The sequence below is a fragment of the Mya arenaria genome, chromosome 7 (assembly GCF_026914265.1).
Source record: "Mya arenaria isolate MELC-2E11 chromosome 7, ASM2691426v1".
In the NCBI taxonomy this organism is placed as follows: domain Eukaryota; kingdom Metazoa; phylum Mollusca; class Bivalvia; order Myida; family Myidae; genus Mya; species Mya arenaria.
The window spans coordinates 3,756,694-3,817,641 of record NC_069128.1 but is presented as its reverse complement, the minus strand read 5'-3'; the positions used below and the strand labels follow the sequence as shown (position 1 = coordinate 3,817,641).

Sequence of the window (60,948 nt, the reverse complement as noted above, 5' to 3'; positions counted from 1 at the left end):
TTTTCTGCATTTTGAACACAGGCTGTTTTTTTTTTTTTTAGAAAGGGCATTTCAATGACTTGTATGTGCCAATTTGATTCCTGTATTGATTGTGTATTCTGGCAAGCAGGGAGCTACCTTAAGACAAACACATTCTGGTGAGACAGGGAGCTTCTTTAAGACAAACACATTCTGGCGAGGCAGGGAGCTTCCTTAAGACAAACACATTCTGGCGAGACAGGGAGCTTCTTTAAGACAAACACATTCTGGCGAGACAGGGAGCTTCTTCAAGACAAACACATTCTGGCGAGGCAGGGAGCTTCCTTAAGACAAACACATTCTGGCGAGACAGGGAGCTTCTTCAAGACAAACACATTCTGGCGAGGCAGGGAGCTTCTTTAAGACAAACACATTATCAGCATGATTATCATTTATTTTCATGTTAAAATCAGAGGAAATACAAAATACTTCATATTATTCCCTCAATATATGGGCTTAATATGTGATAAAATGTTACCATCTAGTATATTAGATACATTTATAAAAACACTATAGGTTATATACACAGTGATGATAATGATGATGGTGGTGGTGGTGATGATGGGGATGAAAATGGAAGTAAAGGTGACTTAATAATGATGATGACATATGATAAAGATGATTAAAGCAAGTACATGTCTAGTCTCCATTTCATAATAAAAATTCAATAAAATCATTCTTGCCAACTTCTTAAACATGACTGTATATAAATCATAAAAGATTGTCAAAATACATTTTCCTAAACTATCAAATGAGTTCTACACATCATATAAAATATATAAAAAGTATCATTCTTGTTGTTTAAAATTTTCAAAACATCCTTCTGTTCAGTTATCAGACTTTTCCTGAAGTAAACCCCCTTCTCAAAGGCTGGTCTTCAGATCAATTATTATTCCTTGATAAAACATTAAAGATTTAATCCATAACTCGATTCTATTTCCGGGAAACTTGCATGTAAAAAAGCTCAACCATAATGATTTCCGGGATGGGAAAATGCATGCCAGTATGTATATTTGAAATGAATTGAAATGAAGATCATATCGGATAATATCCACACTCAATAATTAATAATATTAATCACAAAGGAATCAATTTCTCAAAACTACTTAGTCACTTATAACAAAATTAAGCTAAGCTCACTATTTTCATTTTTCTAAATTTGTGTTATGTTTACTTAGTTAGACTTTAATTTGAAAACATTTTTATGATCACTATCAACCATTTTTTCGTTTACCAAAATCTAATTTCAGTATGTATTTTGGCTAATTGTAAAAAGCTACTTAAGCACGTAAACTTTGACAAATTGAGGGCAGGGCTTATCAGCTAATTATATTGTTTCTGATCCCCCCCCCCAAAAAAAAAAATTAGGTCAGTAGGTCGAGACATTCTCAATTTAGGTACGGCTGTGTCTGTGTATAATATTTTGAAACACTTTTAAAATCTCCATTTAAACTGGGTCAATTGTTAACTTGGAGTGCTCTATAAAAACAGTATGTTGACATGTCTTGCCTGTACAAATGAGAAATACCTAAAAAAATACCCATAAGGAGAAACAAATTATGGCCAGTAACAATTTGTCCTGTAGAAGTAATTAAATTTTGGATCAGTTAAAAGAAATTAAGTTGGCCGGGCAACCAGAAACAAACTTTTTTGTAATGCCGATATCATCCAGAAATACATTACTGTGCAAAACAAGAAAATGAAATCCAAAATGATTGATTGGTACCAATAACAAGTTTTATATGCTTAGAGATGCACGGATATTACAGCAGCAGGTTACTTTTGTTTGGTATATTTGCTGATTTTGTAAGGATTTTATGGCAAAGATTTAGATGAATTAATGATATTACATACTAAATACAGAAGTGATGATATATAACTGTGCTCATACATTTACACAAACACAAATCTTTCTTAACACCAGAAATGTTCAACACAAATGATGATGCATGATTAGGGTAAAAAAAATGTTTTTCATCTCAGCCAATAAATAAACAACACTTGCTAAGCAGTTTCTTGCACAAAACCTTTCAGAAATTCTCTCGAAGACTTCCAAGTTTTCCACATTTGCTTTTAAAATGTATTCAAATATTGTCATTTTATTAAGTACAATGTCAAAAAATACAAATAGATAGTCAATTCATAAATTCCAGTTTGCATTAATCCAATGTCTAATAATGTTACTGATCCAAATTTTAATAGAGTGACTAACATTATTTTTTATTATTCTCTGACATATTTTCGAATATTTTTAAAGCATCAAAACTCTTGTTTGAACTGCAAAGTAACTATTTACCATAGTTTAAAGCAGTATGTTTACATTACACATAAAAATATAATTGTTGATGTTCACCTTATATACTTGACAATCCCATTTAAAAAGTAATCCCAACATTCACGTGTTACACAGATAAAACCAAAGTACAAAGGGATAGTATTATGTAAACACAACCAAAACCATTTATGACTTAACACTGCTGGACAAAAATTCAACATGACAATTCATTGACAAAGCATCCATGAACTATATCAAATTGACATAATGGGCCGATTGCTTAGAAATTTGTTTAATTTAACAAAGTTGTTTAGGTTATCATTGTAAACTTTAAAGATTTTAGGAAAGAGTTTCAGCTGTACTTGTTTGAATAAATTATACCCATCAAAATATGTTTCACGTTCAAAATTTAAGTTAACAATTACGAAGTAAAAGTTTTGTCTTTCAATCAAACATGCTCTAATGGGTCACTATTTTTTCTCCCACCTTATTGAATATACAAAATGTCTCATTCAGGCCACAAATAATCAATTGTTTGTTTGACCTCACCCGACCATCTCACGCAAATACAAGCAACCCTAAAGACTTTAGTCTCTCTGGCGAACGTTTCTTCTTTTTGTACTAAATTGAGATGTTCGGCACATAACCTTAATATTAAAGAAGGAAGATATAGAAATATGTAATAGATGTAATATGAATGTTGTCGAAAATGACTATCACCTGGTCCAGCAACCCAAGTGTTTAAGGTTTTCTGGTGGACACATTCAATTTTGTTCAACATGGAAAAGGGTAAGGATGTAAAAAAACCTATCATCATACCAACTTCTAAAAAGGTGAGTCGGGTAAGACCAAATTAAGTATTGTTTTAATTGTGACCTCACAAGAGAAAGTTATGAAAAATTGACATGGATAAATGTGATCATGAGATAGTTCTATCATTTCATACGTAACAAAAATATGTTCTACTCCGATTATGTACTAGAAATATGATTTAACTATCTACAATTTCATAACAAACAATTATATACACTATAATACAGATTTTATAACAAATGCTTTTAAAATCAACAAAAGATCAAAAAGTGAATGCATCCTAAATGTTTGTGTTTAATACATGACATGTGAACCTTTTTGAAAGGCGTTTAATCATTTAATTTCAAAGAAAAAAAAATAATTATAGTAATTATTATGATTATTGTGAAATATTTATAAATCACATTTGGAAAAAAAAATGGTAAAAAAATAATTGTCAAAAGTTCATTTGTTGCCAAAACATTAATTCACAGCATTAAACACAACACCATCAGCAGCATTTGATAACAAAACATAAAAAATAACAGATATTATACAAGTAAACCCACTCATAGTATTGTTGTTTTAACCAAAATAATATATATTATTTTTCTACAAACAGATTACCATGATTTATAATGTACGCAAAATCAAAATTTCATTTCCATGATTTTTTTGGCAAATTATCATCAATTATTTGTTTGCATTGCAGGAATATTTAATTTAGATAAATATGTCAGTTACACTGGATTTTTCAAAGTCAATTTCATCAAAGTTAACCAAATAAATATTCATATAATTATAAGCATAAACGGTAATGTCACAACAATGTCTATCAATACCTTTATCCAAAAACTCAAACAAATTAAAGCAAATGCATGCTTTTTAAGTAAAAACTATAAAAGAAGAGTAAAAAAATGAACAAAATAAATTGTTTCAAAACTTAAACATGCGTGTATAAACACTCAATTCGACAAAATATGATATAGTTCTTTCACCAGAGTTTAACATGTACAAGTATATAATAATAGCTATATAGTTTATTCTATTTTCTTCATAACTACAGATGACATTTCAGAGACAATTTCACAAGTATTAAATTACAATTAAATCTTGATATTTTCACTGGGGGGGTCAAAGAGAGTTGACAACTGTTTTTCAGTTATTTTTTTTTCTCCATATTTCTGTTCAAGTCAGTTAAAAAATAGTATGAAATTGTAACTTAAAATACACATATGCAACACTTAATGAAGCTTAAAACATAGTTTGTCAACAAAAAGCACACACTTGCAGTTTCCCTCTATTAGCAGGCTTAACTTAAGCTTTCCCTCTGTGAGCAGGCTTAACCTAAGGTTTTTTTAAGAAGCTTAGCCTTTAGGTTCCCCCTCTATTAGCAGGCTTAACTTAAGCTTTCCCTCTGTAAGAAGACTTAACCTTAAGTTATTTTAAGAAGCTTAACTTTAAGGGACCTCCTCTATTAGCAGGCTTTACTTAAGCTTTCCCTCTATAAGCAGGCTTAACCTCAAGTTTTTTTTAAAAAAAGCTTGACCTCAAGGTCCCCCCTCTATAAGCAGGCATAACCTGAAGTTTCCCTCTATTTGAAGGCTTAACATTAATTTTTCCTCTATTAGAAGGCTTAACCTCAAGTTTTCCTTTCTTAGCAAGCTAAACCCTTAGTGTTCCTTTATTAACAGGCTTAACCCCAAGTTTCCCTCAAGAAGCACCCTTAACCTCAAGTTGCCTTATAGAATCAGGCTTTACCTCAAGATTCCATATATAGAAGCAGACTTAACGTCAAGATTTCCTCTGTAAGCAAGCTAAATAGGGCACTACATCACACATCATTTCAGGCAAAACTAAGATAAAAGCATTTTGGAAGCCACTGTGTTTTAAGTTAAGTACAATCCATATACCAGAGATCTTTTAATTCCGAAATCCCTTCTTTGAACTAGCTTGTAGCAGACACTGTTTGCGCTACTTATAAATCAAGGGTTTCTCATATTTTAATGGAAATTGTCTCATAATGTTACAGCTGTGAAACACAATTCATGTGTGAATAATAGTCTACTGTTTTAAGTAACTGCAAGTTAACTTTGCAATAATTATTACAATCCATAAACTGTGTTGAATGTCTAGTTCCACTGTACACATGTATAACATTAGTGCTTTGGAGCAAACACTCATCATTTTCTTGTTGTTGTATTTTAGTCGAAAAAGGGGCATAACTCTTAAATTTTCAAGAGTTAAGGCCCATGCTATACATGTGCCTATTATCTCTGGCAACATGTGAACCAAGTTAAATCTGAATACCATGAACGATTTTTGAGATGGCAAAACATAAAGTTTGCAATAGGATGCTGCAAGCGACAAAGGCTAAGCCGCTATGTCAACACTTTGATATTTTTTTCTTCCTAAGTGAATGATTTAATTTCAACGTGGTCAATAACAAGGCAGTACTTCCAATATATACATACATAGATAACACTCCAACCAAGCTAAGTCATATAGGAGGAGTTACATCTCCAGAATACTGTATAAATCAAAACCTGTGTGCAGTAAAGAATACAAACTGGTGTACCAAAAAGTGAGTAAAGAAAGCGAGCGTCAATTATATACTTTTTATACAATGTATATAGAGAAATATAGATTTAGTGGATTTCCTTTCTAATGAGCAACTGATTACTGTCATCTTATATTGTGTTGGTAGTGTCAGGCCTAGAGTAAAAAGTTACCTTAACAATTCAATAGAAAATTCCTCTTGTTTGTTTTTCTTTATAAAATGAGATCTTTTAATACATGTTTTAATGGAAACCACAACAAGTATTTGAAATGAATTAGTATGTCTTCAATTGAGACTTTTCAGATGTAAGTTTCTTTCAAAAGCCAGTTAATTTGTAGAGTTAATAACAGAAGGTATCAAATCTTTCTATATTTTAATGTCCATTGCTACTTTCTGCGATTAACCCCCGAAATTATGGCTGCAAAACTTTATCTGAATGTAAGTGCAGTACCATACAAAAACAATATTAAGGAACTTGGACATTATCTATGTGAATCCTGGCTTTTCCGTTGACCAATTATTCAATAATTAAGCTCAAGTATGCTAAAATTTATTTAAAAACATCTGTATTCATGTTCCATCCATACATGTGTGCAATTTTAGCGTTGTTGTCATTCCACCATATTCAAATAAATCTTATATATATACCTATTGTGAAACATATCTGTTAGAATTACCATAAACATATTTAAGTTATTCTGAATATTTTACAAGACTTAAGTTTTGAATCGCTCTAGGAAAACTTTGTTTCTTTTTCATATGTAACTAAGCTATTAGCTTAAGGGTTACAGAGCATAATATTGTGCAAGTTCATCTTTCATAATCATGATAAGCCAGTTCAGATGGACAGATAGTGTCCGAGGTCCTTTCCATTTTTTTGTATACTATTCCATGTATGAAACAGCAGCATTCGACTTAGGAAGTTGCGTTATAAAGCAACATAAAATACATTCGGTTATGTACATTCAATATAAAGTTCTGTCTTTGCTAGTAAAATATAAGCACTACATGTATTACTATGAACAATACACACATTATTAAAAGGATGAAACATATTAACAAAATGTATTTGGAACTGTTCCATCATTTAAAAATCTGAAAAAAGGGGAGATAAATACAGCGTATGCCATCTTCTCTAAATATGATGATTTCTAACATAACAGAGTAAATATTGAGCAGAAGAAGTTTGGTCACATGACCAAACAGTCACATGACAGTGTCACATGACATGACTGATGCTCTGATTTGCATATTATAATGCTGGATACATATTACATGGTTGTAGTGTTTCTGCATACCAACTAGGTCTTATCTGAAAGCAGGGGTGTATATATAGGACAATTTCACCCAACCCCAACAATTTAACCTTTATCTTTATCATTAGTCCCTTGACAACAATGCCCAGTAATACATACATTGTGCTATCTATTGATTAATTTTATTATATTTCACTTTTTACTTTATAAGAAAACGCTGGTATATTTAATAATCCTAGGCCATATTAAAAAGGATACTTGAAAAGCCTGACTCTAATTGAGCGGTTTCTTAAAGTTGAATGTTGATATCAATGATTAAGACACGTTTTATTTCTAAGGCCAAAAGACTCTTTTAAATAAGTTTCTGTATATGCGCAAAACAAATGATCGAAAACATTTGTGACAAATTTTTACATTTCTTCTATGAAAGAACTTCAATGATTGATAGTTTTATGTATGTCCTATATAACAGAGATGAACTCTTCCGATATCAAAAATACTGAATAATGTTGATATTTAGTTTTGGTGTACAGTGTGGTTAAAGCATGATGTTCCTTGTATGTTTATTCATATAAGTTCATGTTTATTCATTAATATATTTATTTCTTAAAAAAACATGATTTTCATAAGTTTCCCTACCAGTAGCGCTTTCCTTTGTAAATTCCAAATGACTGAAATTTATGATTACATTTCCAAAATTTAATAAAACTCAATTCCTGAGCAATACTTTGACCTACATAAATTACAAATTCCCACTTAAAGACAGACATTAAATAAACTTAAACTAACATACTAAATGCCAGCATATGTGAGCTTTCGATGTTTTCTGAATCAGCTTTACTCTCCCAAACTCATGATCCAGAGACCAGCATTCACAATTCCAAAATAGTTCTAAAAATCTGAAGACAGGTTTTTAGAATATCTATGCAGTTAAGTAACAACATTTCACCTGTACAATAACAAATTAATGCACTTTAAATTTCTTGTCTTTAGTGTCACTAAGATCACTGCGAGCAGGTTTTCCATCTAGGAACAGGCAGTTTCATTGCAGTCATATTTCCACGGGTTGTTGTGAAGGATTCCATTCTGAATCAGGCTTGAAAACTTCTGCATTGTCGATGAGAAGGAAACTTTCAATCACGTAGATGCCTCTCCAAAGACGATTAATACTTCAGGTTGAATTACAATTTTCTGTTTTTATCTTCTTGTTTTTTTTCCTTATGATTTAACTCTTTCAATAAAATTGAGCTAAATATACTTACATGTGCTTAAGGCTTATTTATAGGATACTAGGATAATTCACAAGCTTAAGCAGAACCATTTTTTTATGTTCTTTATCTTTAAAACCTTCAATAACTATTCCAGGCTTCTGTTTGGGAATTCATAGGGGCTGGTAAAAACATGCTTATCATTTACCAGTAAAAACTTCACACTGGTAAAAACCAGTCTCAATTACTGGTAAAACCAACACAAAACTGGTAAAAACCCAGTACACATACAAGACTGGTAAAAAACGGTAAACACACATTTTTTCATGCCCTAGACGGTCCAAGCCTAACACCATATACCCGTAGTACACCACATAGCCTCTACTAGGAAGAGTCAGTACTATTCGTGTTTCGTAACACGGAGTAAACGTCATCAACTTTTGCGAGTCCTTCAAAAAACGGTATCAAGTCCAGTAACTCCGTATCCTGCATGTCATCGAACCAGGACTGACACGGTACCTGAAAATCAATTGTAAATTATGAAGTCTGTACATACTACTTATGTTGATTTTCTGTTTAAAATCAGCAAGCAATGAGCTATTAAAGCTTTGAACCCGATTTTTTTAGTGTTTTAAGTTACTAGTAATTTTTATCAAGCAAACGAGAATTGTCCCATTCTGAATTAAATATGCTGTATTCGCGGTTGATATTAGGGAATATCGCAGTGATACATCTAAAACTGATGCCAAGTGTACACATTGTGTTCAAGGGCACATCACTTCACAACAAGAAGGCTATACTTCACTAAAAATACGGCAGGCACTACTTCCTTTAAAGGAGGTAATGTGTACCAAGTATTAGAGTTATACCTCTTCATCTGAAGGAGTACTTTGCTCCAGAAATTTTTTCAACAAAAGACCACCCGCGTTCAAACATATGGTGACTCCTCCAATATACAACAATCCAAACATTGTTTGTAACAATTTGCAAAGCGATGAACAAGTCAGACAAATTCAAAGCTTTGAGGGTTAATTTCCCAATGACAATGGATCATGATAGTATATACATAGGACTGATTACTAATTTGGACATTTACATAATAGTTATTTTGTATTTCCACTTTCTTTTCACCAAGTAAATTAAAGCTAATCCTCAGCATTTACTTATTAACATACCCAATGGCCTTTTATAGGAATTTGGAAACAAGTCTCTGCATCAACATTTGGAAAATCACTGAGTTAAAGGTGACTTGACAAAATTGGGAATTATGCATGATTTTAAAGAATCTCCCTTTGGGACAAGCACAGAATTTTGGGCACTAATGACTCTATATCTAGGAGGCGGGACTTACAGCATTATCTGTATCAAAGATATAGGAGACAGGAGACTTGTCAATTAGGATCACTAGATACAGCTTAATAAAGATATACAGCGTTTTCTGGATAAAGACGATATAGCAAGCGAGAGACTCACCTAAGATTAAAGACTAACAGTAGTATCTGGATAGAAGATAAAAGAGAACTTACAGCGTTAGCTTGATGGTAGATATATGAGCAGGTGTCACTTGATTACGCTAAGATAGAGACTCACACGGTTATCAAGATGAAAAATATAGGAGAAGGGCCAGTTGTCAATACTGATCACTTGATCCAGCTAAGATCAGGACTTTCATCCTTATCTAGATGGAAAATATCGGAGGAAGTGGGAGAGTTGTCAATGCAGATCACTTGATCCAGCTAAGATAAAGACTTACAGCATTATCTGGATGGAAGATATAGGAAGCGGGAGAGTTGTCAATAATGATCACTTGACTCAGCTCTCTTCCCAGACGACTCAAGTCCTGAAAACAAAAAAAACATTAATATTAGTCTCAGTATATTCTCTGAAAATTAATATTATTAGACACTCTTGAATTTGATTTCAATATAGTACATACTAAACAACAGGGGTCAACAATTTGCACTGTCTCATCAAACTGCATTCCGCTAAATCCTTGTGATGGCAAAATGCAGTTTCACTCTCAAGATATTTATAAAACATTTTTCTGCTGATGTTTTAGTAATAGCCAAGGGATCCATAAAAGGACATATTTGGAAGTATAGTGCTCCCTTAACTTCGGCTAAAAGTTGAGACCTTGGAAGTATAGGAACTTACATCATTTTTGTTTAGTACTAAAGACAAAATGGAGACAATTTTGTTCAGTAAGGACTGCAACTTCCATGTCTGAGTAGCAAACTTTCAAAGTTCTTGCAGTAAAGAAGTTCAAAATTTTCAAATTCTTATTGGAAGCGTTGATAGTTATTGTTGTTGCTTTTTCCTCTATTGAAGCATTAAGTTACATAAGCCAGACGAATAAATATAGCTACAACAATACCAGTCAGCATTGTTTCATGAGTTATTTCAAGAGAACAATTTTACCTATCAAGGGCTCAGCGACACAACTCTGTATATATATAATAGACTGAGTTACAACTGCTTAGTGAGGAGCCCTCTCTGTGGTTCTCCTCTTTGCCAAGGCCCCAGGATTATGCTCAATACTTTCATTTACGTATGCTTACTGTAATATTCACATTCTGAATGAAATTCGGGACTTTTAAAAGCAGGGTTGTCAATAAGTTTTTGTTGAACCGACTGAAACAGAAAAGTAGGCGGCCATCTAGGGGGATCCGTTGGATTGCCCCACCCCCCCACCCTCGCGGAAAATTTTGAAATTCAGCGCTTCATTTCCTGCATTCTGGGGCATTTTGGGAGTATATTAAGTAAACCCTTCACTTCATAGATACGCAATTTTACTTATCTATTCATAGCTTCATAGATACGGAGTCGGAGATACATGCTTTATCGATAGCTTCATAGATACGTGATTCTACGTACTCGTAATGTAGGGTCATTTATTTTCATATCTGTTGCTTGTTTGTTTGCTATAAATTCATTTCCATGAAGTATAAACATCGATAAATACAATGCACTAAAAAAGCAACAACACTAAGTTACTATTATTTTAAGATTTTTGGAAAATCGCGAAATAAGGTCATTGTTATCAAAGATGCGTAAAACGTTGACTGCACATGTTTGTAGGCATTCCTGTCTCGTGTTCCTCGTGGAAATTTACATAATGCTGCAAGTTATAATGAACTACCAATAATACAACTATATCTTATTGATCACGCGCCTGACGTCACAGGTCATGGTTCAGAATCGTGTCAAAATCTTGGCAATGTTGGATAAACAAAAAATCGTCTACTGTGTATACCCAATACTGTACGCCGAATCGTAAGATAATGATTCAGATTATCAGAAATTTTGAAACCAGTCAAGGCGATGCTCTTAACATTGAAAAGAGATGTTATAGGCGAAAAGGGCCGGTTTTAGCGGTAAGGAACATTTATTACCAAAAAAACTCGCGATCAATTTTTTTTCTTCCGAATTTGAACCGGCCCAAACTCAATTTGAACCGTCCATTTGGGCCAGCAGCCGGTTCTTATTGACAACCCTAAAAAGGACATTATTGCCATGATGATCACAATCAACTTAAAAAATATATTAAGTAAAATCAATATTAAGTTAAAATCAATTTAAAATTTGCTTAATAAAATAAGCTACGTAAGTTTGCTATTATGAAGAATTTTCAAGAAATAGGGGGCCTGAAGTACTTTATAAGAAGTTCGATCAAATTTCAGGCCTTTCTTTTCAGCTAAATACCCTTTTATCATCACAAAAAAAGAAGCTAACATCATTTTAATCTCAAAAAAATAATAATATTTTGTTGACCTTACAGTCTTATAACATCATGAGGAAGTAAGATTATTTTCCTTAAATCCTCTAAAATAGTTCTTATTAAGCACCTATCTTGCAGTACATATGTTAAGTATATCAAGTCACTATAATACTTCACTGCCATAAATGAAAAATTAATGGCAACAAAATAATGGCAATACAGGCAATTTAGTGGCCACCATTGGGAAAAGGTTAAGTTGGCTGCTTAAGACAGGTGGCCCTTTAAAGCAGGTTGGGAATTGCTGCCACTTAAACTTTGCTTAAACAAAGGTCTAATATAAATCTTTTAAATGGCTATCTTAACCATCACCCTACACCACCATCATTTTCATCATTACGCTTCATAGTTAAAAAGTTAGGTAAAGATAATGTCATTTCCCTTATAATATTCAGTATGATGTATAAACCTTCATGTACTGTGCATATATAACAAGTGGTGTTTACAGACAAGCCAACAGTTATAACACGTTCTATGTCTCCAGGCATAAATGTATTTGAAACTTCACCACTCATTTATATATTTCCGGTCTGTGATATTTGCTGGTACATCGTAAAAATCTACCTTAGTTTAATAGCCTGCGGTGCCCTTGTCTAATTCATTACAATCTGGTTTATGACCTATATTCATCATGTTAACAGAGCACAGCGTCGTTAAAATATATTTAGAATGGATGTATGCACAACTGTAACCTTTGTATACGAATATGTTTGTTGATATACATGTACAAGCATCCTGATATGGTTCGTCAAGTGTCCTTGTGTTTCAATAAGCGCAATAACACACTGCAGCTATAATATATGTAACCTTGTACGACATGCCAACAAAAACAGAATCGTAATAAGTGTTGTTGACCTATTCCCTAGCAATAGTGTCCTCAAATGTTAAAAAAAAACCTTCAATTCTACATAAACTTTAAAGATGCATTCTTACTCTCAAACAAGATGTACCAAAATTTAAACAATTGTCTGAAGTTACCGAAATGGATGAATAAATATTGAAGGAAACAATGGTTCTTATGAAGGAAACAATGTTAATTTTGAAAGAAAGGTGCAGAAAAGTGGGTATTTAAACCTTATAAGACAATAGTTTATCACTGTAAATCTTTTAGAACCCTGTAACAAATCATTTAAAGTGACACTCTTATCAAAAATCAATACATACACATGTATAACAAACAAAAAATTTGAGTGACAAATCTTGAACAACTTACTTAATAATGCATTTATGGAAAATATTAATTACTGATAAAAATATTGTAACAGTGTATTTACTAGCTGAAAACCAAAACATATTAAACGATTGGTGAATGCTAAAAGGTTTAAAGTGATCTACTATAGGGTCATAAGGTAGAAATACTGTGTTTTCTGCACAATCCATTTAAATTAAACTCGGAATCCTTTATAAGAACCATTGTTTTCGACATTTATTCAACCTTTCTGATATATTTAAACAATTGTATTAAATGTAGTAAATCTTATTTGGGAGTAATAGTGCATCTTTAATAATTGTGGAATTTCAGCTATTAAATCAAGGTAACAATCTTGTTATCAGTAATTAATATTTTCCATAAATGCATTATTTATTAACTATATGTTAAAAATTTATCAGTGGTCGAAGTCAACACAAGCCCACAATCCCTGCCCTGGTAAAACGTATTCCCGACTGCTCAAATTCTGAGTTTTATAAAGCAGGGCTTGTTTTGATGCCAAGTCGTATTATAACAATTTAGGCTTGTTCAAAAGTCTAATTACGATAACTGGTTTATCACTCAAAATTTATGCTTGTTATACATGTTTATGCATTGATTTTAAATACAAGTGTCACTTTAACCTAGACTATGCTATAAGTTAAGTTATTTCTTGACATTTCAACTTTATTTTCTGTGTCAATTTCACGTCTGTTCACTATGCTATCAATCTTATGTCACCGGAAGATTTTTTACACTTAACGCTTCCTGTCTAATGAAACTTTCAATTTGACCAGCATAAATGATTACAAGTAGTACTTCAACAACATAATTTAAATATCTAGTGTCAAAACTGTGTGCGCTAAACAAACTAAAATTTTAAATGTTAAATAACGTGTCTGACAACTGGTTGTTGTTTATACATGGAGAGTGATCTGCTTAGACATCTATATTGTGTCGGCAACATTGTCTAAAACGAATGCGTAAACAAGCCTTCTCATACACAGTGTAAATCCTTGCTATGATATCAACGTGTGTGTACAACAAATTTTGTATAATCAAGAATATTAATTGACTTCTTAGTATCACAAATTGAATATTAATCGATTAATTAGTTAGTATCACAAATTGAATCGCAAGTTTTAATTATAAAATCAAATAAACATTGCCTACACTGACCTATAAATTGAGTGACAATACATTCAGTTATAAGATAGTCTACGAGTATATATATTGTATTCATTGATTTGGGTTTAAAGTAGAGAGTAACAGAAGGATGCTGGACCCTGGCCTGCTTTGGTATCACCCTTCTGCACTCATGGAGACCAGCATAGGCACCCTTCTGCCCTCATAACATAAAATATTCAAGACTGTCAAAATCTTTTTTCAGGATTAATATGATTCTTAATACATGCAAACTAAACATATTTGGCAGTTAAAACTGCAGTGATTTTTATTTAAATTTTCAAAACCACCTGTGGCTTTACAATTGGGAAAATAAGCGCGTTAATTCCCAAAATTGGGAAAATACAATGAACATTAAAATGGACATTTAAAATAAACAGTAACAAAGACACCTATTAAAACTGTTTCAACTCTCTTTAATGACCGTTACTATCATCAAAACATGTAAAACATGATTTTTGTGCCAAATAATCCCTATCAATGTTGGGAATTTTTTCATAAATAATTACAAAGGATATAATTTATATAATACTATAGTGAATAGCATTGGTATTTTCATCATAATATGCACTGACTCTGTTAACACCTTACATTGTTTAATCCCTTGTTTTAACTCTTTGAAATAGTCAATTGATTGATTAACAAGTTCTTAAAAATTTCAGAGACAATTTAATGGGCTTATCTTCCTCTTAAATTGGATACAAAATCTGCTGTCTATTAAAAATTATGACTTCCACACTCATAGAGAGAATGGAATGAATATATCAATATATTTTATTTTTTTTCCAATTTCCAAATAGTCAGACTTGTTTGCAATTGATCATAAAACAAATGAATGAATTTTGTAGGATTTCATCAACATGTTTCCTTGGCATTCATCAAAAAGTAAATACACCATCATTATAATAAATAAATACAGTTGTCTACTTTCAGTTTCACTTCTCAGTTCTGTCATTTTCCGATATTGGCAATGAAGGTCAATGTCATGTATGTAAACATGTAGTTTAGGCATGACAAAGAACAGCATTGTCTATTAATTATTTTAATCCCCTCCTGCAACGAATAATTTACTGTTACTTTTAAATTAGTAATCCTTTTGTTGTTTTTAACACAATGATTTTAACTCTTAATTTGTTACATGCTCTCTGATTGGATGAAAAAATGGAGTTAAACCAATGAAAATCCACCTTTCACCATGATGCGGATATTACATCATTGTATGTTTCTGTGAATAGACGCTTGCATGTAGGGGAAATAACTGTTTTGTTTATATTTCATCGTCTTTTATTCTTATTTTCTTTTGAAGTTTTAGAACTCCAGATTGGAAATTTTTATTCAGAAATGGGTAAAAGGGTACTTTTTGCCATTGGGAACATGACCGAATACCGGCTATAAATATTGCCGCAAAAGACCCAGACAATTCATAATTGTATTTTTTATTCATTTATGAGGGAAATTGATTACCGATTTTTGGGAAAATATGACTATTTTTTGGGAAAATTGTACGATTTTCGGCGAGGGGAAACAGCCATTATTTGGCTGTAAATTTCACGAAAAAAAATCACTGTAAAACCATATATTAATTCAATCAAACATAATTCTGAACATTTTCTGTCATTTTTGTAATGTTCAGGTCCTTATAGCCTGATATAAAATGCCCTTTTCTCCCTTAGCATCCTGTTCCCCTTTTGCAGCACCCTGTCCCTTTAAAATCCTGGCTTAAAACCTAGTTTTAAAACCCAACAGTTCCCTTGCATTTAATAGAATCCAAAACAAAGACAAACACTGTTGCATAAAGGCTAGAAATGTCCGATCCTTGCGCTTACTTTAACGTAGTTTCCCCGATGAAAGACACAGGATTCCCTGAAGAGTCTGGCCCGAAATACCCCCCACTTGTCCAACAGATCGGCAACCGGATCTGCATACTGGAATACAGACAGATCATTGTATATTTATGGCAAATACCCCCCCACTTGTACATCAGATCAGCAACTGGATCTGCATACTGTACTGGAATATAGAAAGATCACTGTATAATTATGGCAAATACCCCAACTTGGTTTACAGATCAACAACTGGATCTACATACTGGAATACAGACAAATCATTATATATTTATGGCAAATACCCCCCCCCCCCCTCCAATTGTCCAGCAGATCAGCAACTGGATCTGCATACTGGATTACTAACAGATCATTGTATATTTATGGCAAATACCCCCCCACTTGTCCAACTGATTGGCAACTGGATCTGCATACTGGAATACAGACAGATCTTTTTATATTTATGGCAAATACCCCCACTTGTCCAGCAAATCAGCAACTGGATCTGCATACTGGAATACAGACAGATCATTGTATATAATATTTATGTCAATTCCCCCCCACTTGTCCAGCAGATCAGCAACTGGATCTGCATAATACCCCCCCCCCACTTGTCCAACAGATCAGCAACTAGATCTGCATACTGGAATACAGACGGTTCATTGTATAATTATGGCAAATACCCCCACATATCCAACAGATCGGCAACTGGATCTGCATACTGAAGTAGAAACAAATCATTGTATAATTATGGCAAATACCCCCCATTTGTTCAACAGATCAGCAACTGGATCTGCATACTGGAATACAGACAGATCATTGTATATTTGTGGCAAATACCCCCCTAATATACAACAGATCGGCAACTGGATCTGCATACTGTACTGGAATATAGAAAGATCACTGTATAATTATGGCAAATACCCCCACTTGGTTTACAGATCAACAACTGGATCTACATACTGGAATACAGACAAATCATTATATATTTATGGCAAATACCCCCCCCCCCCCCTCCAATTGTCCAGCAGATCAGCAACTGGATCTGCATACTGGATTACTAACAGATCATTGTATATTTATGGCAAATACCCCCCCACTTGTCCAACTGATCGGCAACTGGATCTGCATACTGGAATACAGACAGATCTTTTTATATTTATGGCAAATACCCCCACTTGTCCAGCAAATCAGCAACTGGATCTGCATACTGGAATACAGACAGATCATTGTATATAATATTTATGTCAATTCCCCCCCACTTGTCCAGCAGATCAGCAACTGGATCTGCATAATACCCCCCCCCCCCCACTTGTCCAACAGATCAGCAACTAGATCTGCATACTGGAATACAGACGGTTCATTGTATAATTATGGCAAATACCCCCACATATCCAACAGATCGGCAACTGGATCTGCATACTGAAATAGAAACAAATCATTTTTTAATTATGGCAAATACGCCCCCACTTGTCCGACAGATCAGCTGGTCTGTAATTTTAAATGAAGAAATAGTCATATAAAATCTCATTAAAATTTACTCCATTAAACATTATTATCTTCCTTTCAATATGAAGGCTAAAAGCAGAATTTTATGAGCCCCACACATTTATATATGAAGTAAAGCAGGCCTTATCAATTGAAGTAGACAGATTCTATAGAGTTATTAGACAAGGAAGCTTTAGATATTAATATAGGGAGCTGCTATGTTTAGTAAGGATTTATAAAGACACCATAATAATACTTTTAAGATATTTATGCATAAATTCCATTACTTCCACTTACCTTCGCAAGACTAGCTGTAAACAGTACACATTCAAACAGTTCACCCATTTTCTTTAAGAACTCATCCACAAACGGCCGCTTTAGAACATACACTTGGTGTACCGTACCATCTATCTCTACAGGTACTATGAAATCTGCATTGCTGATTGGCTGAAAGCAGAAATAATGAGTTTAAACTGATTGGCTCAATAAAATCCAGCTAGACTGTGATTGGCTGAATACACTTGGTGTGCCATACCATCTATCTCTACAGGAACAATGAAATCTGCATTGCTGATTGGCTGAAAGCAGAAGATAATGAGTTTAAATTGATTGGCCCAATGAGAACCAGCTATATTGTGATTGGCTGGCAGCAGAAAACAGTGAATTTCAATAAGCTCTATCTCTACATGTTCTACAGCATTTTTTCAAAATGATGGTAAATATAGAAGACCAAGTAAAAAATAAAAGCAAAATAATTCAATCACTTCCTGCAGGAGAAATAAATCTTTTTTAGCAATTTGAAACAGACTAAATATGCTTTAACAGACTTCACCATAGGAAATTACAGCAAAACATTCTTAAATAAACATCAAATAAAATGTTTACAAAACATCAGACATTGAGTGTCAAATAAGTGTAGTAATATATGGATTACTAGTGATAAATGCCCTAAAAGCTTCCTTCTTCTGTTCATCATGATCATGTATTATTGCTTTTAACTGCAAAATAAGATCATTTTTCAGGCCACTGAACAAAAAAAATATACCCTGAAGAGCCTAAATAAGTTTACATTAACACTTTGAAGTGTGATACAATATGTGTACACGCTTTTGCACCTAAAACTGTGTGCATGAATACTTAACCAAGATTCGTTGCTCGACATTTGAAAAACATCAATAGGTAAACGGCAAACAAGTTTTTCAAACACTGATAAGATCTTCAAGTTGAATGAGATATATTGAGTAATATCATTAGTGTACATTACCCAAATACAAGACCTTCAAGATGAATGAGATATATATACCAAGTTATATCATAAGTGTACATTCTTCATACAGCTTTGTATACAATTATTGTATCCACCTTTATACCCTGGGCCACTTTTCATTAAACATCTTAAGTCATTTATTAACTTAAATTCAAATTCCTTAAACATTTTATAGTCAAATTAAAATTTAAACAAGAAATGCCGCAATGCGACGAAACCAGGTTTTCAATAATTGACAGAAGAACTTCAGCCTCTAAAGTTATTCAGTTTCAACTGTTTTTCTATTTTTAGTAACAGTGACCTTGACCCTAGGGACCCCCAACACAATCCCATGAAAGGTATCCATAAAACTCTTCCTTTATACCAAGTTGGGTCAAGATATGTCAACCCTGACTAAGTTATTCAGTTTCAACCGTTTTTCTATTTTAAGTAACAGTGACCTTGACTCTAGGGACCTCAAATGCAATCCCATAAAAGGGATCCATAAACTCTTCCTATAGACCAAGTTTGGTTAAGATATGTCAACCCTTGCTGATATTATTCAGTTTCATAGGTGAGTTTAATGCTGCCCGGCTGCCTGCCCAAATAACATCATTCTAATAACCAGGTTTCACTATATGTGAAAACCTGTTTAAAAAATATGTTCACATCAGAGAAAGTTACAGTCCGGACGCAGCCACCTATATACTCTTAAGAAGTTCTAATATGCCAGACATCGCAAAAACTGTCGGTCTGACAGTCCTGACAGGTAAATTTTGACTCGGTCTGACTAAATTTGTGATGGTGTCGGTCCGTCCGACCGACAGTTTTCACGGCCAGATGTAAAAAACAATGAAGATTTAATCTTTATCAATTATCTAACATCGCTTAAAAGTAAGAATAATTTATTTTAAAAATCAGGTTTTTATCAATGATATTGTCAAATAACCTGTTTACGAATCCGATGTCGTTTTCCGGTAGTGTAGATGTCTTAATGCGTACCACACTAAGTCAAACACCATGCAGCATTTGCTTCCCCTTGCAATACATAACCAAATGATGTTTACTACTGTGAATAATACGCAATGTTTTGAAACGCTAAAATGATAAACTTTTGTCATGAACATTGGAATGTTTTAAAAGATAGTTCCAAATGTTCCTAACAAAAATCTTATCCATTAGAACATGTTGTTCGTTTACAAAACCGGTACCAGGACGATCCAAAAAATACAAATTGCAAACAAACCGATCAATCAGAATTTTCATTACGATTAAGTGTGAGTATAAAAAATGGCTAACTTATCTTTACACGAGAGTGAACTGTCTAGTTGATAGCAGAAGAAATTATGCTGAATTTATAATATTTTGCCAAATAAAGCTCTGTGAACTGTTATTTGTGGTCAAGCTTAACTGGTTAATATCTTAATACGTTTTTATTTCTTGTAAATGTAAAATTAGCAACAAAGGCTTTGATAAAGCAAGTTTTCAAACAAAAAATTGTCAGACCGGCAAATATTCTTTCGGACCAATAAAATATCAGAGGCTGTCGTTCCGAATGACCGAGACTTTTTTTAAACATTCGTGATGTCTGATATGGAGCATTCCATAGTAAACAAACTCTAAGTATAACCTTGACAGAGGCCGCGCAGGCAACAGGTTGTACACACAAAAGGTCTTGCAGCCGACACATCTTCTTGGTTTCATCAGTCAAACACATGTAGAAAGTTATTTCAAAATCGGTCCATACAAGTGACTGTTACAGGCCAGACACAACCACCAATTCTCTATGCCACATTCTTATATGCAGCATACCATAGAAAACTAACATTAATTTTGACCTTGACATTTGAGGTAGGGACACGTTTTGTGCACGCAACACGTTGTCTGGGTATGTCGAACACATGTCATTATGTGGCAAGGTATTTTAAAATCTGTCTATGCAAGAGAAAGTTACAATGCAAAAAATTGAGTCGGACAGACAAACAGAGGGACAGTATACAAATTAAATTTTCCCTCCTTGGGCATGAATATATATATATATATAAAGAAAAATATATTTCTGCCTGGCAAAGAGAATCAGACCTGCCTGCAAATTATTCTGCTTGCAAACAAAATCAGTTTTTCAAGAAAACTAAATAAAAACTCATCACCAGAATCTTACCTAAAAATGCCGCAGCTTCTAAACAATTGCGTCTACAAAAATCAGTAACATAAACAACACAAGTGCCAAGTCAAACAGTTAGTTTTTTTCTTTCTTGGGAAATATATTTTTACCCCAAAAGAATCTAAACTTGTGCATTTTTCATTGCCCAGGTAGGAGGTACCTGTAAATAATTTCTATTTATCAATAAAGACCATCACCATGTATTTCAGGGAAATTGGCACCTTTTTTTCAGATTAAGAAAAGGCGCTCTGCACTGAATTGATAATTACCTACTGTTTTTGTCCTTAGAAATTTCCAGGGAGATTTTTTGTGTGTGTCTGAGATTGAAACCTGAACAAATCATAGCCAAACTTTAAACATTAAAAGTGCATTTTACACCACTGTGTCGTGCACCAAAGCCCTTCTATATAACCCACAGCTCTACTCACTATAATACAGTAGGTTACACAGCACTAATTTTACTCAACAAATAATTGCTTCATAATTAGTGGACCGGAGGGTTTAATTTTTCCTAATACAAAAATGGTACATGGTAGAATAAGGATTATGATTAAATACAGTTTAAGAACCTAGATGAACCTAGTCGTTCTGATTCTTTCAGTAAACATAAGAACAATGACCGACCTTTCTACATATCTTTTAAACTAATCTTATAAATGTCAGTCACCTGTTACCATTGCCAATGTTTTCTTGGTACAAACCACCTACACAAAGAAACAACAAGTATTGTAGCAATTAACAGTCAGAGATGTGTTTATAAACAAGTTGCAAAATAACACTTCACATAACCATTATGCAACAGATGGTAGTTGCTTATGTGTATAGTTCTGCGGGTCTTTAGAACCGTGGGTAAATGCCAAAATCTACCAAAATCCTTCCATATTTTAATGTCTAGGTACTTCCTGGAATTAATAGTATTAATGCTATCAGTGTGTGTATACCACGTGATATATTACGTCATATATGCTATATCCGAAGGCAACATTTTGCTTAATTTGAAGACTTAAAACAAAGATAACTTTTCTTTTACTACACCATTTTCATTTAAAATGGTGAAAAAATAGTGAAGTTATCTTTGTTAAAGTCTTCATTCGAAGCAAAATCTTGCCCTCCTACGTAGCATTTATGACGCAATTTATCACATGGTATACACACTGGGTTAATACCATGATAATATTTAGGTAGTTTTGAATACTGGGTAGGCTATCCAACAATTTTGGTTACCTTTAAAAGTTAAAACAGGGGATTGTCTTCGATTTGAGCAAAGCAAGGGGCCAATGACCCATAAATTCTACATAAGGCAAAAAAAATTCATGATTTTTATTAGACTTTTGTAGAGACGTTATTGTCATCATCGGAGAAATCTTCTCTCAAGTTCTCTTTAAAGCTCTAAAGGTTTTAAACTATGAGTCTATGTATTTAAACACACAGAAAATACCTTTAAAAACAAAGCATTTTTTTTTATCAAAACAAAGCATTTGCAGACATGCTGTTTTTACAACCCTATCAAATATGTATTTTACAGAAAAAAATCTTAACACAATGCCCTATCTATTTCGGATCTTCTCTATTGGAAACTTCCGATAATATCATTATTCAATTGTTATTACAATTTGATAGGCCAATTCTATAAACAGCAGTAACAAGAGTCGACATTGTTGTATCCTATTACAGAAGTATTAAATAAAGCGTAAAAGCTTAAAAAGAGTATCAACAGATTTAACAACTCATATTGGTAATTTTACAAAACCGTGTTAAGATAAAGTGTGGGATTTATTTAATTATGACTTGCATTTTTTACAGTTTACAAAACAAGTATCTTGTAGTATTAATATACTAAAGTATTTTGTAGCGCATCCCCGGCACCCCAGCGTATCATACAACCTATATGATACCCTGGGCATATCAGCTCGTACTCATGAATAATTAATCAGGTGAAATCCAGCCGCTTGATTGGTGCAGTGCGGAAATGGCCGTGAAATTACAGATGCAATCTTGGTTCGAAATAATCCAATGAGATCACGGCTTACAAATCATTTTAGACAGGATATTGTTAAATATGCTGATAGCTCTTCACAAAGGAGATTCTTTCCTTTTTGTTATCGGCTATTTCATTGGTAAAATGCTTATGAATATTCAAGATTTACGAAGTTTCCCTAGCCATATTGCCGAGAGTATCATATAGGTTATGATACCCTGGGGTGCCAAGGATGTTTGTAGTGTTGCCTTGTTACAATCAAATGGTATTTCATAGCATCGCAAAAGTTGTCACTTAAATCGGTAAAGGCCCACATCTTTATTCTGGGATTGTCAACAAACCATATGCTTTCCGACAACTTAAAAATGCAAATCGAAAAATACTTCAATGTTTTTATTTACCTTTACGTAAATGGGGCCAGGCAATTAGAATTGTGAAAATAGTGACAAATCACATAATCTTGTGGATTAATGTAGTGCCTTGTTTGGGGGCACAGGGGGCAAAGCCAACTTTAAGGTCTGGGCTTTAAGCATTTTAAGATTACATTTAAACATATCTGTACAGCTGGATAGTTGCTGGATTAAAAAAAAATGATAATTATGAGGCAATTTTGTATAAATAAACATAAGTATACTTTTTGGAACTGTATATCAGACTGAAGTTTGGACCCATTTCCAGTCAAAAAAACTTTGTAACTTGAATGTCAAACACTTTTTAACCCCTTTTAAGCTTACCTTAAATGAGCTATGTACAAGGGTTTCATCTAAATCTATCACAACACATTTTTTGCTGGAATCCTGCGGTCGTATGGGTGGCAACAGGTATTTTTCATTTGGGTTCTGAAATATAAAAACACACATACAAAATGATGGCATCTGTACAGAAAACGATCACTTGTTGCGATCTGAAAACTGCAATGGAAATATCATCACGAGGCTCATGGTCAAAGATACATGTACATATGTGGTGATATGTTTGGCATTTGAATGTTTTCTCATGTCACCATTAATCATTCAAATGTAACTAGATAGTTTTAATATGTTGTCTTCATCTTTCCAAAGCCTTACGTTCAGTTCACTTACGTATGATATTTTATTACCGGTAATGAAAAATCTTTTCAATTCTATTTTTTTTTAAATAAAATTGTTGTGTTATTGCCAGAGGGTCATCATCACCATCATCACCATCATCATCATCATCATCATCTTCATCATCATCATCATCATCAGCATCATCAGCATCATCATCATCATCATCAGCATCATCATCATCAACATCATTATCAGCATCATCACATCACTATCATCCTCATCATCATTATCATCACCATCATCATCATCATCATCATAATCTTAAGAGATCGCCTCACTCAACTTAAGCATTCTCGCAAATGTGATAAAATACTTAGCACACGCAGCAGTCCGAAAAGCTTTTTACATTTAAAACATTCATTGTTTACACTTTCTTTAAAAGAACTGATTAAAAACAGACACAGAGAATTTTAGATGCCTCCCAGTCTCATAATTGTACCAAAACCTTCAATATTTTAATGTCACTTGGTAAAGTTCTTCTGGCATTAACACTACAAATTTTTTTTTAGAAGCGTGATGTCATGTCACAGTGTGTTCCCCAGCTTGGTCATCAAATGGTGAAACAGTAGTTAAAACAAGGCCAATAATTGCACGACTTAATTTAATTCTTCCATGAGCTCCCCGAGAGGTAGTCCAAATAATTGTACGTTGACGGATTTTTTTTAAATTTTTGATATATGGCAAATCCTTCATGTACAAATTGTTTAGTATCAAAAGTGGGTAGTTGTTCCGATCAGGATTACGGGTTAAAGCATATAGCGTCTATAAAATATCATAAAAACAAGAAATATTACCAGATAATGTTATTTTATATTAGTTCCGTACACAAAAAAATAAATATCCAACTTATAATTATGAGTTTGACGGCTTTTTTTCATTTCATTCTGTCAAAACATAACGATATATACATGAAGGGCACCTGCAAGGCTTCAGGGCACAGTTTTAAACCCTTGGAACATTTCGGCCATGGCCGAGTTGTTACGATTGTATAACGAGGTCTATCTCGAAGCTTTGTCGGAGGAGGTCGAGCTATTACGATTGTATCGAGTTGTTCCCCTTCGCATAATTGTTGTCTGTGTCAGTCAACTTTCGTTTTATAGGAAAGGTAAACAACTTGTTTTAATGCACTAAACGCTTGTTTAGTGCAAAATAACATTTCACTTACATGGTAAAATATGAATATAACTCTTTATGATCAATTTCAACCATAAAATACTTCACTTAAAACAATTTCAATATTTTTAAAACACCCCCGTTTTTTGCACATTCCCGTTTAGACGTTAGGGATTGGAAGAATCCCGTATAACACGTCTATTATTTTAGACTACCCGAGAGGATGCCAGGAATTATTCTTTGTGTGTTTGTAGATGAATTCTACTCCTATCTCATCAATCATTAAAGCAAGAATTCTTGGCCTTGTTTAACATAAACATAACGTCACTAATATTCAGTGTACAATGTTTGATGTTAGAAGATATTAAGGTTTCCACGTTAAGACCAACACGGATGAGGACACCAACGCTATGACAATTCAAGCATCATTTTTCTCAAGAAATCGATATACTATCGTTTGCAAGTAGAGTAATTAACATACCAAAGCATGCTCGTCCATCAATTAAGCAAAGCATGATGGCAAAGCCATTTTGCACAAAAGAACAGTCAAACACTAGCTTTGAGCAGTCAGTTTCAAGGGAGTTTCGTTTTTCTTGTGGGCTGAATTTAAAGCTCTAATTTAATTGGTTGGTTGAAGTGAAATCGCAAACTACATGTATGGATTCTTTGCGAGGGTATGAGCCTGCCCCATCCGAAGTAAGTTCCACATGATACATAAAAGTATACACTATATCATTGATGGCAGCAGCCGATTTCTTTGATGTGTAAAGATGATGGACAGGTATCAGATCTTTCACCTTACTTAAAATTCACTTGATAGATTGTGGCAGAAGTAACGCCATGATTATTAATTGCTTTAAAACCTTGAAATGCTAAGATCATTCGCAAACAGTTGTATAAGCTGAAGATGAAAAAATCAATGACTTACTCGAATAACCTCTCCTGGGTTCCCATTCTCTTCTCGCACTGACGGCGTGTAGGCACTTGAGTTTGAGTTATTGTTCTTGTTACCGAAGCAACAAAAGAACGAGCTGAGGATACCACGGTTCCGCTTCTTGTTGTTCACCGTCGTCGACCCTGAAAGTAAAGAGAAAATGTTTTGTTTTTTTATTATTTTACGTCATTGGCACAATGGAATTTTTAAATGTACATCATAATCTCAGAAAACCAAGGGCCCATCCTTGCTTCTGCCCTTTCTGCAACACAGATGTTTTATCAACTGAGCTTTTACCCAAGCACGGATAACTAAAGTCTTTCTGATGTTTGAGTGTCAGAGCTTATAACTATGGACAATCAACTCTTCCCCAAAAAGTATATGGTTTAAATAAAGTTTGGGGGATTTGGGGTCATCTTCCATGAAAATGTACATATTTTTGCTATAATATTTCTGCTTGTAAAACTAAAAGCTCTATGCTAGGCATTTACACATGTTCATTTGATATAGTCCAAGATTTTTAATCATGACCAAATATCTTACACTCTAGAGAGTTTAAAAATGTTGTAATATCTACATGAACTTTACTACCAAGTGCTTCACTATTTTCTTATATTATAATCTCTAGCTTAAACAATGTCAAGGCTTGTAACAGCCTGGATCAAACATGGAACAGTTTTTACAATGAAGGGAGAAATTTCCATTAAGCCATGTTTTGTCCTATAGTTTACAGAGAGAAAATCTTCTCCCTCAGCTCAAAATAAGAAGGGAAACTTTCTCAACCAAGACTTTATACAGCTTTTTCTGTATCTTTAAATCAGTGAAAACCCAAATATTATGAAATAATCTATGATGTAAATTTCTGAACTTTAATATCAAAAATAATTATGATTAAAATAAAATTTATTTTTAAACTTGTGCCTTAAAAATTGAGATCCAATTATCTGGAGTTGTAAAAGTCTTGGATTTCCCTTCTATGTGATGTTCAGCAATTCCGCAATTTTATCTTAAAAGCATTCATATGTATTTCGTCCAATGAAAGCCAATTGTATTTGGTAAAAGGCAGAGTAAATGGACAAACTGATAAGGTGTTTTTATTATGAAAGCAAATAAAGCCATTTTTTCCCATTTTCATCACTGTTGACTAATAACGTTTTATTAAGTTCACCTCTTCAAGAAAGCCAATCAGAGCCAAGAATTTCATGCAGTTTATTGTGGTAATAGGTGTACGTGAATGAGTCAATTCATAGTGGGGCCAATGAAAATTACTCAAAGGCTAAATAATACCTGAACTGATTTTCTTCTTCGAAGATCAGACACGCTATTTCTTCACAAAACAGACAAATATTAAACGCAAAATCAAATCAATATGACAAAAAATCATAAGGTTAATTTTGCAAGGCAATACCAGATTTTTTCAAAATAGAATACTTATGAATATATATATATTATATATATTATATGGCCCCCATGTAGCACTTGTCCTTTATGATGCGAGAATTTGTTCAATAACCTGGAATGTCCATAAATGCAAATCAAATTGTCGAACCAATGCATTATTTCGTTCTCTGATGGGTTAGCGAGTCTATAAATAAACCGTCTAACAAGACATTTTCTTAGGTATAATAAGATCCAGTAAACAGATTAGCCCACACATCAGTAATATATTTACATATGTGCATTGATTTTAGGAAGCTAGACTTATGACTAGAACTGTAAGCCAAAGGCTAACGAATACCCCCCAACCCTTCCCTGTCTAGGTTGTTTGCCCTGGCCTTAGTTATGGTATCATTAGAAAGCACAAGGCAATACATTTATTTAGTTTATTTAGAATACCTAAGGCAGGATATTCCAAAATGAAGGTGGACGGGTGAATTTGGCAGTCTGCCAACCCAATTTCTGTTTACCCACCCCCACCCCCCCACACATGAGTACCAAGGAAATAATACAGGTGTAAAAAATCACATATACAAAGGTTCACATAATGGTCATGGATATCCATGGATATCTGAAAGTTTGTTGTTTCTCTCATTTTCACCATAAAGGGGTCATGACTCCTGGCAGGATATTCCAAAATGAAGGTGGACGGGTGAATTTGGCAGTCTGCCAACCCAATTTCTGTTTACCCACCCCCACCCCCCCACACATGAGTACCAAGGAAATAATACAGGTGTAAAAAATCACATATACAAAGGTTCACATAATGGTCATGGATATCTGAAAGTTTGAGAAAAATATATTGAAAAATGACAAAGGAGTAGGCCACCAAAGCGAATATTACCACACTCCCACCCACCTCAGGGGAGATAACAAACCTGTTTCTCTCATTTTCACCATAAAGGGGTCATGATGAAAAATGACAAAGGAGTAGGCCACCAAAGCGAATATTACCCCACTCCCACCCACCTCAGGGGAGATAACAAACCTGTTTCTCTCATTTTCACCATAAAGGGGTCATGACTCCTGACAGGATATTCCAAAATGAAGGTGGACGGGTGAATTTGACAGTCTGCCAACCCAATTTCTGTTTACCCACCCCCACCACCTCCCCCCCACACATGAGTACCAAGGAAATAATACAGGTGCACAAAATCACATATACAAAGGTTCACATCATGGTCATGGATAGCTGAAAGTTTGAGAAAAATATATTGAAAAATTACAAAGGAGTAGGCCACCAAAGCGAATATATTGTAACAAATTTAAGGCCTGTATGCACCTAACTTCAGGACTTTTGATGGTCTTTTTAAGGACAAAATCAATTAAAGGTCTTTTTAAGGCCATGCAAACATTCTGATTAATACAGGTGCACCAAATCTCATATTCAACAGTTCATATCATGGTCATGGACATCTGAAAGTTTGAAAAAGATTTATAGAAAAAATGAGAAAAAATGACCAAGGATTAGGCTAGACAAAGCTGTATAATTTTTGCCTATTTTAACTTATTCAGGGGCCATAATTGGAGACATGATCATGTGATTCCAACCACAATCACAGGGGCAAATGTTCTCACCATGGCTAAAAGTTTGAAAAAGATTCATTCAAAAATGATGAAGGAGTAGGACGAACAAAACTTATTTTACCCAATTTAACTCATTAAGGGGCCACAACTCCACTCAGGATCATGTGACTCCCACCAAATTCATGGAGGCAAAGGTTTACATCATGGCCATTAATATTTGAAAGTTTGAAAAAGATTTGCTCAATAGCTTCAAAGAAGAATCCTGGACAAAGCTAATTTTGCCCAATTTAACTCATTAAGGGGCCACAACTCCACTCAGGATCATGCGACTCTGACCAAATCCACGGAGGCACAGGTTTACATCATGGTCATTAATATTTGAAAGTTTGAAAAAGATTTGTTCAATAACGACAAAGATGAATCCCGGACAAAAAAAACGGACGGACAGATGGACAGACGGACAGACAGACAGACAGACGGACAGACGGACAACCCGATTCCAGTATACCCCCCCCCCAAACTTTGTTTTGGGGGGTATAATAATTATAAGAAACGACAAGGGAACAGCAAGTGGTCGGTAACACTCCTCCATTATTTTTTGGGTCAAGGGCAAAACTCAACCATTAGTTAAGCCAGAGTTATGTGCCTCGCTTCACAAAATAATAGTTATATACATATTTTAATTGTCAACATAGAACTTATTTGTGTAAACATCATGACTGGATTTTGAATCATGGCCAAAGACTATTGTGACCGAACACATGAGCTTAACAGATCAGGTTAAAAAAACTGTATACAACCAATATATTCTAATATATAGGACTTTTTTAAAGTTCTTAAAAAGGAAGAAACCAGATCCCCAGAATTAAATAACTATCCTAGTGTTCACTATCAAAATCATGACACCCGTTACAACAAGTTTTAAAGTTAGAGAGGGCACACTTAAGGGGACACCTAGAGATAGGATCTAAATATGGCTAAGGGTGTATGGTTCCCCCACCCCAAACAATTTTTGTTTTGTAATTTTAGTCTTTAATTGTGCATTTTGAGGAGACACATTTACATGAAATGATCACTTGGAACGTTTTAGTGGGAAGGGGGAGCATCCGGTGTCCCCCCACCCCCTCTCCTGATCATCAACATGTCGCTTATAATAACAGGTTATCAAAATGGATAAAAAACTTATTTCAAACTCATTATTTTAATAACAATATCTTTTCAGTTTTCAACAGCATAACACATTGTAACAATCATCTAATCATCATGTCAAAACATACAAAGAGGTCATACGAAAAGGTCATACAGGCATTGGTTTATATATATATATCAGAGTAGACATTCCATTTGTTTACCCTACAGTAACTATCATATGTACCACGGTTAAACTAATACAGTACATTGGCAAACTGTAATCTAGGTGAACTATTTAATATGCGGTTTGGGCTAGGTCAACTGACGCTAAACATTATACACCCCTATACTAATGATCAAAACTGTATTCATTACCTATTGAGGCACAACGGTCATAATAATTTATTAGGTCGGTCGATAGATGCCCATAGTATTGTACAGAAAGTCTTCATCAATAAGAAATTAATGTAAGTAATGGAGTATTAAATAAACAATATTACAAAAATACAATTTTTAAATAAAGATCATTGTTCAATTAATAATATAAAGATTAAAACTAGCTTCAACATTCCAGTAAAATGAAACAATTAAGGATTTATCACATTTTTTCTTGTGTTTATGCTGTTTGAATGCAGTAGGACACGGGAGCAAATTTCATGAAGCGAGTTAACGCTTCTTGGTCATTCGCGAATGTAAATATAACAAAATTTTCATTGCTGTTGTGTTTTGATGTAGGTATGTTATGAAGACACTTAAACTTTTACTACATTTATTCTTCAAGTGCATCGCATGTGAGAACTTCAAAATAGTCTAAATCATTCTACCTATCATTAAATCTCTCTAATACTTTCAGGGGTTCCACTTTGGTGCCTTACCCGGCCGGGGACTGATTTGCATATCGAGGCGGAGCTTCTAAGCTCACAACATTACAATTGCGATCATTGAATTGGCTACCTGTTGGCATATACATTATTATACTTACATTTATTATAAGTGTTTGTTTGTTTTTTGCTATGACAAAAACTCCTTGTCTAGAAGTAACAACTTCTGGCAGGGAACAGAGTTTATAATTCAACAAACCACGGGATGGATGCAGAAGTTGGTACAACTCCAAAATATGCATAACATGCGCGTACAGACAATACCAGTTCTAAATAATCTAATTCTTTAGTAAAACAACGAACATAGAAATTAGTGTTTATTGGTCATTAACAATGGTTAGTTGGTCATTAACAATGGTTAGTTGGTTATTTAACAATGGTTAATGCTGGACTTGAGGGTCTGTTTTCATAGATGAGTCTATTAAGGAGATACGATATCTCACAACAATGCTGAACAATCTCTTTAGTCTAGATTTCCCCTCTCTTGAACCTCTGCCAAAAAAATATAGCATGAATGTTTGTATAGTTCAAATGTTTAAATGTTTTGACTAGGTTAAGGTGGTCACACTGTTGAAGACCATTCTGAAATCAGATCTCAACTAACTGCAATCAATGATTTAATTCTTAAAGAAAATATATTGATACAGTATATTAATTGTAAATTTCAGAGTAGTTTAGATTTATGCATCATTGATTTCATATTTAGGTCAGAAAGCAAATATAAACATTATATTTGTGTTTTAACCTATTTAGATGTTTACTTTACTTTGGCATCTAAAGTAAATCATTACACAATCGGCTCTTAAATGTTTTATTTGATTTTATATAAACTTTCTATATGTGTTTTAACCTAGACGTCTAGATGTACCGTAGACTTTACATCTGGCATAGAGAAAATTTACATTTCTAATCTGATGGTACACAGTCATGAAATAGACACTTCTATTAATTGGAAATCCAGCTATCTGATTGGACAAAATCTGGGGCAACATAGTAATGTATTGAAACTTTCAAAGAAGTCTTAAAGGCACTTAAAAACAATTCTGTCATGGATTAAATCCTCTAAATTGGCACTGAAAACTGTGATAGTATTAGTCACAAAATTTGATGTGCCAAATCTTAATGTTAATTGAAATTCATCCAAATCTATCCAAGTTGCTTAACTCTGTATGGAAACCATATTAGTCCTTTCCAACCTCTTCCAACAGAGTGTTTGTGTCATTTTTTCTCTCACCATTTTGGGAAATGGGTTGGGGCCTTTCTGACTGGGAAAATCCATCATTTTGACTAAAACTGGGAATTCTAATTTAGCCTAGGATGGAAAGGAATGCATTAAAAATGGACAGAAAATATAAAATAATGTGATCAAGTTCATTATGTTAACCCTTTAGTGCATGTATACGAGATAGGCCGATATAGCTCATTACCAGATGTATGTATATACGCATTTGGCCGACCGTATCCATTACTGGATGTAAACGCATGGCCCGCATATTTCAATAGGGTCATTTCAATTTTTCAATTTTGCATCTTTCTTTTTGTAAACAATATCCCAGATGTTTATAAAATTAAAGTTTAACCTTTTGTGTATTGATTTTCCCTTGAAAATATCGTCTGCTAAATTGAGAAGGTGTTTATACTCCCAATCGCAGGTGTGATATCCCATTGTGACGTAATAAGACCACGAGCTAAGTACTGTATGGAATTTCCCCCAAATTCATTGATGCGTAAATCATTAAATATATTACGTCAGTTCAGTTTACCATTAAAATCAATTGAGATTATATTTACTTAAAGGTAATATTTTGTTTACAAACAAAAGAAACAATTAGTAAATGAGAAAATGATGGGTAAATTTTCTGTGAAGCTTATATAATGTCCATCATAGTTTTGGCTGTAAAATAGGTCATGTGCAAGCGTTTTGTTTGATCTAGATCTTTTTATTCATACCGGAACATCATTTATCGGCTTTCTTTTTTTGTAAACAATTTTATGAGGGGGTAATAAAGTTAAACAGACACCTTGGACTGGATCTCTCAGCTGGATGACACCGGATATTCCTGACATATTTCTGTGTATTAATACACAAGAACATAAATTGTAGGCTTTTTAATCCAGATGGGTCTTTTTTATGATAGGGGTAATAAAAATTAGATCGATCCCAGCATTTTATTACCCTTTGATTTACTGCAATTATGACATTTCAAAGAAATTTTACAAATCCATCTTGAAAATACATTCACAGCTGAAATAAAATAATTTAATATTTCATCATTGACACCATTTATTAGATAATTTAATTATCTATAAAAAATGAATTCACATAAAAAAGATTTGGACACAATTATTTGGAGTAACATTGATTTTAAGGTCATACTGCTGTATTCATTTTCTCATTTTCAAATATCCAGAAAAGTACCTATGCACATAAGGACTGCTTATCAGTACGATGGCTATTGACTAGGAGGTGTAATCTGGCCACTTGTCTATGTGCTAAAGGGTTAAGACCACATAAAGCCTTCCATACAAAAATGTTTTGGTGGTCAAAATTTGATAAAATATTATTATTTTTGGAAACATAAATTGTGATTTTTAATTTAAAATGTGGGAAAATGTATAGGATTCGCATTGGAATTGGTCAAAGAAAATAACAACACTGAATTTTCCAGAAAACTTATCCCTGCCATCAAGTAAATGGAAAAATAACACTCATAATCAGTGTTCTCAATAAGAACCGGCTGCCGGCCAAAATGGACAGTTCAAATGTCAATAGGACTGGTTCATATTTGGAAAACTAAATGAATTTTCAGTAAAATAAGTAGAAGCTGGTCGGTTACTTAACTATTTGAGCGGGTTCAACCGAAACTTATTGAGAACCCTGCATAATACAAACACTCAAAGAATAAGAAATTAGATATGATTTTTGAAAAAAAAAATAACCATCAAAATTGAGCATTGATTGATTTTCAGCTGAAAAACAATCATTCCAGTTTGAGATATTTCTATAACAGCACTGAGTTTGGTTCAATCCCGCAGTTTGGCAATGCCTTATTCAATACCATAGCTCGAGTGCACGAGATCTCAAGGAACTCAAGACACTGTCCCATGACAAACCCATGATATAATGTAAGAATCAATGACAGGTAGTCCAGACTGAACTAACCGGAAACAACAATGGTAAGGCATGGTCTCCATTAATCCATTAATATATAGGTACAGTAATTGCTACAACTGTATAACAAGAAAAATGTGTTCAGTGGGTTGGGGGTGTTGTGTTAGGTACAAATGCCCGGCTATTCCAGAAACATAAATTGTCACCAGCAAGATCAGGTTGGGGGAGGGGAGTGGATATACAGGGGTTTTTAGACAGCATGATTTATGGCAAGGGGTCTTTTGGACACACCCAAGCTGTCGGGCAACCAAACTATATGAATATATGTAGATTGTGCAGGATTTTACATGCCGAAAAGACAAAGATGTTGATGCATGGAACATCTCCATACCTCCCTGCGCCTGGGGCAAAACCCAAATATTACAGTTTCAGATCAAGTTTGTGAAATCCTAAGGGTGCCTTTACTTTACCCCACAACCATTAAATGCAGTATTGCTGTCCTGTTGGATTTTTGACCCTGAAGATGGCTTTACTGCACAGGATGAATCTCACAATATCTTTCAGGATCAAAAAAAAAAATTCATCTACCTTTTATCCACGACACAAATTTTCTCAACCGCCCGACAACAAAAGTCCACACTGTTAAACCATTTGTTTTCTTAAACGCTCCCATCTCAAGTTTTTTAGTCTTACATAGATCTTTTATAATAACTCTTATTCAAAACGTGCAAATATTAGTACATGTCAACTTTGAATTGATATTGTCAAGCAGCCATAGCAAGAAAAATCCTTTTAAGACTGTTTCAAAAATATTGACAATTAGATATCAATAAATCTAATACCGCAGTAGCAAGTACAAGTAAGCAACTGTTCAAATTGTGTCAAAGTTTGAAAATGAAGTAACCAGTCAGGCCATACCATTCTGATGCTTCGATTGTCGGATTTACTGCAGAATAGGATATTTTTGCAAAATTGCCAAAAAAAAAGCACATTCTTGTGAAGCCCCTGAAATCAAATAATGAAGAACAACATTCTGTTATTATAATTTAAGCCTCTGGCAAAATCAGGAAGATTAAAACAGTATTAATATAAATTGAATACTTCATGCTAGCTCAAAGGGTATTTTGAGCAGGGAAAATAAAGTTAAAATTGTTCAAGATTTTCAAATATAAAAATTATCACATACGGGAAGAATAGTTTTAAGTATTAAAACAAAACATAAAAAATCTAAAAAAAAAATATCCGTTCACACCAATGTTTTCCAGCAAAAAACAATCTAACAAAAAATTACATTGGTGTGGCCCTTATTAAACATAATTTTAATAATCACGATCATGACATTATAACCTGACGAACTAACAAGATAAAAGTAGCCATCCAATTTCTGTGAATGATATAGTTTGTATCATTTCGTACTATAATTTAATATGTACATGTACCATATCTGTCTACCTGACCTAACTGTGTTTAAATGTATCCTAATGTTGTAATGACCAGACCGACTTTAATTAAAACAGGACGCTAAAGTTAAATATAATCACAGCCCTCAAACATGAATGTGATCTTAGTACAATACTAAAATGGGCATAATAATATCAACATACTTTAATAGCTGCTACGTCAAATAAGGTGATGAGAGATGGAAAAAAATATATGTGCCAGACAGTATTAGTGACAGAATTAGCAACAACAAGTAACTTCTAATATTCGTATTATATTCGTCAGATCAATATTTCAACATCTGAACGTGGTCGGGATGTGAAGGGGGAGGGGATACAGTCATCGAAATAAGACTTTTGGATCAACAAGCCCGAATTATTATACTATTGCTTGGCATCAAATTTTTTAACAAGCCCTGCTATATAAAATTCAGAATTTGAGCAAGCCCGAAAGACATTTTACCCGTGCCGGGCTTGCGGGTTTGTGCTTATTTTGACCACTGGGAGTAGCGGCTGTGAGGCATAATAGGGACATCAGCAGGCAACTGTGATTCCTAATCCTAACACATTTTTTTTGCCCTGATAGGCCACCTGGGAAATTACCTTTACTTAAAATATTTTCAAAGGATTTTGTATGCCAAGAACACTTCTAACACCAGGGAGATTGACAATATTCCCTGTTCCAAAGTTGAGATTTCGACAACGAAATTTGCAGTTTGTCTAAATGCCTGGTAGTGTCCGTCAGCACCTCCCTCGGGCATATTATTGATAGGTGCAATACCTACATAATGCTATTGTATTCAATTTAAATTAATAAGCACATATTCAACAACAATTTATCATTCCTGATCTTGATTGAACAAAAAATGTGCAAAAACTATTTTTAAGTCTATTTTGCACCATCAGTCTGAGTTATTCAATTGAGTAAACTTTTTCTGACAATTCTATTAATTAACCTCAATGTTAATGATAAACTCGATGCACCAAACATTGTAATCATTAATATCAACAAGTCCTATTTTGGGACAGATTTGATAAATCTGAAAGTAACATACATGATGACGTGATATAATAATTATCATTCTATCTTGGCAAGCAATCTTATCATGAAATGGAATTCAACTGGTAAACAAAGATATTTCAGCAATACATATGATGCATTTTCAAGATAAACACTTATGTCATAAGAATAACAAATGCTTATGGAGTAACGTAATCCACTTTGAAATGGCAGCCACAAATATTGAATTTGTACTACAGTAAGTACTACTAGTACATGCATGAAAGGCTAACCATAGCATGTTAATTATCGGGCATAGAACAAATATAGGTGTGTTTCTGGTTTTGGCCTGTAAAAAATATAGGTCAGTAGGTAGGGTAAACAGAAGTGAAAACACTGAATTAGTTATTACACTAGTTCTTCTCATTTCAGGACTGATTTTAATTCCTATTTGGTTTACAGACTGAATTTTCTTTTAATTATTAATTGATGCCTCTCTATATATAAATGTTCGCTCTGGTGACCACTATATGATGTATTCTAAGGCCTTCCTTTATTTATAACTTAAACACATATCATAGTATGTATTTATTATAAGACAATGCTCTGAAATAAATGGCAACATCAAAGCTTAACATTTCAAACATCATTTTAGTTTTTAGTAATTTTATATATATATATATATAGGATATTACATTAGAAATATATACCTAATATATACCTAACTTTCTAAGGGAAAGGTTTTCCCTTGAATGTTTTAGCTAGGGTTGTTTGAGAAATGGTTTAAAAGGATTCCAATAATGACTAAAAATATTATAGTAAATAATATTATTTTATTTGGAGGTGCAAGTGATGCACAGTAAGTTGTAAATGAAAATCCCTTGCAAAAAAATAGAGTCAGAGAGTTGTGGAGCAAATATCTCTATTGAGCGCTAGCCTTGAGGGACTCAGGGTTTTTAAAATATGTTAGTTTTTGAGCAAATATCTTCATTCTAGGCTAGCGTTCAACAGAGCATGCTGAGCTACATGTACCAAATAACCACTAATAAAATCAATTTTATGACATAATAACTTGTTCGGTATTTGGTCTAAATAATATACATGTTGGTGAACTTATTCATCGAGTTTAAATGTTTGTTATTGATAATTAGTCACCTTAAATGTTCTTTTATCAAGGTTTCACAATAATTAATCTCATCCTGAAAATGCTACTATACTATTTAGTCATTTCGATTTTATTTCACTTATTTTTTTTTTTTTTTGGGGGGGGGGGGCTTAAAAGGAAACAAATTGATATTATAACAAATAAGTATCTATCATCAAATTCATATGACTTGTTTGCTGGGCGAATAGAAAATTCAAGGCTTGCTGTGTTTCCAGCAGCAACGCAGCGTGCACTGGCCATAAATATTAAATGATCAATTATCTAGAATAGGTAAAACTTCAAAAAATTCAACAACTTCAAAAGTTTGATGTTGTTCAATAATGCTTTTCTTATACGCTTCTTCAAATAGTGTGTGCCCAGTTGTTAACAAAGTTCACCATCACAACGCTCAAAATTTTAATGTCAACGTCAAATAGTTAGCCAAAAAATAACTGTTTTGAAGTTTAGAAATTGTTGGGTAATAACAACTGTTATAAGCTTGTCATATTGTGACAATGCGTTTCTCAAAAAGCATTAACAATTAAAATGTGAATCAATATAAAATGTATTAGAATATTGATTAAATTCGCTCCCACCAGTGAGTTGGTTATTTATTTCGGGCATCACAGTATACTAGAACGCCTGTATTGCCATGCCAAAAGATCAACTTGTGGAATTCCGAAAATGGCTCAACAGGCCAGACCCAAAGTAAATAAGTATTAACCGAGATTGAAAATGCCAGGGTCAATTCTTTGTACAATAATTAGTTAGTGCAAATGGCTTTCAAAAGTTAAACTTTTGTTAAACTTTGAATAGAAGTGAGTTACAGGGAAATCCTTTCCTAAAAATCTACATGACTACGACAGCATTTTAGTGTGTGAATTGTTAGCCACATTTTTGGTTCAATTAGGTTACATTCTACAGAACTAAGTGGATAATGACGAAAACATCTCACAATTAAACCTTTAATATCGATAAAATTGCAAATGGAATCGCTATAGAGAGGCCAATGCTTTAGAAAGGTGCTCAAAACTTTATAAAGCAATAGCAACTTGTTGACATGACAGAATGTACAGTACGATGCATTTTTGCTACTTTTTGTGTGGCATATTTTTATGACCTTCACCTTAATTTACATGTAAATAATGAAATTTGGAGTCAGTAACTATCTGACAATACAGATCAACGATGAATTTTATTATTTTAAGCGAAAGTAAGAATAATCTTTCACAGTTTATCGATATAATAAGCCTCAAAAACGCATTTAGTAAGGCAGGTGAGGCGCTACTTTCTATCGCGTAATAATATTTGGCAACTATTTTACGCCATTTTCGATACCACTTGCAAACATGATTTCTTACCTTTTTCCGTCGAAGGAAATGTGTGTAATTGCTCGTCATCTCGTGACACTTGAGTTATTATGGACGGTGCGTCCATCTATATTCCAAAAATGTGATTAAATCCGTGGTTTTTGTTTCGCCATTTGTCCGATATATGGAAAGTAATATACACAAAATGGAGCCTAATAACCACTACCGCATGTATTACTACTCTGTTTCTATCCATTATGAATAATAATTGGGTCAATGTAAACTAGTAAGATACCGTACATACTACCTGTAAAATACGCGGGAAAATGAACGGCGCTTTAATTAATGACTTTTACAAGTCCCTTGTCGGCATTTTGAAAAGGAGTTAAACATGCCTGAAATTGTTATTGATTCATCAATGTCATGGCAATATATTCAAAGGTATCCCTTTAGGGAAAGACCTACTTGCACGTGAGAACAAGTTGCTTTATACTTTGTTGACTATAATTTTAGCGTATGGGGGGGGGGGGGGAATTGCTACTAGATCTACATGTGCAAAATATAACTATGCTGCAAAAAAACCTGCCGACAAAACTACAGTACAATATTTTTAATCGTACACGAACTTCATCATGGCATTGTTTTAACGAAATAAAATGATTTAAAGCAGAGGCGGTTCCATTGATAGACGTTCGAGGGGGCGACACTTGTGTGCGCAACTCATTTAATATGCGCCCCTCCATCAATACCGATTTGTTATGGTTTAGAATGTTGGCGGGGGGGGGGGTACACATCCACGAAATTGTTCAACAATTCAGTCAGAACAGTCAACAAGTCAGAAACTGGTGCATTTTTGCGTAGTTGTTTCCTCCGGTATTCTTGCACCCCCCCCCCACCCCCTAAAAACACACAAAAAATCGACTTATGTTAAAAAGAAATAAAAAAAAGTTTGTTTTTTCTATGCCATTCTGCTTGAGGCGGTCAAGTGGTGCCTTATCCTCACTCGGACTGCTGGCCCAACCTGGGACTGACCACTGCTGGCCCAACCTGGGACTGACCACACACCCTCAACCCCCCCCCCCCCCACACACACATTTAGGAAGAAGATAATTGCGCACTCGGGGCAAGTTAGCGCAGTCCGCCCACTGGGCATCGTCGGATATCCACGGTTGACACATTCTATAACTCTCCATTCATGTAAATGGAATGGGTCAGTTGTTGGAATACCGGGACAATTCATACTGGGGCTCCCCCACCCCTGTCAGTTCTCATTGAAAACTACACCTCCACTTAATATTGGCTATGGAAAGCTCTAATGTTTGTTTTAAGTATTTGGAAAAGGTTGGCTTCCGAATTTTAAGACATTTTTTTTTACAATTTTACGATACTTTTTGTTCAACAATTACATGTACATGGTCCAATGAAATAGCATTATGAATCATGGCCTCCCTTGGTAGACTGGAAGTCATTTTAAACCGACATTAACATGCAATTAAGATAGATAGATAGACATAGTGAGTTTCGGATGAGTGACTTTTTGAATGCAACCTACATGTTCAGTCAATGAAGTACTAGACTTAATCATTAATGATTTCAAATTTTGGCGGGTGTTTAAAGGTCCACATACTGCCACTCCGACATGGTCGATACACACTGTGTCAGCAAATGGGTTAATATTCTAAGTCAATTAGGTTATGTGAATCAAAATCTTGATGATTAAGAAGGGCTTCTTCGCTACGCTCACTCCGCCCGTTCTTTATCACTTAGATTTTACTTCTGCCATCTTACTATTACTGCAGTTAAATAAACAATTACCCAACTCTCATCAGCGAGGCACTGTGGCGCAACGGTACATTTAGTTCGTCTGACCCCAGATCTTAAGATTGCGTGTTCAAATCACGACAGGGTCACTTTTGGTATTAGAAGAAAATTACTTTAAAGTATTAAATGATTCTTTCTTTCTTTCAACATTAAATACGTTTTGTTTTTATGAAAAAAAATATGCTTAAACAGCTTGAACTACCCTTTTTAGGTAAACTAAAAAATGCTGAACAGTCAGAACTGTTCGGACGGACTAGACAAACTACATAGATATAACTTAAGCATGTACATTTCTATCAAGGCCCTGTGGCGCAACGGTAGCGCGTCTGACTCCAGATCAGAAGGTTGCGTGTTCAAATCACGTCGGGGTCACTTTTTATTTGGAATACTTATTTGTCTCATATTTACAGAAAAGTTAACTTTCATTACGTTCCACTCAAATTAAAGCAGCTAGAACTACAAGTGCAGTGTTGTTTTTAAAATGAAATTGGGAACAAAGTCAACTTAAAATCAAAACACCACCGGCACTGATCGTAGCGTGGTTAGTGTCAGCTGAGATCATGAGTTCAATCACACAGTCGATTTCCGCTCGGATCGTCTATGACAATACTGGTCATCACTTAGGACTGGCCTTTGAACTTGGCGTTTCATAGCTCGGTGTTTATTAGAAAACAAGTTTCGTTGAGTATTTATTTCGATGTATGTAATACAATGACCATTTTCTAAACGTTTTTAAATTTCTTTATATGTATTCAGTTTCTTATGCAAGTTTATAATAGCTCTTAGTAGTAACTTCTGAGTATGTAAGATTCCTTTGTTACCGACACGGAGCGCCACGTGGTTTACGTCCGACCCTTCTGATAATGTAAGGTTCCCTTGTTACCGACACGGAGCGCCCCTTGGTTTACGTCCGACCCTTCTGATTATGTAAGGTTCCCTTGCTGCTGACACGGAGCGCCACGTGGTTTACGTCCGACCCTTCTGATTATGTAAGGTTCCTTTGTTACCGACACGGAGCGCCACGTGGTTTACGTCCGACCCTTCTGATAATGTAAGGTTCCCTTGTTACCGACACGGAGCGCCCCTTGGTTTACGTCCGACCCTTCTGATTATGTAAGGTTCCCTTGCTACTGACACGGAGCGCCACGTGGTTTACGTCCGACCCTTCTGATAGTGTTATTTTGCCTTGTTACTGACACGGAGCGGGACCACTTAGTATATGCCCGACCGCCTGAGAATGAAAGATTGCCCTTTGAGTGACACAGACCACGTGGTATAGCCCGACTCTTCTGATAGTGATAGGTTGCCTTGTTACTGACACGGAGCGGGACCACGTGGTATACGTCCGACCCTCTGAGAATGAAAGATTGCCGTACGAGTGACACGTACAGACCACATTGTATACGCCCGACTCTTCTGATAGTGTTAGGTTGCCTTGTTACTGAGGCGGAGCGGGACCACGTGGTATACGTCCGACTTCCTGAGAATGTAAGGTTTGCTTATAACTAATACGGACCGAATGATATTCGTCTAACACCTTGAGAACGTAGCATTTCCTTTTTACTTACACGGACCACAAGGTATAAGAACGTAAGATTTTCTAAAACAAAAACGGACCAGATGGCATACGTCCGACCCCCGGAGAATGTAAGTTACCGTTGTTACTGACACGGAGCAGGACCACATTGGATACGCGACTCCACTAGATAACGTAAGGTTCCCTTATTACTAATACAGACCAATGATAAAGGTCCATCAACTGAGAATGGAAAGCCCCCTTGTTACTGACACGGGTCACAATGTTTTCGTCCGACCCATAATATTGTTAGGGTCCCTTTTAACTGACACGGGCCGCAATGTATACGCCCGACCCATGGAAATGTAAGGTTCCTCTGTTACTGACAGGACCACATGGCATACGTCCGACACATACGAATATAATGTTTACTGATAACTGATAACTGACACGGACCACCTGAAAAACGTCAAACCCCATTGAGAATGTAAGGATCCTTTGTTACTGGCACAGAGCACAACGTATACGTCCGACCCCACGGTATTGTAATGTTCCCGTATTTATGACACGGATCACGTGTTATACGTCCGACCCCACGGTAATGTAAGGTTCCCGTATTTATGACACGGATCACGTGTTATACGTCCGACCCCACGGTAATGTAAGGTTCCCGTATTTATGACACGGATCACGTGTTATACGTCCGACCCCACGGTAATGTAAGGTTCCCGTATTTATGACACGGATCACGTGTTATACGTCCGACCCCACGGTAATGTAAGGTTCCCGTATTTATGACACGGATCACGTGTTATACGTCCGACCCCACGGTAATGTAAGGTTCCCGTATTTATGACACGGATCACGTGTTATACGTCCGACCCCACGGTAATGTAAAGTTCCCGTATTTATGACACGGATCACGTGTTATACGTCCGACCCCACGGTAATGTAAGGTTCCCGTATTTATGACACGGATCACGTGTTATACGTCCGACCCCACGGTAATGTAAGGTTACCGTATTTATGACACGGATCACGTGTTATACGTCCGACCCTCGGTAATGTAAGGTTCCCGTATTTATGACACGGATCACGTGTTATACGTCCGACCCCGCGGTAATGTAAGGTTCCCGTATTTATGACACGGATCACGTGTTATACGTCCGACCCCACGGTAATGTAAAGTTCCCGTATTTATGACACGGATCACGTGTTATACGTCCGACCCCACGGTAATGTAAGGTTCCCGTATTTATGACACGGATCACGTGTTAAACGTCCGACCCCCGGTAATGTAAGGTTCCCGTATTTATGACACGGATCACATGTTAAAAGTCCGACCTCTGGCGAGTGTAAAGTTGCCTTGTTACTGACACGGACCATATAATTATGGTATATGTTCGACCCATTAAAAGTTTCGGATCTAGGCGGGATTGCACAAGGCCCCGGGCCCCTACCCCCGTTTGCATGCACATGAAGTAACTATAACAATTAAACGCTGATATATATATATATACTTTTTAGTAGGGATGGAAACCGGATACCAAATCGGTATCTGGATATTCGTATCAAGTATTCGAATACTATCCGGATACTCGTATCAAATTGTTTTCATAATACATGTGTAAGTAAATTTCCTATTATATGTCACCCACCTTCTGTTATTTGACATAATTGTCCACTTAATTTATAATTCGTCATATGGCAATTTCACTTTTTCATTCATTCTTTCTCAGTCTTAATAATTTATAATGTTATAATCAAAGTTAACAACTCATTTTACGTCATAAAACTCATGATGAATACCACATAAACACCTCGCGAATTTGATAGTCACTTCGGCCGAGGTGGTTGCTTGGTTACTGCCACGTGCATTTGAGTTTGTTATTTGTCAGCAGGTTTCATGTTAAATGACGCTTTGATTATTTGATAGTTGATTGTAATTTTATTTCATTACATTGTTTGATTTAATGCAATACCTACAATTTCTGCGGTGTTTTGTAATGAAAGATATAATTGCGGAAAAGATAAGAAGACAAAAAGACTATCTGATTTTTCTTTATTTACATGCGTGTACTTTTTTTTATTTATCAATAAACTAAACATGTTTACATATCGTATGAAAAATAAAATACACTACACAAAATTAAACGTGAATAAATACTAAATAGTAAATAAATCATTTATATATTTATAGTTTTTAGTAATACATATGTCCATTTTGTAAGATGTATACAAGTATTATATAATGAGGGGCTGAAATGCATCAACGATTTTAAACGTGTCATTTCATACCTAAGTGAAATAAAAGTTTCAGCAGGTTGACGGTTATGACCCCCAGTTATGAATTCCTAGGAACGCCACTGCATATGGTAAACGTTCGACTCTGTGATAATGTTTATAGGTTTCGTTGTTTCTGACACAGACAACATGGTGTATGTCCGACCCTTTGAGTATCTAAAGTTCCCGACTTCCTGAAAATGAATCGTTCCCTTATTTCTGACACGGGCCACATTCTTTACGCCCAGACCCTCTGAGAATGTAAGGTTCCCTTGTTCATGACACGGGCCACGTGGTTTACGTCCGACCCTCTGAGATTGTAAGGTTTCCTTGTTCATGACACGGGCAACGTGGTTTACGTCCGACCCTCTGAGATTGTAAGGTTCCCTTGTTCATGACACGGGCAACGTGGTATACGTCCGACCCTCTGAGATTGTAAGGTTCCCTTGTTCATGACACGGGCCACGTGGTTTACGTCCGACCCTCTGAGAATGTAAGGTTCCCTTGTTCATGACACGGGCAACGTGGTTTACGTCCGATCCCTTGAGATTGTAAGGTTCCCTTGTTCATGACACGGGCCACGTGGTATACGTCCGACCCTCTGAGATTGTAAGGTTCCCTTGTCCGTGACACGGGCAACGTGGTTTACGTCCGATCCTCCGAGATTGTAAGGTTCCCTTGTTCATGACACGGGCCACGTGGTTTACGTCCGATCCTCCGAGATTGCTCTGAGATTGCAAGGTTCCCTTGTCCGTAACACGGGCAACGTGGTATACGTCCGACCCCCTGAGATTGTAAGGTTCCCTTGTTCATGACACGGGTCACGTGGAATACGTCCGACCCCCTGAGATTGTAAGGTTCCCTTGTTCATGACACGGGCCACGTGGAATACGTCCGATCCTCCGAGATTGTAAGGTTCCCTTGTTCATGACACGGGCCACGTGGAATACGTCCGACCCCCTGAGATTGTAAGGTTCCCTTGTCCGTGACACGGGCAACGTGGTTTACGTCCGACCCCCTGAGATTGTAAGGTTCCCTTGTTCATGACACGGGCCACGTGGAATACGTCCGATCCTCTGAGATTGTAAGGTTCCCTTGTCCGTGACACGGGCCACGTGGTATACGTCCGACCCCCTGAGATTGTAAGGTTCCCTTGTTCATGACACGGGCCACGTGGAATACGTCCGACCCCCTGAGATTGTAAGGTTCCCTTGTTCATGACACGGGCCACGTGGAATACGTCCGACCCCCTGAGATTGTAAGGTTCCCTTGTCCGTGACACGGGCAACGTGGTATACGTCCGACCCTCTGAGATTGTAAGGTTCCCTTGTTCATGACACGGGCCACGTGGAATACGTCCGACCCCCTGAGATTGTAAGGTTCCCTTGTCCGTGACACGGGCAACGCGGTATACGTCCGACCCTCTGAGATTGTAAGGTTCCCTTGTTCATGACACGGGCCACGTGGAATACGTCCGACCCTCTGAGATTGTAAGGTTCCCTTGTTCATGACACGGGCCACGTGGAATACGTCCGATCCTGTGAGATTGTAAGGTTCCCTTGTTCATGACACGGGCCACGTGGTATACGTCCGACCCCCTGAGATTGTAAGGTTCCCTTGTTCATGACACGGGCCACGTGGAATACGTCCGATCCTCTGAGATTGTAAGGTTCCCTTGTTCGTGACACGGGCCACGTGGTATACGTCCGACCCCCTGAGATTGTAAGGTTCCCTTGTTCATGACACGGGCCACGTGGAATACGTCCGATCCTCTGAGATTGTAAGGTTCCCTTGTTCATGACACGGGCCACGTGGTATACGTCCGACCCCCTGAGATTGTAAGGTTCCCTTGTCCGTGACACGGGCAACGTGGAATACGTCCGACCCTCTGAGATTGTAAGGTTCCCTTGTTCATGACACGGGCCACGTGGTATACGTCCGACCCCCTGAGATTGTAAGGTTCCCTTGTCCGTGACACGGGCAACGTGGTTTACGTCCGATCCTCTGAGATTGTAAGGTTCCCTTGTTCATAACACGGGCAACGTGGTATACGTCCGATCCTCCGAGATTGTAAGGTTCCCTTGTTCATGACACGGGCCACGTGGTTTACGTCCGATCCTCCGAGATTGTAAGGTTCCCTTGTTCATGACACGGGCCACGTGGTTTACGTCCGATCCTCCGAGATTGTAAGGTTCCCTTGTTCATGACACGGGCCACGTGGTTTACGTCCGATCCTCCGAGATTGCTCTGAGATTGCAAGGTTCCCTTGTCCGTAACACGGGCAACGTGGTATACGTCCGACCCCCTGAGATTGTAAGGTTCCCTTGTCCGTGACACGGGCCACGTGGTATACGTCCGACCCCCTGAGATTGTAAGGTTCCCTTGTCCGTGACACGGGCCACGTGGTATACGTCCGACCCCCTGAGATTGTAAGGTTCCCTTGTTCGTGACACGGGCCACGTGGTATACGTCCGATCCTCCGAGATTGTAAGGTTCCCTTGTTCATGACACGGGTCACGTGGTATACGTCCGATCCTCCGAGATTGCTCTGAGATTGCAAGGTTCCCTTGTCCGTGACACGGGCAACGTGGTATACGTCCGATCCTCCGAGATTGCTCTGAGATTGCAAGGTTCCCTTGTCCGTGACATGGGCAACGTGGTATACGTCCGATCCTCTGAAATTGCTCTGAGATTGCAAGGTTCCCTTGTCCGTGACACGGGCAACGTGGTATACGTCCGACCCTCTGAGATTGTAAGGTTCCCTTGTCCGTGACACGGGCAACGTGGTATACGTCCGACCCTCTGAGATTGTAAGGTTCCCTTGTTCGTGACACGGGCCACGTGGTATACGTTCGACCCTCTGAGATTGTAAGGTTCCCTTGTTCGTGACATGGGCAACGTGGTATACGTCCGACCCTCTATGATTGTAAGGTTCCCTTGTTCATGACACGGGCCACGTGGTATACGTCCGACCCTCTGAGATTGTAAGGTTCCCTTGTTCATGACACGGGCCACGTGGTATACGTCCGATCCTCCGAGATTGTAAGGTTCCCTTGTTCATGACACGGGCCACGCGGTATACGTCCGACCTTCTGAGATTGTAAGGTTCCCTTGTTCATGACACGGGCCACGCGGTATACGTCCGATCCTCCGAGATTGTTAGGTTCCCTTGTTCATGACACGGGTCACGTGGTATACGTCCGATCCTCTGAGATTGTAAGGTTCCCTTGTTCATGACACGGGCCACTTGGTATACGTCCGATCCTCTGAGATTGCAAGGTTCCCTTGTCCGTGACACGGGCCACTTGGTATACGTCCGACCCTCTGAGATTGTAAGGTTCCCTTGTTCATGGCAAGGGCCGCGTGGTATACGTCCGATTGCCAGAGAATGTAAGGTTCCCTTGTTCATGACACGGGTCGCGCGGCATACGTCCGACAACCTGATAATGTAAGGTTGCCTTGTGTTCCCACGTGTCACGTGGTATACGTCCGATCCCATTAGATCGTAAGGTTCCCTTCTTCATTACACGGACCATGCGGTATACGTCCGACCCTCTGAGAATGTTAGGTTCCCGTGTTCATTAAACGGACCACGGCGCGGCGGTTTACGTCTGACCTCCTGATAATGAAACGTTCTTTTGAACATTACTGAAACGGGCCACATGGTATACGTCCGATCCCCGGGGAATGTAAGGTTCCCTTGTTTTAGCTACCTTTATACTTTATTGTGCGGTAGTTTATATACTGAGTGAAGCTCTCACACACGGGAAGGGACACCCGCCCATCGCGGTTCTTTGGATATGAAATTTAACGAAACAATTCACACTACCACCACCACTCTGAGCGGATCCCGGGGTGGGTGCACCTTAAAACGTTCAAGTTTACTTTTTATTTTAATAAAGCAGAAAAAAAGTCATAAAATACGCCCAAAATCCACCATTTCGGACTAGAAACTCTTTATTATCGGGGGGGGGGGGGTAATAAAGAGTTTACGTCGATTCCTGGATCCGCCTATTGTTGATGATGATGATGATGATGATGATGATGATGATGATGATGATGATGATGATGATGATGATAATGATGGTAAAAAAGGTGTCCAGCTTATTGTGAGATGCTGATCTCATTTCCTTTATAAGTCTCTGGCCGACCAGTACGCTGACGACCACGACTAACGTTGGCATTCGTACATTAAAATTTAGTAAACAAAACAGGTGGCTGTAAATTTGAAAAAGTTGAAGTTTCAATTAACGAAAGTCTGTGTTTAGAAGGTAAATACCTTAACTGGAAACGAATGCTCTGTTTTGTTGCCCCAGTCGTACTGAAATTGATCATAAACATCAGCAGTCTGGTTTTAAACTGTTTACATTTTAAAAGAATAAACACGTGCATTTGGAAAAAAATCGCGTATACAAAAGCAGGCGAGTGCAGGACGAAGGGAACCATTTCACTAGTGAACCAGTTCCTAAGTGTACCATTTCAGGACCAAGTGAACCACATATGCATTATATAGTGGCTATTGTGTGATGGCACACCTTTTGCCTTATAGGTGATAATAACTAGTAATTATCGCCATTTGATTGCAATACTTCACACATTTGGTACACTGTTAAAGATGTTTTTCTCTCACCTCAGATAAGTAGATCCAATAATTTAACCATGCTAGATATTCTTATCTTGCCCACGGGCGAAGATAAAATGCCCGGATGGAACTCCTTTTTCATGGTCAACACATTGTAATTACCTCCCTTGTTGAAGACTGTCGTCTGTAGCATCAAGGAAATCTTGTGTTATGGTAATATTTAGAACACTTATTAATTATTTCTCGCTTCAAATGTCGCCATAAAACAGTTTTCACTCACCATTAAAGAAATAATGCTTCATTCTCCTTAGAACTATTTAAAATGACCGATTTGAATATCTGCAATAGCCGCTCGTGTAAGATAGGTTCATCCCGACCTTGCGCAGGGTGTTTTGCGGAAACTCGGTAAACCTCGCTTCCGCAAAACACCCTACGCTCGGGTCGGAATGAACCTATCTTACACTCTCGGCCATGAAAGATACTTATAATCTAGCTGTTAGAAAATGAAAAGGCATGAAACCTAAGACATTTAAGCTTCATGACAATTAAAATATTAGCTATTTTCACTTTATGATAGTAACAACACATGTTACAGTACAAATAACTGATGTTAATAATAAAGCACATGATACAAAGCACATGGTTATAACAAAACCACTATATAAATAAATTAAATGCAATGAAATACAATACATATCAACAACATGAACATGATACATGGTATGAACAAATACACAATGCAATACACAACATGTAATGATATGGGCATAAAACATGGTGATACATAATTCATAATCAATACACAACATGCGAAAATATGGAAACATACATGAAATACAATACATATCAACAAAATGAACATGGTACATGGTATCATATGAACAAATACATAAATAATAATGCAATACACAACATGTAATGATATGGGCATAAAACATAATAAAATACACAAAATGTAAATGCTTAGAATAGTCATATGTCACTATGTTTGTTCCAACTTCTGTAAGTGAGCTGTTTAATTAGTAATTACCAATTAATAAGGCCAATTAAAATTAAAGTACAATTATCCATTAATTACATCCAGACTTATTGTTATTTCATATAACCTATTAAATCATTTATAACCAGGAATATAAACTCTGAAACATAATACATGTATAACATTAAGACAAAATTCCCTATATAACATTTAGATGATTCACCAAGTCTCACCAAGTGGTTCACTTAGTCCTGGTTCACTTGGGAAGTGGTTCACTTAGTCCTACATTCAAAGCAGGCCATCAAACACAAAGCTTGCCAAATCGTTCCTTTACTCTACCCTTTTATCCGTCCAAGCTTTTCTCACTATCTGTATTTCCTTTAAATTTCTCTTTTTTTCTTGACCTTTGTCAAGACCACCCGTTGCGTAATAGTCAGGTGTGACTGCGTCAACGTATGATGTAGATGTAGATGCATCTTCATTAAAATATCATAGACTTCCGCCTAGCCTTTCTATTTTGAGACTGTTGAGTAAAATAGTAGGAAAAATGTTGCATTTTGAGCATATTTTTACCTTTTTTTGCTCCGATATTAACATAAAAAGTAAACCTGGACAAATTTAGGGGTGGGGGAGGGGGTGCCAGTTGCACCCCTGCGGATCCGCTAGTGCTATTCTGTTACACCCTGTTTATGATGAATACTTATTTTACAGCCTGTCAGAAGTACTTCTAAAACTGTCCAGCGATGGGGATGCATCCTTAACATGAACTTGTAAACGTAAAAAAAGACAAACACCTAATCATGAACGCTTGAAAAGAAAAGGTAGACTTGACACTGAGGACACAAGGGTCAACATCACAAGGGTCAACATCTACCAGAGCTGCATTAATGCCCTGTCATCCAAAAGTAAGAAAATAGGCCCATTGAGGTTTTTTTATTTATTAAATGCAGCTGTATGGTAAAGCTTAGTCTTAAAGTGCACAATACAGACTAGACTAAGACCTTAAAAAAGAAAGTTTGTGAAAAAATAAATATTTTTTAATTACATGGAAAGTTTTACTTGCAAATTTATTAAAGCTTGGCCTAAAATAACCTATAACCTACAACCTAAAATTATTTTTCATAAAAATATATCATTCTAAGGATTATAAATTATACAATACGTCAACTGAAAAATTCTGGCCTGAAACAAATAAGTGGGGACCAATTAAATTTGAAAAAAAATATAAAATTGTCGGCACAATGGCATCACTCTAGATTATACTGCATAACATCCAATTAAATAATCTATTCATTTATTATTTAACTACAGGCTTCTGCAAGTACTGGTACAACCAACCATGCTGGCGGCACTCTAATAACCACAACATGAACTTGTGGGAACAACATCGTGGGGTGAATGCGAAAAGGTTCTAAGTGACATTAAATAAAGAAGCAGATAGAACCTTTTCGCTTTCACCCATCGACATGAACCCTCCAAGGGCAAAGAACTTGAACTTTTGCTTGATTCATCAATCAATAGTAAGTTAATTGTAAATCAGTATTATTTCCATGATTTGAAAGTAGATGATTTATATGATTTTATGGTAAATATTGTTATACAGTTTCGCTGAAAATACACAACAAGAAAATGATATTTAATCAATTAAACTATCACCAATAATATTTACATTCCTCTATTTTTGAAAATGCCTGATTGATTTAATAATTAATTGTGTATGGTAGTACTAAATTATAGTCGGATGTTGAAATGTGAGCTGTGACCCTTTTGACTAGTATATTGTAATACACCAAAAATTAAAGATGGGGTAAATCATTTTGCATGATTATCTTTCAAGAGTTAATTAATCCTTTTCAACACAGTTATTATTTAATCTTAATGTATTAGCTTTTTGACAGCAGCATTTGTAGCACTGAAGGCGAATTGCTGAACTATGAAGCTGGTCCAGTATGCAGATTTGAAATGAGGGCCTCGCAAATAATGCAGGTGCCCTATAATAATCACCCTGTCCGTCCATCTGTCTGTCCTTCCACACTATTTTTTGTCTTGATAATTTAAAAACAGTGTCAGTTTACTCACAGTAACATTACGGTCTTCTTTGATAAGTTATGTAACTCAAACTTAAAAAATATAATATTCTTAGATTTACAGCTCTTTGTAAACTTATTAAAGTTCAGCCAATCAATATTCTTTTCATATTACTTGAAACCATTCTATTTATCAGCTTCAAATCATATGAGTTTGCCCACAATAAAAAATACACTATTTTATGACAAGTTTTGTAAGTGTAACTGATATATTCTCAGATTTACAGCTCTTCGTAAACTTATTGAAATGCAGCAGATTTATTACTTTTCACATAGATTAGACAGTTGTCAGAGGATTGTATTTACTTATCAATATACTTATTGCAATGTGAATGTTTATTTAGTACAAACCCATAACTCTGAGACACATTGTAACAAAATTGCCTCCCTTGATCAGAATAAAATGCTAAAGCATAATAAACAATTATATAAAATTAAAAGTGAATGGAAATTAAGGAAACAATAAATAAAAAAACATGCATCAATAGATGGAGATTTAACATTCTGTTTTGTATAATAATCATAACTCTTGGACTCCGTAAAGATACTAAGTTAAGTTACGTTAGTATCAATACATTTCGCGCCGATACATTGTGTTATGTTGTGTCCCGCCAAAATCCCAACAGACAATTTTGACCATTGCTTCTTCTTTTTCTTGGTCGTCTGTCTCATCTGTCTGTTGATGGTCGGATTTATTCATGAATTCTTCCCAGATGGCGTCATCTTCTGTTCCGTCTATGGCTTTCAAAATACAACAGTTACAGACAGAGACACTATATGTCTGCCAACAACTATTTACTTCATCCTATTAGATAGTACCTGATGTACATTAACACAAATTTACTCTGTATTTCTTTGTTAAAACCATATGCAACTGATGCCTGTCAACATTTACTCTGTTCTTCCCAAAAAAAACACTGACACTATACATTGTATGTCTGCCAAAAGAAATTTATTCAGTCTCTCCAGATATTACCACAAGCACCTGAAGCCTGCCAGCACCAGTGATATCTGTTCTTCCAAACAACCCACAGACACTATGTCTGTCAAAAGGACATCGACTCTGTCTTTCCAGATATAGCCACGTGCAACCAGGGCTATTATGTTGAAGGAAGTCACTAGGGTCTTGTAGTCTTATTTTGTGTAGAGGTAAACAGTAAACAACAGAAAGCTTGCAGATAAATGGCAACATGTCATTATTATCTTGCAGAAATTAATTATACATAATACAAGAGTACTAATCAAACAATAATATGTAATAAATCAGTACTCAAATACTAACTTAATCAAACATACTGGCAGCTTAATATTATCTTGCGAGAAGGTCTAAGTGTATTACTGACAATATTATATTTGTCTGTCTTATACGATAGTCATAACCGGACTGAAATGCTGGAAAAGTTAGCATTAGGTAAATGGATGGTAAGGAAATAGCACTGTTTATAAAGCTATATATATATCACTCACATAAACTGAGACCATACCGTAAATGACTGGTTATAAGACAATAGGGGTTATAAGACGAAAGGCAAAAAAATCTGTGAAAAACTCGAGAAAAAACTTCTATTTTTTGGGTTTTAGGACGCATAGAAAAATATAAAACATACAAATCATTTAAAATGAAATAAATTCAATATCCAGCACATAAACAAAAAAAAACTGTAAAGCACATGTAAACAAAATGTCATTCTCTGAACCTTATGACACTTTCTTCAAACCCCTCAAACTCATCTTCGCCATCGTTGCTCTGAAAGAAGCGATCCATTTTTTCTTCAGTCATTTCTTTTGCCGTCCTGTCTGTAGTTAGCTCATCCATTGTTTTCTTCTTCGTCGGCTGCCTCGTCTGTCGGTGGATGCACAGGTTTCTTAACGAACTCCTCCCATATGGTGTCCAAAGTTTTTGAAATGGAACATTTCTTAAATGTATATACAATGATCTTTGGATCCAGCTCTTCCCAGGCGTTCACGATCCAAGTGCAGATTTGATCTAGTTCAGGTTTCTTTCTCCGTCCGGTCTTTGTGCATGAGTGTTTTTCACCAGCCATCCAGTTGTTCCATTTATATCTCAGTGCCACTTTCATCGGCTTATGAATGGAGACATGTAGGAGCTGTAGTATAGATGTCAACCTGCCAGGAATGCAGCGGGTGTTGTCCTCGACTCTTTCATCAACTCTTTCATTCCAGGGGTTGTGTGTGCCCTGAAGGCGAAGGCATCCTGGACCAGTATGGGGCGGTGCGGGTCTGCTCCCGGTCTTTTGTTCCAAACGGTTTTCATCCAGTCATATATAATTTTTGACATACTATTTCTTCCTGATCAGCATTTAGAACTAAGGAGAACTCCTCCGCCACAAGTATTAAACCATTTGCTCTACAAGAATTATAGGCAATGATGACACACAAATTCAATTTCTTACAAAAAATTGACTCAAAAGGTTTTGACATATAGTTTACCTGGAATGTTGTGTTAAAATTGGTCATCAGGGGGATGGTGTACTCTAGGAAGTAACTTGAAACTTGTTTATTTGCTTAAACGCCTATTTCTACATATAAATACATATTCAATGGCGTTGTACAATAATGAATTATAAGATAATAAAAGCAATACAGCAATACAGACACAAGAATTAAATAACCAATAAGCAATGAAAAAAAAAATCACGAATATACAACATACATAGTTCAATGAATAGTATATAAATTATTTACAACATGATGGGTGTTCACCATCGTGTAAACAGACAACAGCTCATCAATATATTGGTAAATAGTTCATGGGTATACAATGCATAATAATCTCTGAAAAGATCGGTTTTCAAATGTTTCTTGAATAGGAAGGAGAAGATAAGCCATGTCAGTGGATCAGTCAGGCTCTCCTTGAGACAGACTGCACCCGGCCAGGTCAATCACCATCCTCATGTGAAACGAAGTACCTTCGTAGCGCTGGCCACTGCTGGAGGGCCCTTTTGACCCACTTCTCCAGGCCCAGCCATTGGTTGGCACAGTGCTTCAGGTTTTTCATAGGCTCGGTGTCCATGAAGGCCTGGAACTCTTTGTATACCTCTTTCTGCTTGGCACTGTAAACAGAAGAAACAAAAGCCCATATAAAGTGTATCTCACTTCGTTTTCATATGCGATGTGTGGTGCTTTAATTATTTATTTACTAACCTGTGATGAAAGTGAAAGAAGATGTCTGTTAAGACTTCTTCATCTGGAACAGACAAGGTCTTAGCAGCAGCCTGTACACACAGGTTGGCCAGATGACAGACGCAGCCCACGTTGATCAGGGCTGGGATCTTCTCTTGAATCCTTGACAGTAGGCTGTTGCCTATCATTACATTTCAGTTGTCACTCCTGAATCCGATACATTTACCCCACGGGATGTCTCTGTCGCTGAAAAAAGAATTTCAACGTGTTCATATGCTTTTCTAGACAAATTATCGAAGTTTTGATCGCACGCCATTCAAAATTGATCATTGCGTAAAATAACAATGATAATAATAAATAATGTATAAGATAACTTACATGAACAGATTCTGAACATTGCCAATGTTACACACAGGCATGGCCAAAAACTTGGTAGCTACTCTCTGTATCTGGGGGTCAAAGACACGGACAAGAATCGCCATGAATCTATTGTCACCTTGATCATTACTTTCGTTGGCCAAGATTGAGAATTTAGAATTTTTGCACAATTCTTCAACACAACTGTCCATTTCAGGACCCATAACATGATTGACAATGTTTGTGCACTTTGTCTCTTTCGATGCGTACGGTGATATGGCATGTATGGGTGCACCTACCACCACAAAGACTGCAGACTGCATTGTCACATAGCCTATCTCCGTTACGATATGACCGTTGGAATGACTGCTCGAATTGTTGCTGGATTAATTGTTGGGTTGACGGCCGTGTGTCTTGGTGTTGTAGCGCAATGGACAGCTGAGCTACAGCAGCGGCTAGAACATTCAGTTTTGTCTCCAGCAAGCTTGGATTGGGAGAAATGTCAGTTACTTCATGGTGTCGAACATTGGCAACACGACTTGCAAATCGTCTCACATCAACTAGTGTCTTAGGTGCATGAGTAGAGATTGTTGAACTCACCATGGATTTAGTCCATTTAATGCTATTTGCAACTGTAGTGCTGTTCTGTTTGTAGGTTTCTGTTTCAAGCCTAGATAAATAAGTTGACTACAGTTTCTTCACCTGTCTGTTCCATCGCAAAGATGTCTTAATTTATGGGTTTCTCTGTTAAATTTTTCTTTCAGTAGCTGTTTAAGATTGTCTACTGAATCTAGAGCTGGTGACTGATTTTCAAAATAGAGTCTGGCAATACCATCAAGGTTTCACACAAAAGTAGCGAGGACTTGACCTTCATATATTCAGATATGCCAATTCAGACATGCCGTATATGGATCAAACCGTCAAAAAATTGTTCAATGTCTTGGGTACCGTCTCCTTTAAAGGTTTCAAGTCTCATACCTGATGACATAATGTGTTCAACATTAAACAATTACAAATCAGCCTAACTGTTACAAAGTTTTCACCAATAGACAGTTACCTACTATGGAACTCACTGACAACATTATTACTGTCCATGAAATCAATCCCTTAGATGAGTTGGTGCTGAAGATTTTTAATGACAGCAATATTTTGATTCAAATTCAGAATCATGTTCATGGTGAGATTGACATTATGTTTAACTGAAAAATTCTCACCAATTGATGCACCTGTCAAAATAATGGCCCCTTTATCTATGTGCCCACCACCGGCAGGTGTTTTGCACTCATGGACAGGCACAAGTCCATATTCCCGTTGTAATTCCCAATACCATTCACATACCATGGCCTGTTGAGTCTCATAATCTTTAAAAGTTTCAATAGTTTCTTCCTGCGTTCTTTTCAGTGTAGCTTTCGATTTTTTTAATATGGGTTCTAATTGGCTAATTTTTTATGTTTAACTCTCATTCAATTTGAATATCTTATTTTGAGCACTAACCACATGGGACTCTCTGATTTAAGTCTTCGTCATCAATTTCTGAAAAAGGTTGTGGGGCTAGCTCAGGCTCACCAAGCGGAGTTATTTCTGGCTGGGTTAGTTTAAAAGGCTCGGCAGTTTCATCAACCGACGTTACCCAGGCTGGCAAAGAGTGTTGTTGGTAATGTTGTTGGTTTTGCAGTGGCTGTTGATCTTGCTGTGTAGATGAGCAGAAAGAGGCATCGGTGTCCATACTTCCTGCACTTGTAGCACATCAGTGCTTTATAGAATTGTTCTGATCCAGAACAAAAGGCATCGCAGCCTCATCTTTTTGAAATCTGTTCTTGCCTTGTTGGCCAACAGCAATTTACTTAATGCTTCCATGTGTCAATACAGACATCCTTTCGGGCCAACAGCAATTTAATTACTCTGTTCTTTCAGATGTAAATTAGACACTATTTGTTGGCCAACAGCAATTTACTTCCCTATCCTTCCAGATGTAAATACAGACACTATTCGTTGGCCAACAACATTTTATTTCTCTATCTTTCCAGATGTAAATACAGACACTATTTGTTGGTCAACAGCATTTTCCTTCTCTATCTTTCCAGATTTCAGCCATCTGCTACCAACTAGCCCATACTTCTCTCTAGCTGTACTAGTTAGAGTGACAAGGCCTGATTATTACCCAGCTGAAACATGATTTTGTTTTAAAGTGTATAACTGTCCAAATATTTCACGTCATTTCAAAATTTTAACACAAAATATCTTAGTGATATATACCTGTCAAGTCTCACGGTTTTGCCGTGAGTCTCTCGATTTTGGCAATGAAGTCATGGTCTCATGCTGACTACGTAATTTCTCACACATTTCAATTATAACCAAAAAAAATCTCACTCTACGGTTCATTTGACCCTTGACAGCTTTGTTATAGATGTCATCTCGTTAATTACTTTTTAAACAGCAATACGGTCTTTTCTTCAAGAATGAACAATATTCATATTTCACTTCTTCCTTCTTCAGGTTGGTACTAGTGTAGTCCAAGAAATTTGAAAACAATAAATGTGAACTATTTGAGGTTGTTTTCACAGACATGTACATGTAATCATTATATTGAGTTCAAACGATTTGGAGTAGAATCTAATATCTTCGTTATTTCTTTTATCTGTTGAATAAATATAAAGTGGATATTAAAATTGTTTAAAAATATGCGATGTTGAATATATATATTATAAGGTTTAATATATATTAATATTGTTCACTGCATTCCAAATACAAAAACTTGTTATGTTTTGAAAAAGGTTTTCAGGTGTATAAAATTGATTTATTTAACATTACAATTACCTACATGTAAACATGTGATAGTTGCAAAACTATTGTGTTTTATTTATGTTTCACACTATAATGTATTTTTTAGGAATAATTGCCATTCTTAAAAGCTGTTGTACTGGAAATATACTTTATTCATATGTAACTGATGAACTCTAAGGTTATAGATAAATAGAACTAGTCTCCTTTGTGAGAACTGCAACACAACACCAATGGGTCTTAATGTAAAATTTAAATTCACATGAAATATGGTATTCATGAAAAGAAAGTATGGTATTTATAAAACAAAAATATGGTATTCATGAAAAGAATTGTAAAATGTACCATATACAAAACAGGTCACTGCATGGGCACTATCATTCTAATTTAGTCACACTATGAAGTCAGATTCCTGGTGACGTCTTTTACTGTAACACCTAATTTTGCTGATTGCAGTTCATGTAAACTTGTGCTTCATGATACAAAATTTCACTTGATTTGGTTGAATTTTTATGAGATTTGTAAAGTGAACACTTGGGTATTGACTTATGCAAGCGATAACAATCCAGAAGCGATCCTTTTTAAACCTACAAATACAGTCATGATAAACTTCATTCAAGAAAGGACCTGCATGTAGTCAAAGACATCATTAAAAGAAGGATCTGCATGTAGTCTCTGACTTCTTTCAAGAAAGGACCTGCATGTAGTCAAAGACATCATTAAAAAAAGGATCTGCATGTAGTCTCTGACTTCTTTCAAGAAAGGACCTGCATGAAGTCAAAGACATAATTAAAAGAAGGATCTGCATGTAGTCTCTGACTTCTTTCAAGAAAGGACCTGCATGTAGTCAAAGACATCATCGAAGAAAGGATCTGCAAGTAGTCAAAGACATCATTAAAGAAAGGACCTGCATGTAGTCAAAGACATCATTAAAAGAAGGATCTGCATGAAGTCTCTGACTTGTTCAAGAATGGATCTCCATGTAGTGAAGGACCAACACATAGTCATTGATTTCATTCAAGAGCGGACCTACAGTAGTCACTGACATCAGTCAAGAAAGATCCTAACTGTAGTTACTTCCATCAGGAAAGGACCTACAAGTAGTTATTAAGCTGATTTTTTTAACCATTTGAAGTTACCTTTATTTGCTATTGGTTCTTATTGCTGGCAGCATCTGTCTAATTACATAAAAGTGGCATTTATATGTCTATTTCGTTATCTTAGTTTGTTCTTTGTTTCTGATCTAACCATTAAGTGATTTTGAACCATTTTGTTGGGCCAAAGGCTTATATTTTGCTCCTTGTTAGCAGAAATGATCTAGGTTTAGGAATCTTGTAAGTATTTAGTTACCTAAGAGTGCTCTTTTGCTTTTTGTTGACAACCATAAACTCTGTAAAGAAATCTTGCAACCATTTTGGAGTTACCTTAGTCTGTTTTTGGCTCTTTTTGTTGACAGCCATGATCTCTGTATAGTAATCTTGTTACCATTTTGATGTTACCTTAGTCTGTTTTTGGCTCTTTTGGTTGACAGCGATGATCTCTGTATAGCAATCTTGTAACCATTTTGAAGTTACCTTTGTTTGTTTTTGGCTCTTTTTGTTGACAGCGATGATCTCTGTATAGCAATCTTGTAACCATTTTGAAGTTACCTTAGTTTGTTTTTGGCTCTTTTTGTTGACAGCGATGATCTCTGTACAGCAATCTTGTAACCATTTTGTAGTTACCTTAGTCTGTTTTTGGCTCTTTTTGTTGACAGCGATGATCTCTCTATAGCAATCTTGTAACCATTTTGTAGTTACCTTAGTCTGTTTTTGGCTCTTTTTGTTGACAGCCATGATCTCTGTATAGCAATTTTGTAACCATTTTGAAGTTACCTTAGTTTGTTTTTGGCTCTTTTTGTTGACAGCCATGATCTCTCTATAGCAATTTTGTAACCATTTTGAAGTTACCTTAGTCTGTTTTTGGCTCTTTTGGTTGACAGCGATGATCTCTGTATAGCAATCTTGTTACCATTTTGATGTTACCTTAGTCTGTTTTTGGCTCTTTTGGTTGACAGCCATGATCTCTGTATAGTAATCTTGTTACCATTTTGATGTTACCTTAGTCTGTTTTTGGCTCTTTTTGTTGACAGCCATGATCTCTGTATAGCAATCTTGTTACCATTTTGAAGTTACCTTAGTTTGTTTTTGGCTCTTTTTGTTGACAGCCATGATCTCTGTATAGCAATCTTGTTACCATTTTGAAGTTACCTTAGTCTGTTTTTGGCTCTTTTTGTTGACAGCTATGATCTCTGTTTAGCAATCTTGTAACCATTTTGAAGTT

General features: G+C 35.9%; 1 protein-coding gene and 1 non-coding gene across 2 annotated transcripts; one reads left to right on the top strand and one right to left on the bottom strand.

Annotated features, from left to right (window-relative positions):
- Nucleotides 1-391: 391 nt before the first annotated feature.
- LOC128240343 (CTD small phosphatase-like protein) lies at nt 392-39,316 on the bottom strand. Its single transcript, XM_052956954.1, has 7 exons — nt 39,128-39,316; nt 26,090-26,238; nt 23,692-23,796; nt 17,867-18,016; nt 16,085-16,183; nt 9,863-9,949; nt 392-8,628 (listed from the first exon to the last, which is right to left on the bottom strand). The coding sequence occupies exons 1-7, from the start codon at nt 39,201-39,203 to the stop codon at nt 8,494-8,496; spliced, it is 801 nt and encodes a 266-aa protein (XP_052812914.1). The 5' UTR covers nt 39,204-39,316; the 3' UTR covers nt 392-8,493.
- A 1,881-nt stretch (nt 39,317-41,197) lies between these two features.
- Nucleotides 41,198-41,269, top strand: Trnaw-cca (transfer RNA tryptophan (anticodon CCA)). Its single transcript has one exon. It is a non-coding gene; the product is annotated as a tRNA-Trp (tRNA).
- Nucleotides 41,270-60,948: the final 19,679 nt, after the last annotated feature.

Bases quoted from the DNA above. Each gene is read 5' to 3' on its own strand.
- LOC128240343 (XM_052956954.1), bottom strand. From the start codon at position 39,203: ATGGACGCACCGTCCATAATAACTCAAGTGTCACGAGATGACGAGCAA. The intron at 18,017-23,691 runs GTAAGCTTAAAA...TTCTGCTTTCAG, and splicing joins TTGTACATAGCTCATTTAAG to CCAATCAGCAATGCAGATTT. The intron at 9,950-16,084 runs GTAAGCGCAAGG...TTTTGTTTTCAG, and splicing joins ATCGGGGAAACTACGTTAAA to GACTTGAGTCGTCTGGGAAG.